This window comes from Lemur catta, chromosome 9, assembly GCF_020740605.2.
Source record: "Lemur catta isolate mLemCat1 chromosome 9, mLemCat1.pri, whole genome shotgun sequence".
NCBI classification, from domain to species: Eukaryota; Metazoa; Chordata; class Mammalia; order Primates; family Lemuridae; genus Lemur; species Lemur catta.
Genome location: NC_059136.1, coordinates 75,195,287 through 75,265,191, shown reverse-complemented (window position 1 = coordinate 75,265,191; position 69,905 = coordinate 75,195,287). Strand labels below are relative to the sequence as shown.

The 69,905-nt window shown below is 35.1% G+C and overlaps 1 protein-coding gene and 1 long non-coding RNA gene across 5 annotated transcripts; one reads left to right on the top strand and one right to left on the bottom strand.

Annotated features, from left to right (window-relative positions):
* Positions 1-10,243: 10,243 nt before the first annotated feature.
* Positions 10,244-62,836, bottom strand: IL7 (interleukin 7). 4 transcript variants are annotated; one of them, XM_045561031.1, is made up of 6 exons: positions 62,278-62,836; positions 56,715-56,851; positions 17,276-17,356; positions 16,091-16,222; positions 14,067-14,120; positions 10,244-10,356 (listed from the first exon to the last, which is right to left on the bottom strand). In XM_045561031.1, exons 1-6 carry the CDS (start codon positions 62,285-62,287, stop codon positions 10,339-10,341), a joined length of 432 nt encoding a protein of 143 aa, XP_045416987.1. In that variant the 5' UTR covers positions 62,288-62,836; the 3' UTR covers positions 10,244-10,338. The 4 variants fall into 4 exon arrangements, with proteins under 4 accessions (XP_045416987.1, XP_045416985.1, XP_045416986.1 ...); XM_045561029.1 differs by lacking the exon at positions 10,244-10,356 and adding an exon at positions 11,486-11,972; XM_045561030.1 differs by lacking the exon at positions 10,244-10,356 and adding an exon at positions 11,486-11,765.
* LOC123644764 lies at positions 61,695-63,201 on the top strand. The gene is made up of 2 exons (XR_006737250.1): positions 61,695-61,871; positions 62,578-63,201. It is a non-coding gene; the product is annotated as an uncharacterized LOC123644764 (long non-coding RNA).
* Positions 63,202-69,905: the final 6,704 nt, after the last annotated feature.

Below are 69,905 nucleotides of genomic sequence, written 5' to 3'. Positions count from 1 at the left end.
GTTAAATAGAACTCACATGGCAGTTAATGTGTTAAGTACAATTTTGCTTAGCTTATATGTGAATTGCTTTTTTGCCACTAGAGGGTGTTTTTGGATAATTTAATACTGCTAGCTTCCATTATTTTAAAGGCCTCGGCAATATAGATAGGTATGATTTTTTTTTTTTTTTTGACCATATGAAATTGCAGAGACTTATGAGGGTAGATTTTTTTGGATTTTCATAATACATATGTTGATATCTTAGAAACCTAGCTGAGTTTATTTGGGGTACCAGCATTGTAAGAATTGATAGAAATATTTCGTAGTTACACTTCACAATATTTTGTTAGCAAAATTATGCATCTAAAGTATGTCATATTCGCAGCACAATTCACAATTGTAAAGATATGGAACAAACCTAAGTGCTCATCAACTGATGAGTGTATAAAGAAAATGTGGCATACATATAACATGGAATATTACTCAACCATTAAAAAATGAAGTAATGTCTTTTGCAACAACTTGGTTGGAATTGGAGGCCATTATTCTAAGTGAAGTAACTCAGGAACAAAAAACTAAATATGTGTTCTCATAAGTATGAGCTAAGGAATGCATGGTCATACAGAGTGACTTAATGGACATTGGAGATGCAGAATGGGGAAGGTGGGGGGTGCAGGATGAAAAATTACCTATTGAGTACAGTGTACACTATTCAGGTGACAGGTACACTTAAATCTCAGACTTCACTTTACAATTCATTCATGTAACCAAAAACCATTTGTACCCCTTAAATCTATTAAAATTTTAAAAAATAAAGCATATCACTCATGCACATTACCAAATACTCCTTTAAATATTACTTTACACGAATATTTATGCATCTAAAGCATATCATATTCGCAGCACAATTCGTCTTTTGAAAATCCTATTTTTGGTGAATTTTCTGTATTAAATTTCACTGCTTCCAGATCATAGAGTTTAGTTTTCCATCCTTTCTTACAGCTAGAGTAGTCATGTGACTTGGGACTACTGATCAGACTTGAATTCTGAAACAAGTAATGTGGAACAGATACCGTGCAGTCTGCACTTCCTAGTGAGTACTAGGAAATGTTAGTTGTACAACAGTTTAGTAAGTTATAATCTCCTTTAAGATACTAATATTTCTTCTTAGTTGTACGACCATTTAATAAGTTTTAATCTTTAAAGGATACCCTTATTTCATCTTAGTTATACAATTTAGTGATAATTTTATTTGAGATAAGGATCTTTTTTTCCCTAATGTTCTAGCCTAACTTAATGTTACTTAACATATGAGAGTGGGAGCTATTTAAATAGTAGCTAATAAGTGGACCAGCTAATGTAAAGTACACAAAGCTAAAGCTTTATACTTACCTTTAAAAAATGCTTCATATACTCTTCAGGCTATGAAATGCTGAGGATCAAGAGAATAAATAACATGTAATTAAGTCTCTGCCCTCAAGTTGATATAATTTATTTGGGGGGGATGATATATAAACAGGTAATTACAACTTAGGACAGAAAGAAGTGGTTTATTTTAATGGAACTTTTCTTTATCATGAAGGTACCAATAAAGTGCTAAAGAAAGAAGTTTTAAAGAGGGACACGAGTTATACAGCTGACCATTTTCTGGTTTTTTTCTTCTCTGTTTTAATGCTTAGGCAGAGATCTGAAAGAATATGAACAAAACCGCATTACCTTTTAGTGGGTAAAAGGGAAGTGGCAGTGGAAAGAATGTGTGTGTGGTGGGACCTGTTGGATTTGTAAAATGTGAATAGCTTCCACAGTCCTGAAGACTGAAGAAAAGCAACATTGAGTAAAAGTTACTGATAATTCCATCTGTTCAGTCTTATCTCCCATAACTTAGTGCTCTGCTCCTTTCCCTCTTCGCAAACACCTCTATTTCTGTGCTTATTTTGAATTTGCAACAATTAGGCTGAGGATAGGAGATAGTCAGTAACGCTGAGTACTGTTGTGTACACTTAACAATGAAATGCTGATTTTCACTCATCAAATCAGCAGTATTAAATTATTATAAAACTGAAAGCCCGCCATGGGACATTAGATGTAATTTAAGGTGGAATATATTTTCACCTTATTTACTTATGGTGGAAATATAAATTTATAATAATTTTTGAAAAGGTTGGCTAAATTTACCTTAAAAACCTTTAAAATATTTATGCTTTATAACTTAATAATTTTATTAAATTCTACAACACATTTCTTCTTAGGGAAACAATCTGAAATATAGAAGAATATTTATGCAGAACATGATTAATAATACTATGTAGTGATAAAAATTGAGGAAAATTTAGTAAATTAGTCATAAAGGTAATTTCAAATAATTTTTAATGGCATGAGGCTATGCTTTATTGCTAAGAGGAAAAATTAAAATAGTGCATGTGTATAAAATATGATTCCAATTATGTAAAAAAGTATACAGATAAAGGCTGGAAATATATTCTTCAATATATTGTGCTTTTTACTAAATGACATTTAGTAAGTTATATTTTCTTTAAAGTTTTTATATTTTCAATTTTTAACGGAATGCATGTTTTATCGTCTTTAAAAACCAGAGAGTGGTTTTTCAGAATTGATCACTCTCATGTGACAATATTTTATCTAAAATTGCTACCTCTTCCATTGTTTTCTAACATTCGCAGATGTAGATGCTACCCTAGTATCAGTTAAGCTAGTTTCCTGTTATAATACCTTTATTGCTGAAAGTGGTCTTATCAAGTCTAGGTATAATTTTAAATGAAATTAATTTATTTTTCCTAAATTTAATTCAAGAGGACACCCTAAAACACGGTTTTGGGTTGTATAATAATCTTGCCCTTTTTATCAACTATGATTTCAAGAGTCCAGGAAATACAAGTAAAGTTTTACTTCATAAAACATAAAATAAAAATTAAACTTGATGTAAATATTTACAAGGTGTTTTGCTATGCTGTTGTTGAGCCAGGGGGAAATATATGTATATCTCTATATATCCATATCTATCTATATCTATATATGAAACATTTAGATCTGTTTTCACATATTTACCTATTTAAAACTTAAAAAAAATTATCTTCTTATTTTCTTCTTTTAGTCAAGAAGAATTCTTTAAGAACCAGAAAAGTTTTTAAAGTATGTATATTTTACTACTCTTCCCAAACTTAAAGTCCTTATAGGGAAAACTCACATAAACTCTGCAAGAAACATTAGGAATTTAAAAGTTTGTTTTAAACACTAATTGTTCAACTGTGACATGCTATTCAATTAACTATTAATTTGAAATTTTAAGACAATAGGTTTTTCAATAATGTCTTAATAAAGACGAAATCAGAGCATCATTTGAATGAGCAACATGTGTGTTAGACTAGTCTGTACCCTCCCTGAGGCACCATATTCTCATGGTCTTCCCTTTCAGTAAACATTGTCATGGTTCTCTCTCTTGTTTCTAGAGAAAGAGTGTTTCTCACTGATACTATTACGAGAAAGCTATTTTTGAGGGGGAGGGGTCTTATTCTTCATTGGCTCAGATACTTTACCATAGTTTAAATAGAAAACATTGGACAATATTAGAAATTAAACATCACCCAAGTCATATCTACTAGTGAAAAATTATCTTGATGTGGATGCATTTCACACCTAAATTATGTTATTGTCTATAATGGGTATTTATCGTGTTTGTAGTTAGCAGCTTTTGAGAATCCTCCCATGTTTGATGAATTTTCTGTATTAAACTTCACTGCTTCAAAATCATAGAGTTTAGTTTTTCATCCTTTCTTACCACTAGAGAGTAGTCATGTGATTTGGGATTACTGAACAGACCTGAATTCTGAAACAAGTAATGTGGAGCAGATACTGTGCAGTCTGCATTTCCTACTGAGCGCCGTGGAGTTTAGTGGAGAGACAGTGAACTGCAAAGGTAGCAGTGGCAGAGAGTCAAGAAATGACACCCTTATTGCAAAATGTAGCCTGTTTCCCATGACAGCACTTTAGCTGACCATACTCCGCTGGAGTAGTCAGTGATTATAATTTGGGCATTGTTTTTCCCTGAACAGCCTCCAAACTTGACTGGCTCTTCCAGGGATTCTGTGAATTTCCCAATAGCTTTTAATACAATCTTTTTTGTTTAAATAAACTAGACTGGGATCTGCTATTTGCACTCAAAAACCCTTCAACAAATAAATTTGGTAAAATCTCATGCTTCCCTTTTAAAATGTCTGTGTAGTGGGGGAAATATTAAAACCATATTCTACCAGGGAGAATCTTCAATATACTGAGTTAAGACACCTTTCTTATCCCTATTATAGTGTTAGATAATCACAAATTGAATTTTAAGAAATATGCTTTGAGTATGATTATACCTATCTTGCAGAACTAATTTAAGGATTATCAGTAATACATATAAAATCTTAGCCATAATGTCTGATACTTAACAGACTCTCATTAAAAGATACCAAGTATTTATTATTATATAATTTTGGTTATATGTGCATGTTATATGTTGATCAAATACTTAACATAATTCCTACCAGGCAGTGAGTTATTCTAGATGCAGTGAACAAAGCAGTCAAAAATCCCTGCCCTTTTGAAATTCACATTATAGTGGAGGAAGACTGAAAATAAAGACAATGAATAAGTAAATGTGCTTTATATTAGATTGTAACAATACTATGGAAAAAAAGTGGGGGGTGGTAAATGAGTGACATGACAAAGAATGGAAGTGAGTTACAACTTTAGGTAAGGTGTTCAGGAACAATTTTATTGAGAAAGTGATATTTGAGGATACATCTGAAAAAGGGGGTTAGCCATTATTGTTTATCTTTTTTGCTTCCTGCACTTAATTGTTTATTGGATTATTTCCCCTTAACCTGTAGTGCTTTCTGTTATAGAGTATTCAATATGGTAGACATGCGCAAGTGGATAAGAGAGGAAAGAGTATTTCATGCAGAGGGTAAAATAAGTGCAAAGGCTCTGAGGTGGTAGCCCAGTACCTCTGGAATGGTGTGTACATGGAGGAGATGAGTAGAAAATTAAGTGAGGTAGCCAGGCAGCCAGATTGTTTCTGTTGTAGAGGCCGTTAATGACTTTAGCTTACTCAGAGTAAGACAGGAATTGATCTAGCTTGAACATATAATCTGAATGTATGTTCTTTGGACCCTAATTTAGTGAGATAAAAGCAAGAGAAAATAGTTGTCTCTCATTCCTCCTTAAAGTGGCCACATACATTGATCAAATTAAGTATTCTTAGCACTCAGCTTTCAGAAAAGTATTAATATTACACTATCTAATGTAAAGTTGGAGCAAGCCAAGACTTCCTCCCCTACCTGAGTGTAACAAAAGGAGCAGTTTCCTCACTTCGTGGTAAGTGCCCTCCAGTCTCTATCTCCCATCCTTACACTCGCTTATTAGAAATAAAGCCTTATTTTCTATTGACTCATCTACTTTGTCTTGCTGAGGAGGCAACGTTTAGTCATTAATTCTACTTTCTTAGTATAGTTACCTAGTGTTCATAAACAAACTTGTCTTTCATTCCTATTTCCTCACTCATCATTGTTCAATAATCTCAATAGAACCTTTATATATAAGGGACAGAGATTCTTCTAAGTAATCTTGAGAAAAGGGATTTGACAGAAGGTGCATGTGATTTAGAACTGGAAGGTCATTAGGTACTGAGAAAGGTCCAAAGATTGGTCTATCTGTCAGCCTCTATGCTTCTCTTAGCTCATCTGTCCATTTCCTATTCTTTGATTTCTTCACTCACTACTATGTATCTCTTTTGCTCCTCTACTCCTTCAGCTTGCCAGTGCCCAACTTAATTAAATTTTACAACTTCCTCTCTATTTCAGGCTGATAAATACATATCAAAATTTTCTGATGATAGAGTGATGAGTAGTTTAAAAAGGCAAATTCAATGGACCTATTATATCCATAATACAAACTACAAAGTAAGTTGATAGAAGCTTGCTGGTGGAGTTATCCAGAAGGTAAATTAAGAATTTAAAAAGTGAGATTTCAAAAGTTTCTACATTCACAGAAGGTATGATCTCTATTTTGCAGATGTCATGACTGTCTATGTAGAAAATCTCAATTTACAAAAAGCTACAACAAGTGAGTTTAGGACAATCATAGGATACAAGGACAAGATGCAAAAGTCAGTCATTCTTATATGCCCGCAATGAACTATACGAATTTGAATTTTAAAATATTATTTCCAATCACACATATGTGCATACACATCAAAATAAATAGTTATGCATATATCCAACAAACTATGTGTAGGATGTATATGCTGAAAACTATAAAACACCAATGAGAGAACCTAAAGAAGATCTAAATAGAGGAATATTTCTTAATGCAAAGGATAAACATAGTAAAGATGTCAATTCTCTCCCAATTTAATGTATGGACTTGAGGTAATTTGTCGAAATTCTGACAAGCATTTTTACTAGTTTCACAGGCTGATTCTAAAATGTATATGGAAGGCAAAAGAACTGAAATAGCCAAAACAACTCTGAAAAAGAAAAAAAAATTGGAGGACTCAAATGACCCAATTTCTAGACATATTACAAAGGTATAGTATTCAAGACAGTGTGGTATTGGAGAAAGGACAGACACATCGATCATTGGAAGCAAACAGAGCCCCCATAAATATACCCACACAAATATAGTCACCCAAATTTTACAAAAATACAAAGGAAATTTAGTTGAAAAGCATAATCTTTTCAACAAATGGTGCTGAAACAATTGGATGCACATATCCAAAAAAAATGAAGCTTGAAATATACCTTATGTTTTATACAAAAATAGAATGAATCACGGGCCTAAATGTAAAACATTAATATAAAACTATAAAACTTCCAGAACAGTGATTTCAACTGGAGGTGCTTTTGTTTCCCAGGGACAATATATGGAAACATTTTTGATAGTCACTACTGGGGAGGGAATTCTACTGGTGTCTAGCGCGTAGAGACCAGGAATGCTGCTAAATATCCTACAATGCACAGCACAGCTACCTGCACAGAAAAAGAATGTTAATTTCTTAGTTTGGATAAATATACCATGGTTATCTACATTTCCCTAAAAGGAAAGGAAACTTCGTAAAGAGTACATGGAAATACTCTGTACTCTCTTTGCAACTCTTCTGTACATCTGAAATTATTTCAAAATAAAAAAGATAAAACTTCATATTACCACTTTAGGGCAGTAGAGTACTTCAAACATTTGATAATTTTTCATAATTTATGAAGACATCATGTACCATAGCTGAAGTATTGTTTTGATGGCTTGCAAAATCACTTTAATTCTTTGATTACATTTATGAAATGTATTAATATTGCCAGACATGGCTATATGTTGAAAATTTGAGAACAATACAATATTTTCAAATGTCTCCTCTTTGAAGGAGTTTTCCTGTTTTATCTAACCTGAAATCTTTTCGATTTCTCATAGAACTTGTTTTCTGAAATAATTTTGTTCCCTTGTTATTGACTGTTTCCTCTCCTGGAGTATATGCTCCATGAAGGCAGGGACTTTGTTGTACCCTTAGGACCAGAACTGTCACATTAGAGATGGATGCTTAAATACTTGTTAAGTGAATGAATTATCTGTATTTGAATTGCAACTTCCCATTAAGTCATCTGTATTCAAAAGCTGGAGCTTCTTTAAACCCCCACTTGGCTGTGAACAAATTAGTCCCAACCCTGCCTGGTATCAGATAACTTAGCCAGAGTGAAAGTAACACCTGTTTCTTAAGCAGAAAGATGCACTGGCTTACACATTAAGATTTTTCATGGCAAAAGACAAATTCATACTTTTTCAAAAGAAAAGATAAAAAGGAAATGGATCTGTCTTTTGCCTTGAAAAATTTTATACTTTTGTGGCAGATCATTCTTGTTCTACTAGAAGGCTTCTACCTCACCTGACTGGATGCTCTGCAAAGTGAGCTTTTTCCATTTATGATAGTATTTGGACCACTTCCAGAATATATTATAAGGTTTTCTGTCCAATTAAATTTTGGGGTAAAATGTCCTCGTATGAATCAGATTATTTCAAATGTAAGAAAATTTGTGATGAGCATTGAAGGTGGAAATTGGCAAACATATGTCCACCTCTTACACGGTAGCACATGGCAGGTTTTATTAAGAGTTACTTGTTGAGCTGAGAAGTGGAGGCACACATGAAGGAATGATCAGCTCCATGTGGGAAGGTATGGGAAGGCTTCAGAAAGGATGGGACCCTTAGACTGTGTCTTGAAGAAAAAGGAATAAATCATCAAGCAAGAGTAGCAAACCCTAAATTGCAAATGTTTCCACTTGTCTTAACTCTCTTCATGTAAAATATGACTAGAAATTAATTCACTTTTAGAATAGTATCTTATAGAACACTATCCTCTCCCCAACTTAGAAAATTTCTGCCTTATACAGAAAAATGCACTTCTTTCTCATCATTTTGTATGTGGAGGATGCAAAACAAACCCTACCTTATTCCACAAACAAAATAATTTAGCATCTTTCTCAAATATTTAGCTAATTTTGTGGGTCTAGGTGAACAAATATATTTTTATATTTAGACATTAAAAACTGTTGGAATTGACAGTTATCAATGCACCTACCTATTTTGTTGTCCTAAAATATTTTCATAGATTCTGTTATTTGGTCAGAATCAAAGCTGAGAGATGTTCACAACAAACAAAATTTAGAAATCAAAGAAAATTTCATGGAGATTTTGAAAACACAAAGCTGTGGGGGTCTGTCTTAAATTAGTTCTATTTTATTGTCCTATCATATTAATCTTTAAGTAAATTATATTTCAATGTAGAAATGTATTTCCTAGATTATTTGAATGGGGTTTGATAATAGAATGGCATAATGCAATTCATGTTTACTAATTTACTGCCATATGTCTAGTTTTTCCCATTAGGAGCTGAAGGGAAGACAAAAGATCATACATTCCTTTAAGGGAGAGAAAACATTTTAAATAAATTATTTAAATAATAACTATATTTAAAATAAAGTACTGGTCAAACAATAATGCATGATACAGGGAATTAAGTGCTATGGGCAACCAAGGGGACAAATATTAACAATATCTAGAATTACCATGGAAGTCATAGCAAATGAAGAGAAAGGAATTGAGATGCCCCTGGAAGTGTGAGCAGGATATGCATAAAATTTGGAAGAACTTTCTAAGCGATAAGAACATAATAAAGATGTGAAGACTGCATTACAGAGCACCATAACGACTATCTGACTCAGAGCACAAGATATATGTTTCTGGAGAAATATTAATAGAGTGTAGAAGGGTTGACACAACGTACTTCTTAAGCCGGCTGTCCATGAAACTGGCCTAATGCAAAGAAAATATGGCCTAGTTCAGGTTTCCCATGGATGAACTTTAAGAAAATTATCTTAACCTTGAAAAGAGTATTTCCTTAAGCATGTTCCTTGAAAGGCTTTTTAAAAAGATTTCTTTTAATTGAAACCCTTTGTATAAAGCAATATTCCCCTTGTTATTATATTAACCTTCTATTAATTATATTAACCTTGTGTTAGTTTAGTGGTTTTTATGTAAAAGTGTGCTCTGTAGTCAAATAAGTTTTGGAAATGCTACATTAATGTTACTTTTTTTAAAGCTATCTGAATGAATTTTCAGAGTCTTTAATATGCTTATATGAATTGTGAATCTCCAAGAGAAAATTTAATTGACCTCAGAACTTAAAATCCTTCTTCTTATTTCTTTTTTTGTTTTTGTAGCATGGGTAAGGACTAGGGTTTCTTGGGACAAACTTTAGAAAATGATGATTTAAAGCATTTGTATATATATTAGAAAGAAAATGTTCACTGAAACAAGTCTCTAATTAAGCAGTAGAGATACTAAAAATATAACATCCAAGATCATCATTAGCCAGCCTACCTTGCTAGTGGCTAGGAAACAAAGAAGGGAAATATAACCATAAATGTGTGGGTAATTTTTCACAAGCATTTGGCACACAGAACACATGTTAAATAAACTTTTTTTTTGTATAAATTTTCTCTAAAAGTCAAATCTATCATAAACAAATGATAAAAACTAAGGAAGAAAATTTTAATAACTCTTTTAACAAGCATTTCAAAAATATTGCCTCTTATTTTGCCACAATCTCAGAAGTTTTTTTTTAAACACTGTTAAGGAATGTTATAAACAGCCTTCAAGGAAATACTTTCAAGGACAGTTTCAAGAGTTTACCTTTAGAAACAATTTCCTCATTTCTCTAGCTGATGTTTTACCAATAGCACCAATTCGTCAGGATAAAGGTGTACCACATACTTGACCATATATTATGGTTTATGGTGGAAAGAACATAGCTTACTTAGAAAAGTCCATCTGAAGAAAGAAAGAAAGAAAACTTGGTGAAGTGCTAGTCAGCTCCTCTTCTGGAGTTAACAGTGATAACTAGTTGAACAGAAATAGTACTTGACTCAAAGCTCCATTAATGGGCCGGTCCAGTAAATGCTATGCAGCTATCTGCACCAATGAGGATGAAATGCCATATGATTTGGGGAAAGTGAGAAGGAGCAGGAAGGTGTCACCACCACACATTGACGGTGCCACTGGGGCATCTTCTGTAGATCAATTAAAGCAAGTCTGCACATAACTAAGCAAGACATCTAAGAAAGCATGAAGGATATGAGTTCAGTGAAATGCAAACTGGGAGCTGTTTTAGGGCTTTGGTCTTTCTGGAATAGTGTTTCCGTTTCCCTTTATGTGTAAGACTTTTTTTTTAATATAAAAATTTAACATAGAAAGTAGTGTTCCTTCTCTTACATAGTTTTGGGGCCCCGGTTTCGTGGTAATAAGGTATTAAAGGTCATATATTAAATGGAAGATCAAGTAGTAGTATAGCATTAAAAATCTTGTCTTAAAAATTCTGCTGGGATTCATTAAGTGGATCTCGTGATATTAATACATAGGTCATTTATTTTATCAAAGGAGAAATGTTATCCAAAGTAAGCAATTTGTAGTACTATATGAAAATATTTTTATATACAGATATAGTGTCAAAATTAAATATACACATTCCATTCATTAAAAGGCCAACATATATTATTCTCTTAAAAAATATACTTCCCAAATTGCAAAATCATTTAGACAATTTTTATTATACATAAATGACAAAAGTAACTCAGAACTAAGGTTTAAAATCCTTAGACTAGGTAGATTTCTACTTTTAAAAAAGGTGCCTTTTTTTTCATTTTAAAACATTTGCTATACCATTTATTGAAGGCATTGTGTTATATATTGATGTTCAATTACATCTCTGGGACGTCTTTATGCTGCTGCTCCTTTAAGGTGTAGGACTCTCTTGTTCTCATGGGCATTGTCCATATACCACTGTTAACCTTAAAACATCTCCAGCACAGAAGATGACAATTTCCACTCTTAATACAGTATATTGATTCATAGAAGGCCATAAACATTATTTTAATAATAAAGCAGTCTAAATTTTGAATCCTGTAACCTATACATACTTCATAGATTTGATGTCTTCTCCTGAAATATTCAAACAGGTTTGAAAAGTATTATTGCAACTGATAACTTATATGAATTGTCTTACGAAACTCAGTAAAGAATTAATACCGATTGATATACGTCCACATACATATGAAATAGTTTGTTGATTGCAGCATTCAGTTTCCATCGTTTGTATCCATCTTCTAGTAGTACAATATGGATTTCTCAATTGCTCTAATCCATTTTTACCAGGATGCATTCAGTAACTTCCAGAAGGCATTCTACTCCAAAAAAATTTGCATAAGCAGATAGATTCTTGGAGGATGCAAGTAAAGTTCATATGTTTCTCTATCGCCACTCCATATTTTTCAGTGTTCCTTAGTGCCTCTCAAAATTTTATTCCAACAAGTTTTTATCTTTTGTATTAGTCTCTTTAGGAAACACAAACCATTCTGTTTTTTCTGTTCCTTTAAAGATTTATTTTCTTCCTGGAGAAGTAGATTTTAAAAAGTTTTTTTTAACTTCACATTTTTATGAAAATACACATTTTTAAATATTCAATCTTTAATTGCCATCATGTTATGTTACGCAGAAAATTTGGCATAATGAAAAAGGAGAATGTTGCATGATATTTTTAAAACTATGATTTCTAACTATAATTGTGATAATTGATACATAGAAAATTCAAGGTTGATATGGTTTAAGATTTAGGATTTATCAAAGAGCTTTGTTAGCTACTAGATTCACACTACAACAGTGGACATAATAACACTGTTTAAACTTTAATGAGAAAGATAGCTGTATATTACTAGAGTTTATTTTTGATATGGAAAATGTATTTTTAGTGGAAGGATTAAATTACACAACAATATTCAGATTATTTTAGCAAAGATAATAAGGACGTACCTGATTGAGCTTGTGCCCTAAAATCTACCCCAACAATCTAGCTTTTGCCCAAGTATGGCAGATAACTGCCTCATAAGCTAGTTTTTAGCACCTGACAAGAATCTTAAAAGGGAGTTGCCTATACAAAAAGAAAATGGAGAAAAAGATACTTTACATGGAAAAGACATATAAGGGAGTAGCTCTGCATAGACTCAGCTATATTCCTCTGAGCCCTCTAACCTGGGGGAGTGGGATTAATACAGGGTAGGGTAATTCTTCATTTAGATAGCAATCCAGTTATTAGGTATTTTCTAGGTCAGGTATTGTGCTCAATACTTTAAATACAGAGCATCATTTTATCTGCTTAATAACCCTATGAACTTGATTTCTCATTTCACAGATGAGGAAACTGGTCTACAAAGAGGATAAATAAACTGTTAAGGTCACATGTCAAGTAAGTATAATGACTGAGTCTTGAACTCATCTGTCCTATGTTTATTTTAGTCACAAACTTGGATCTGTTTTAGTTATATATTTAGTAACATTAGCACATACCTTTTGAATAATACATTTCAAAAATTAAACAACAGATTTCAAAGATAAACATGTGGGAAAAAATTTATAGATTATTTTTAGCAAAGGTTCCAGGAGGTTTTAAAAGTATAAATTGAAGTTGAACTTGATTAAGCAGATTTTTAATATATAGATGTAAAAAATTCATATTTTCCTCAGAGGCAAAGAATGAGCATTCATTAAAAGGACAAAAATAAGGAATCTTGATTTTATTTCTGTAATCCTGGGAACATAGATATTATTTCCTTTTTCTAAACTTTCTTTCCAAATTCTTCAAATTCTTTTAGTCAGAAGCCATCAGTATATTTATATTGTTTTTACATCATGTGTTCATTTCATTCATTCCAAATCTTCCACTTCAGATGGAATTCCTAGGGTTTCCTGAGTCCCAGGGTGTGCAGTTTCATCCTACTTCTCTAAAAGGAGTAAGGAATTTCTATGCTCCATATATATATTAGCAAATAACATAAATAATAATGAAAATATTAAAGAAGAACCCATCACTCTCATCAACCAGAAGGGCTCATTTCTCTGTGTTCCACCTTAGTTAATACATACATCATTTTAAATATTAATCAGATTCAATTAGGTATTCTGCCTTTTTAATTCATAAATAATTTCCATATTGCTGTATAATTTTTAACAATATCTGATAGTATGTATATGAATATATGTAGATATTTGCAAACTATTATATATTATTTACACTGTACAATCCATACTAATAAGTATAAGATAGATCCTCATTGTTTAATTTTTATTTCTTTACAAAGGATCAAGGATTTTTTTTCTTTATGTACTTGTTTTCTAGTTTATTTTCAACTTTATAAATTGTTCATTTCTTTTGCCCATTCCCTATTGATGTTTTAATGTTGTTTCTTTTTAGGAAAATAATACTCTGATATTTGCCCTGGCTTCTTCTATGTTAAAATAGTGTCTTTTTTTTTTTAATGTAGTTTAAAGGAGTCCAGTTTTTAAGAGGTATCTCCCTTCTCCTTTTGTTAACATTATAATGAATATTTTCAAAACTAACCATAGAAAAGAAACAATTTAAAGAGAAACATTATGGAATTAAGTTGAGTGAAAAGCTGATGAGCCATAAAGAAAATTTTAGTTGCTCTTACCAAATTCTTTGTTGGTTGGGCTTCACTCAGGGGAGGCGATTTTCTTCCTTTAACCTTAAAAACAAAATCACATTTATAATATGGAATAGTAATCCTTTATTGCTCCTCTCATTGTTTGTAATTGCTAATTTTCATATTGCTTTCAGCTCATGTAATCTATTTGAGAACCCACTTTAAGTTTCTTATTGTTAAGATAGTAGCATACTAATTTTCATTTGTAAATATAATATCAGGGAAAAGGAAGGAGTGAGAGAGGTTAATCTTCTGAATACCTTGGATCCATAATTTTGTAGGTATGCTTAGCGGTGCATTCATTGCTGTGAGGTCTAAAAAATTAACATAGAAGGGTATACTAACAGAGAAAAAACTTGAATTTAAATCAACATGAAAATAATGTTTTCCTGAAATTTTCAAATTCTGGCCATATATTTTTACTAAGCTTCACTCAGCAGAAGCAAAATGAAATAAAACAATAGTAAAAAGTTCATAGCACGTCTGACTCATGAAGAAAATTCAGTGTCTTTAACATCTTGCCTTATCATTTCAAGAAAGGGTGAACTGTATTGTTATTTTATGTTGTAACTTAATTTGATGGCAAGATTTAAATTATTCATGTATTTCCTTTCTGTACAGTTAGTTGACTTTGGAACCTCGTGATCCACGCACAACTCAACACGTACGAGAAAGAATTGCAAAAATATAGCATACCTACGACCTTTATTCCTTCCTAGGCCATAGGTGGTATCAATCAATCATCTGTTTTACACTCTTTTTAGTTGAGCCCAGGCTTGAGGCTTATAATCAACATAGTATTTCCAACAGTCACTACTAATCAACTGGAAGTAGGAGCAACATGAAACCTATCTGCTATTCTTGCATTAGACAGAGCTTTGAAATCACTACAAGTAGGAAATATTGCTGGTAGACTAGAGTATAAAGTCTTCATGAATCTTGAGCTGAGCCTTGAAGGATGCATAGAACAAGATAGATCATATTTATTAAAAAAAATAAATAAATAAACTAAAAATTCCCTTTAGGGGACAAATCTAAGTAAGGGCCCAAAATTAGAAATAAGGTTGGCAAATCTAGCACACCAAAAGGAGACTGGCTCCCATCAAGTATATAAAGCAATGATAAATAAGGCTGTCTAAATTATATAATCTCTATTTTCATCACTGTCAATAGGGTTCAAAGATAATCTTAACATTTTACCTTCTATGGGAAACTACTGGTACTCAAAAAAAAAACAAAATTATGTTTTAAATTATAAGAATGTTTTTTAAACCACTTTGAAACCATAAGAAACCTTTTGACTTAGTGTGACAGCTTGTAAAATATCTGAAGAGGGGAATGATAATAAAAAATAATAAAACATCACATTAAATACTGAAAACTTTTTAGAACTACGTACTTTACTTGGATTATGCCATTTAATCCTTTCAACATCCTACAATGTAGATGCTATAATTTTCTGCATTTTTCAGTGTAGTCTCAAGACAATGTCTTCCAAATTTTGTTTTGTTGATTTTAGTTCAAAACCGCAAGTAGAAAAGTAAGAAAAAATAGTTTACATGTATCAAAATTATTAAAGAAAAAAAAATTATTGGACATATGTGTGCCCAGTTTTACCAAATAAAGATGTTTGTTAAGTACACTAGATTAACTGTTTTATTGACTAGGAGTTCTTATAAATGTGTACATATATAGATTGAAACTATTAATAAGTTTTACAGATAAAAATTTGCCATTCCCACCCAATATATCACCTTAGCCTCCTTGGAAGTTATTATGGCAATGAAGTATTCAGTCACTTATTTTTTACTCCACTTTCACAAACTGTTAATTCACTGTAGCCAAGAAATGAATAGGTACTTTCCAGGTTGAGACTTTCCTCTTCTAGAATTGAATAAATGTATCTCAACTTTTAAAGTAATAATAAGCACTTAGAATTCTATGATGATGGATATGATCTTAGCACAGGAGTAGTTTATATATTTGTTTAAAGTAAATATTCCTTAGCTTACCTTGCTGGCGCAGCTCAACAGTTTTAATGTGCCTTGTGAAACCATTGATAAGTGGTGATCAAAATCATCACTGTTGTTCATTTTACGAAATTGCTTCAACTTGCGAGCAGCACGATATAGAAACGTACCTTCCTATTATAGGAAAAAGTCAGAAGGGCTGTGGTTCAAATAAAATATTAAGAAACGATAAGCTTTCTTAAGGAGCCCAAAGCCAGAGCTGTGTTGCTAAGGAATGCCCCACCTCTGCCCCAGCCTTCTATTCCGGTTAATCACGTGACTGACAAGTAATAGAACAAAAACTGTTTAGCTCCTAGGTGACAGCATGGCGTGCCTAGAACTTGGTTTAATGATTATCTGACTCTTAAAGTCTTGTCTCTATTATTTATATGTGTCCTTATCTCTTAGGGGTGAATATATTACAAGATTATTCCATTTTAAACAAGATAAGCAAAAATAAGGCTTTTAGAAGCAATAATGATGAAAGGTAGGCATGATTTTTCTTGTATGTACCTTTTGAGCTAGGTGAATAGCTGGTAATAAGAAAATAAAGGGCCATAGTCACCTAAAACATATTTTTTTCAGATATTTAAAGTAAGAAATTATGAATAAAGAATTTATGGTTATAAGTTGAGATGCCATGAGGTTGACTCAGCTATTGTGAGTGTTAAAAAGACTATCAAATAGCACACTAGTTTCTGTAGGAAGAAATGACTCAAACTTTTGGAGGTTCTGTAAATTCTAATATTATACCAACTAGACATGATAATCACTTAAAGATAAGCAAATATTGAAAGAAAAATTTCAAAATGCCTGTAACTAAATTATACCAATGACTAATGTTTGCATATGTGCAAGTAATCATTTTGACAAGTATTTTTCTATGTAAGAAATTTAGAAATAAATGATAATATGTATCTTTGAATTTAACAGTTCTAGTATTTTCAAGGTGAAAAATAGAATGGTAAAGCAAAAAAAAATTATCTAATAGACATAAGGTTATTTGTAAAACAAAAGTATAAAGAACACCATATTATAATTTAATAGATCAATGAGAATTGTCTGCTTATACCGAGAAGAATATGTTATTAATATAATTAATATATTTGTCTAACAGAGGCACAGATATATAAGCTTCTATAAAAATCAAGCCTGAGTGACAAACAAACTCCAAATAATTATCATTACCTTATTATCATCACATAAATGTTTTTTAAAAAAGTTAGATTCATTATTCAGGCAATTGCTACCAATTTCTTTCATGCTGTCCTGTAATAAATCATATAAAATAATATGGTTAAAACTGAGGACTTTTCTAATATGTAATAATTATAAAAATAATAATCTCATAATAGCTGACATTTATATGTAAATTTTAAGAAAAATAACTTTTGCCTAGCACAGCTGACTAAGCATGAATAGTTTTATATAGTTGAAGAATAAACAAGTCTACACACAAACGCTTACAAATTTAGAGTACTTCCTAGACTTCATAATTCAATCCTAAAATTCACTAAGAGAATCTGGCTTATTTAGGGAAATAAAAGTACCTATTTAGTTTTACTATATAGACAAAGTACTATAAAATTTGAAATCTTTAAGTTGAGATGGTTTTAAGAGGTTATTTGGTCCAATTTCCTGCCACCATCAAAGAATAAGGAAGGGAATTTACATTAGAATGAAGAGAAAACCTCTTGACAGTGAAAGTTAAGGTTGAACTTCATTCTACAGCATTTTTAACAATTCAATTTGTCTGAGATGGTTGAGGTAGAATTTTGCTGAAAAACGGTAGAGTCAAATGTGTATGTATTTTAAATGTAGGAGTGGAAAGCAGACTGGTACACATTCATTTTTCACTTCTAAGGAATGTAGTATAACAAGGTGGAGATTACCTGAATCAAGAATTTAGTTGACATATTAGAAAGAGCTTCCTAAAGATTCAGATTCTTTTTTGCACAGGGTTGGACAAGCTCTGTCCAGCAAACTAGCAATTCCATGCTCTCAGAACTTCTAGAAAGACTTCAAGCAAAGAAACAGGATAAAAAGTGAAGCAATGTCAAGATTTAGTCATGGGTGTCTAATCTTCATCTGACTCTCAGAAAAGTGTTTACTGAGAAAAGCATAAATGATCTCTGGGTTTATCCTGACTTTAAAGTATATATACTCTCTGTTTTACGTGCAGGAAGCAGTGTCTGAATATATAATAATTCATTTAACCATTCAGCACTTACTTGGAGCCAATGTTCAAGGTCTTCTGCCAAGCTCTCTATAGAAATAAACATATGAAAACATGGTCCCAGTTTCTTGTGCCAATTGATGTAAAAGATGGATGCTGCATCCCTTGGACACATTCACAACAATTCTTATCTTTGAAAAAGTATGCTTTTGAAAACAAGCTTTGTTAGTGCCAACCACCCAAGGCATACTGCAGACATCTCATGTAAAACATAAATTTTCTATAACTATCTCTACGTTGCCATTGTAAGGTAGTGGAGAATTATTTGCCTGTTAAGTCATTTGCTATTGACTTCCATTTAATTCCAAGGACAAGAAATCATATATAAATTTTTCTTTGACAAAACATATTGGTTAGGCCATTGTGCCAGGTAATTCATAAAACTAATTTTTTGGCAGATCTACAGAAATATAATGTTATACCTATTGATTTCTTTGCTAAATGTTTGATACAGAATGTAAAGGTATTACTATACCCTTAAGACATTGACTCCTACAGAGGTGACAATTATTATTAACTAGTTGGCTTTAGTACATTTGTGAATACATCTAACATAGGTCTACAACAGTGCTAATTACAGATGCTTTCTGAAATTGTTTTCATTCAAGCCCAATCAGAAGAGCAGCTCAGAGTAAGAATTACAGAATCAGAGGGTTGGAAAGAAACTTAGATATCCCTCTCTTGACTTAACAAAGAGTAGAATTACTTGACCAAGGTCACAATAATAGTTTCTCATATGCATCTTTGCATATTTAAAAATTTCTTCAAATTTATTATGAATATGGAAAATCAAAAGAGAGAAGCCAAGATCACATTTGACTGTGAACTGCATTATTTTCCAGTATAAAACATTTTGTATAGTTGTTCCTACAATATATCTGTTCAATATGTAGAATTAGATCTTCTTTCATTTCAGCATAGTTTTCTTCTATCTTTGAATTTTTTTTCTATTACATTTTAAGTTTCTTATTTAGAAACACTAATTACATATAAAATGGATCTTCTATTTCACTTTTTCTTTTATATATTTATCTTTTTTAAAAAAAATTCATTTTCTATGATTTTGTCTGCAGTGTGTTTCATATACCTGTTTTAATAGGACCACTCATTTCTGGTTTTTATTTTATTCTCCATTTTTCCCCTAAATCTAAAAAGCTCACCTTTATTCTGTTATGTCCTCTCTGATACTGTATTGTTTCTACCTCTTTTTGTTTTGGTTTCTTAGAGAAATTTAAGAAAATTTTTGACATTTTCTACTGCTTTCATCGATAATTAATCTTTTGATCTAAATTCTTCACTTTCCTTTTGCTTATTTATGCATTTATGTGTTCATTCATTTGTTCATTTATTTTGGTAGCATCAATGCACAGTGTCTCTTTTTGATTTTCTGGTTATTTTTTGAAGGGATGCTAAGGTAGAGTAGATTATTGTTCAGCCAGTAATCAACATCTCCATCTACTCGATGGGAAGAGATACTAGTTTTCCAAGGCTGCTGTAACAAATTACCAAAAATGTGGTATCTCAAAACAATAAAAATTTATTCTCTCACATTTCTGGAGGCCAGACATCCCAAATCAACTTGTCAGCTGGAGGCTCTGGAGGAGAATACATTGTTTGCCTCTTCTGTCTTCCGGTGGCTGCTGGCATTCCTTGGTGTTAATTGGCTTGTGGCCTCATGGCTCCAGTCTCTGCCTCCATCTTCACATTGCCTTCTTTGTGTGTGTGTGTGATGTCTCCCCCTGCCTCTCTCTTATAAGGACACTTGTGATGGCATTTAGGGCCCACTTGGATAATCCAAGATAATCTCACCACTTCAAAATCCTTAATTTAATCATATCTGCAAAGACTACTTTACTTTGTAAATTGTAAGAGATTGGAATTTGATATCTTTGGGTGGTCAATATTTAGCCTACTACAGAAAACTATGTTCCTCTGCCCATTTATGTTATTTGACCAAAAGACTTGCTTTACATAGTAGATATTAGTAGATTGGACAAAAGCTCTATATTTCAAGATAGACTTGAAACATACTCGCACAACTGTGTTTGGCCCCTTGTACTCTTGATTTTCAACACAAGGAGAAAAGCTTCTGGTACCAACTTCTGTTCATTATCTATTACTGCATAATAAATTGCCATGGAAGGTAGCTTAAAACAATAAACACTTATTATTGTGAAGTTTCTGAAGGTCAGAAATTTGGGGATGCTTAACTAGGAGCTTTTGGCTGTGCATCTTCCATGAGGATGCAGTGAAGATGTTGGCCATTTTTACAGTCGCCTGGGCTTGACTAAGACTACAGGATCTATTCCCAAGGTGCATCATACCTACAGCTATTGGCAAGAGGCCTCAGCCTCTCCACAGGCTTTCTTGAATGTCCTCATAAGATGGCAGCCAATTTTCCTCGAAGTATGCAATGCAAGCCAGAACAAGGAGAAAGTCATGTGCCTTTTATGACCTAGTCTTGAAAGTCACACACTACCATCTCCAACTTATTCTGTTGGTTTGAAGTGAGCCACTAACTCCAGTCCACATTTGAGGGGAAAGAAATTAAGCTCCACCTCTTGAAAGATGAAGGGTCAAGGAATTTGTGGGCATATGTTAAAACTCCCTCATAGCTGCTCCTCCATCACCTGACCCAGAATGAAACATGTAGAGTTGATCAAACCCAGACAGCCTGCATACCTGTCAATCTAAGACGAATGTACATTGCTGTATGCCTCTGTAGTGGTTTATTGTGTAGTAAAATCTGACTCACAGTGAAGTATTACTTTTTAGATCAGGGGCAAAGGTTATGAACTGGGTCAGCATTCATTCTTACCCAATTGCCATATTCTCTGTCATAGTTATCTTTTTAATTTTAATTTTTATATTTTTCTCTTCAAGAGAGAAAGTTAATATGGCTCACAGTGAGTCTTCATGGTCACCTTTGCTAGACCTATGGAACTAATGTCTACTTATTGCTCATAGCTAATTGCTGCTCATTTTCTCTCCTCCTTCCATTCATTTTGTAGGGCCAATTCTAAGGATTGGAAACTTTTGGCATAGAAAAGAAAGATTCAGTCTCAAGTCTCTTGTCATTTTTTGAAAATTAATTTGGTTCCTACAGAAATATTCTTCGTTTCTAATCATCACTATCACAACCCATCCATGGGCCAAAACTTGTGCCATATAAAGGCTCACTTGAGGGACCTTTAAAAATGTGTTGTTAATTTTTAGAGAATTGGTACTCTGTATGAAATTTGAAAAAGGTATAAATTGTTCTAGGAATCTTATTTCAATTGTTACAAATTCTGCCATTTGTCAAGGAGTTTAACAGATTATAGCATGAATTGGTACTTAATTCCTAGTTTAAACGAAAAGTCATTTACTCTTTGATCACATACTTGTTGGGCATCTACCATGTGTCATTTAGTAATGGAGCTACAACTATATTAAAAATCATACGTGGCTCCTTCCTTCAAGAAGTTTCTTTTCGATGCTAAAGACAAACATTAATCCAAGAAGCATAATCAATTACCAACATGATAACTGTTATGAATTAAATATATATATGCCACCATGAAAGCCTATCCAGGAAGATTTTACTTAGGGACCTCAGGGAAGACTTCCCTGTAAGGGGACACCTCAACTCAGATCTGGTGCACGGGTAGCTTAGGGAAACAGAGAATAGAGGAGGATTCAAGATGTAGAAACCGGTATGCATGACTGCCTTGAAGTGAAAGGAAACTGGGCAGTTATGAGCCTGAAAAGAAGGGAATAGGAGAAAGCAAGAATATGGCTGAGAGAGCAAGAAAAATCCCTGGTTCCACATAAAGCCAGGCACAGTGGAGGAGACCAAGTTATGCATAGCCTTAAAGACATGTTAAGGAGCTTTGTCTTGATCTTAAAAGCAATAATTAATGATTGAATGTATTTCTATTTACAAACAGGGGATTGATATTCTCAGATTTACCTTTTTCAAAGATCATATTTATAGCAGCATTCTGGGTGATTTGGAAGTGTTCAAGAAAATATATGAGCGAATCTTTATGAGGCTATCATATAGTCAGTGCTCAACATAATAGTTTATTGGACTTGGCTGTAGGAGAGAATCTAGAGATGTGTGACTAGATTCAAGAAATATTTAGGAACCAAATTTAAAGTGATTTGAAAATAAAAATTAAGACAGACTGACATATTAAGAATGATTCCTGGGTTTTCTGGTGTGGGCAATAGAATAGTCAGATGGTCCTTAACTTACAGCAAGGTCACATCCCAATAAATCCATTGTAAAGTCAAAAACTTGTTAAGCCAAACCATGGTAAATTGGGGACTGTTTGTACTATGTTGCCATTCATTGAGACAGGGAATAGTAGAAGTGGAATGGATAGATTATGTGTTTGGTTTTAAACAGATGATGTGTGAGCTGACTTTCAAAGATCCAAGAGCAGATGTCAAATAGATACATAGTGAATCTGAAGAGTTTAAGAAAGAAAACCAAGGGAATAGACTGTTTTGAAGAGGTGGTGATTCACAGTGTCAATGCCAACTAAAAGGTCAAGTAAGTTGAGGTTGTACAGAATTTATCTACATAAGGAAAAACACTAAAGTAGGAAAAAAAGCTCATAATAGAATGGTAAAATTAATGATGGAGCATAAAAATGAAATATTAAACAGATACTATGATGTTTGTTTTGAGGTTATATTTATAAACAAGGGAATATACCTATATTAAAACATTAAGAGAAAAAGATACTATGTGGAAGCATATATTCAAATATGTATGCATATGTACACACATGAACACATATATGTGGAGAAGCTCTCTTAATTAACCTTCATTTAAGTGATGTGTAGGGATGATCAATATTCTCTATTCCTTTTATAAAAACATACTAGGTCAGGCATGGTGGCTTATGCCTGTAATCCTGGCTCTCTGGGAGGCTGAGGCAGGGGATCACTTGAGGTCAGGAGTTCGAGACCAGCCTGAGCAAGAGTGAGAACCCATCTCTATTAAAAATAAAATAATTATCCAGGCATTGTGAGGCATACCTGTAGCCCCAGCTACTTGGGAGGCTGAGGCAGAAGAATCGCTTAAAGCCCAGGAGTTTGAGGTTTCAGTGAGCTATGATGATGTCACTACACTCTATTTCAGGAGACGGAGCAAGACCTCGTTTCAAAAAAACCACAAACCAAACCAAAACAAAGAAACCAAAACACTATACTGACTAATGCACACAGAACACCGAACACTTCCAACTAGTAGTCTAGATGATATGCTTGTGTACTTTTGCTCTATTTCAGTTGCATATGTACTAAGTCAACTTCTTAAGACCAAGTTATAATTATTACTGAATTACAATAATTAAATACTATATGAACCAATGAAAATTAGTATGAAAATAGAATTGTTTTGAGAACTTCTAGTTTCCTGTCCAGCATATGTCAGGAGCTTAGAAGTTGCCACTCGATACTAACAAGTAAAAAGCTGAACCCACTAAAAAATCAACAACTCTTCTTAGATCAGAGAAGTGAAGTTACAGGGCAAACTGCTTCCCTAAAATTGGAGAGACAGAGAGGTAGAAACAGAGAGGTGGAGACAGAGAGGGCCCAAAATTGGAGAGACAGAATCAAAACTTACCGAAGCAAAGACCTATGAGCAAGTACCTCCATAGGAACCAGTGTGTGGGTAGAAAAACTTAAACTATAATTGACAAATTGCTGGATGCTTAGTGTGGGATGACTCTGAAAGTTAAAAACTACAGGGGAACCCAGTCATAGGGAGCCACATACTTTTGTGCATTTTACCTCCAAGAGTTCTATCTGCTAGGTCCTAATGGTGAATATCAGAGAAAAAGAAACCCTTATGCTTCTGGCAGGAGAATAGCAAAAGGAACATTATGAAATAAGCCAGAGTATTCTTTTAAAATTTTTAAAATTTTTTAATTATTATGGGTACATTATAGTTATATGTATTTATAAGGGGCATGTGATGTTTTGATGCAAGCATATGTTCTGCTTAACAAGGCCTACTCTCACTAGAAGCTATTTTACCAGAGCCTAACCTTCTGAGGTTTCTTCAGAACCTGACCTGCCTAGGGGAGGTCCCTTCACGTTTCTCTAGCTTTCCATGTGTTGGAAGGCCATCCTATTCCATCTAAAGGAGGGAAAAAACTGAGAAGCACTGATAAAGTCCACAGTCCACGGGCATAGGCTCGCCAAAAGATGAAGATCCTATTACAGGACTATAGAACATTTCTCTTCCCTCCACACTTTACCATGATATCACTAAAGGCCTGGTTATCACAGTTCCCTTTACCCAGAACATCATGATCAGCTGTCCAGAAAAAATTACAAGGCATACTAAAAAGAAAAACATAACACAGTTTGAAGAGACAGGACAAGCATCAGAACATAGATACGGCAGGGATGTTGGAATGATCAGACCAAGTACTTTTAAAAATGTATGATTAATATGCTAAGGGCTTTAATGAAAAAAATTAGACAACAGGCAAGAACAGATGGATAGAGAGATGATAATTCTAACAAAGAAACAAAAAGAAAAGCTAGAGTTCAAAAACACTGTAACATAAGTGAAGTAAGCCTTTGATGGACTAATTAGTAGACTTTACACACCTGAGAAAAGAATCTCCGAGACTGAGGATAGGACAATAGAAACTGCCAAAACTGTAAAGCAAGGAGGAAAAAGATGGGGGAAAAAAACCCCAATATGCAAGAACTGTAGGACAACTATAAGACATTGAACATATACATAAGGGGAATATAAGAAAGGGAAGAAAGAGAGAAAGAGAAACCAAAAGATAAAGAAAAAATCTGGGAAGAAACCAGAGAGGTGGGAAACAACTTACCTACAGAGGAATGAAGATAGGAATTTCCCTATTTAATAAATGATTGCTGGGAAAACTGGACAGCCACATGTAAAAGACTGAAACAGGACCCACACCTCTCACAAAAATCAAATCACGGTGGATAACAGACTTAAACCCAAGGTGTGGAATTCTTAGAATTCTAGAAGAAAATGTGGGAAAAACTCTCAGAGACATTGGCCTAGGCAAAGAATTTATGAACAAGACCCCAAAGGCAATCACAGCAACAACAAAAATAAATAAATGGGACCTGATTAAATTAAAAAGCTTCCACACAGCCAAAGAAACTGTCACGAGAGCAAACAGACAACCTACAGAATGGGAAAAAATTTTCGCAGGCTATACATCTGATAAAGGGCTGATAACTAGAATCTATTTAGAACTCAGGAAAATCAGCAAGAAAAAATCAAACAACCTTATCAAAAAGTGGGAAAAGGACAGGAATGGAAAATTTTCAAAAGAAGACAGAAGAATGGCCAACAAACATGAAAAAATGCTCAAAATCTCTAATCATCAGGGAAATGCAAATCAAAACCACAATGAGATACCACTTATCCCCAGTGAGAATGGACTTTATCAAAAAGTCCCAAAACAATAAATGTTGGCATGGATGCGGAGAGATAGGAACACTCATATACTCCTGGTGTGACTGCAAACTAGTGCAACCTCTGTGAAAAGCAATATGGAGATACCTAAAAGATACAAGTAAATCTACCATTTGATCTATCAATCCCATTACTGGGCATCTACCCAAAAGAACAAAAGACATTCTATAAAAAAGACATCTGTACTGGAATGTTTATAGCAGCACCATTAATTCACAATTGCAAAGATGTGGAAACAATCCAAGTGTCCCTCAATACATGAGTGGATTAATAAAATGTGGTATATGTATACCATGGAGTAGTACTCAGCCATGAAAAATGGTGAACTACTTCTTGTGTTATCCTGGATGGAACTGGAGACCATTCTTCTAAGTGAAATATCCCAAGAATGGAAAAACAAACCACCATATGTACTCATTATTAATATGGAACTAATCGATCAACACTTATGTGCACATATGGAAATATTAATAACATTCATTAGCAATCGAGCAGGTAGAGGGGAGGAGGGAATGGGTAAATTCACACCTACTGGGTACAATACACATTATCTGGGTGATGGGCACACTTATAACTTTTACTCAAACTGTACAAAAGCAATTTATGTAACCAAAACTTTTGTACCCCTGTAATTTTCTGAAATAAAAATAAATTGCATCTGACTTCCCCTCAGAAATTATGCAAGCCAGAAGAGAATGGAGTGAAATATTTAAAGTGTCAAGAGTAAAAATTGCCACCTAGAATTCCACACCCTGTGAAATTATCCTTCAAAAGTGAAGGAAAAATAAAGTTTTTCTCAGACAAACAAAATTTGAGAGAATTTGTTACCAGTAAACCTACCTGGCAAGAAATGTTAAAAAGAGTTCTTCAGGGAGAAGGAAAATTATTTAAGTCAGAAACATGTATCTATATAAAGAAAGGAAGAGTATCAGAGAATGAGTAAGTCAAGGTAAAATAGTTTCATTCTCTTTTTGCTTTTTTCCTTTTATTTTTAGTTGACACATAACAATTGTACATATTTATAGGATTCAGAGTGATATTTTGAAACATGACATACAATGGGCAATGATCAAATCAGGGTTATTAGCATAGCCATGCCCTCATTTATCATTTCTTTGTTGTGTGACATTCAAAATCCTCTCCTCCAGCTTTTTGAGAATATTGAATAAATTATACTTAATCATATTCACTCTACAGGGCTGCAGAACACCAGAAATCCTTTTTCCAAATTAGCTGTAATTTTGTATAAGTTAACCAATCTCTCCCCAACCTTCCCTCTACCAATCCCTGCCCAGCCTTTAATACCCACATTGCTGCACTCTACTTCCATGAGCTCAATTTTTTTTAGCTCCCACATGAGTGATAATATGTAGTATTTACCTTTCTGTTCCTGACTTATTTTGCTTAATATAATTTCCTCCAGGCTCATCTATGTTGCTGTGAATGATGAGGATTTCATTCTGTTTTATGGCTGAATAATATTCTACTGGGTATATACCATATTTTCTTGATCCATTCATTTGCTGAAAACATTTAGGTTGATCTCCATATCTATTGTAAATAGTACTACAGTAAACATTGGGGTGCAGGTATCCCTTTGATATACTAATTTCATTTCCTTTTGATAAATAATAGTGAGATTGCTGTACAACATGGTAGTTCTATTTTTAGTTTTTTTTTTTCTGAAAAACCTCCACACTGTTTTCCATAATAGCTGTACTAATTTACATTCCCAACAACAATGTATAAGAGTTCCCTTTTGTCCACATCCCTGCCAGCATTTGTTATTTTTTGTCTTTCTGATAATCCATCCTAACTGGAGTGAGGTGAAATCTCACTCCGGTCTTGATTTGCATTTCCCTGATAATGAGTGATATTGTGCACTTTTTCATATATGGTGGCCCTTTGTATATCTTCCTTTAAGAAATATCTATTCAGATCTTTTGCCCTCTTTTAAATCAGTTTATTAATATATTTCTTGGTGTTGAGCTATTTGAGTCCTTTATATATTCTGGATATTAATCCTTTGTTGAATGAATAGTTTGTAAATATTTTCTACCATTCTACAGGTTGTCTCTTCACTGTTGTTGATTGTTTCCTTTGCTGTGTAGAAGCTTTTTAGTTTAATATAGTCTCATTTGTCTATTTTTTGTTTTTTGCCTGTATCTTTGAAGTCTTGGTCATAAAAATCTTTGCCTAGACCAATGTCCTGACGCATTTCCCTTATGTTTTCCTCTAGTGGTTTTATAGTTCCAATGTTTGCCTCTAGTGGTTTTATAGTTCCAGGTCTTACAGTTAAGTCTTTAATCCATTTTGAGTTTCTGTATATAATGAGAGATAGGGGTCTAGTTTCATTCTTTTGCATATGGATATCTAGTTTTCCCAGAACCATTTATTGAAGAACGTATCATTTCCCCAGTGTGTGTTTTCGGTGTCTGTTTTAAATATCAGTTGGCTGTAAATAAGTAGATTTATTTGTGGCTTCTCTATTCTGTCCTATTGCTCTGTGTGTCTGTCTTTATACCAATACCACACTGTTTTGGATAATATAGCTTTTTAATATATTTTGAGTCAGATAGTGTGATGCTTCCAGCTTTTTTTTTTTTTCTTTCTCAGTACTATTTTGGCTATTTGAGGTCTTCTGTGGTTCCATACGAATTTTAGGATTTTTAAAACATTTACTCTAAAGAATGTCATTGGTACTGTGATAGGGATTTCATTGAACCTGTAGATTACTTTTGGTAGTATGATCATTTTAACAATTTAATTCTTCCAATCCATAAACATGGGATGTCCTTCCATTTATTTGTGTCCTCCTCAATTTCATCAGTTTTTTCGTAGTTTTCATTGTAGAGGTCTTTGACCTCTATGATTAACTTTATTGCTGGGCTTTTTGATTTTGTTTCTGGGTTTGGATGTCTATACTTCTTGCAAGACTGGTGAATTGTTAGGTATTATTTTATTAAATAGGTTTTCTATGCCTTTTGCTCATCTGTGTCCCTCTGGGACTTGTAAAATTCAAATATTTATTTGTTGTATGGTATCCCATACATCAAGTAGGTTTTCTTCATTCTTTTTTTAATTCTTTTTTTCTATAGTTTTGTCTGAGATATTTAAAAAGACCTGTTTTCTAGTTCAGAAATTCTTTCTTCTGCTGGATCTGGTCTATTGATGAAGCCCTTGGATGGCACAAGTGGGCTCTGGCATTGGCTGGCAGGGAAGGCTGAGCCTCAGGCCCCAGTATGTCACATATGGGTCCTGGCTGCAGTGACAGTTGACTGGTTGTCAGGTCAACAGATGGTGAATGTGGCACTGGTGGCAGTGGGTAGAGTGTACTGGTTCTCAGGCCCCCAGATGTCATGCGAAAACACTAGCCCTGGCACCAGGGCTACGCTTAGAATCCCAGATGGCATGCATACCTGACACCAAGGGAAGGCCTGTCCCCCAGCTCCCTAATGACACGTAGGGACATAAGTTGTGGTGGAGAATGCAGACCTGTCCTCTGGCTCCTGAATAACACATGGTTGTGGGTAGGGTTGGCTTGTCCTCAGTCCCGGAGCTTATGTTTCTTCTTAATTGATCTAGCAGATAACAGTTTGTACAAATAACTATAGCAACAATGTATTTGATTATGTATTCCCTTATATATGTATGTTTATGTGTAAGTGAAATGAATGACAGTAATTATAGAAAAGATGGAAGAGAGTAATTAGGCTTTTTTAAGTTATAATGTATTTGCACTCTAAGTGAAGTGGTATAGTGTTATTTGCCACTATATGTGGATTAGTTGTCTGTGTACACTATATTACAAATTCTAGGGCAATGAATAAAAAAAGTAAAAGGAGAAGTATGATTGATATTTTGAGAAAGCTTAGAAAATAAATTTATAAAATTCTCAATGAAAACTACAAAAGAAGAAAAAGTTTGGGAGACAAAAATAGAGCAAAGAATAAGATCAACAAAGAGGAAATAGTAATAAGTATGGTAGACATTAATTCAGCTATATGAATAATCACTGTGAACACCAATGGTCTAAATATACCAATTAAAAGACATTGTCAGATTGGATAAAAAAATAAGGTCCGACTCTATGTTGTATACAAGAAAGCCACTTTAAATATAAGATACATATTGATTAAAAGTAAAGGGATGTAGAAATTTATATCATGCTAATACCAATAAAAGAAAGCAAGAGTGGCCATATTAATTTCATGTGGGGAGGACTTCAGAACAATGAAATTTATCAGGAATATAAGGGAAATTACATAATGATAGAGGGATCAATACTCAAAGAAGACATAACAATTCTTAATGTATATTCACCTGCCAACTGAGTGTCAAAATTTGTTAGGCAAAAAATGATAAAACTGAAAGAAGAAATAAATGAATCTACTATTCTAGTTAGAGACATTAATAGCCCTCTATCATAAATGGACAGATCAGTAGACAGAAAATCAATGTGGACATAATTGAACTCAACAGCACCATCAATCAAGTGGATATAATTGACATCTATAGACTACTTCATTCATCAACAGCAGAATCCATATTCTTCTCAAGTTCACATGGAAACTTTCCCGAGGCAGACCACATTCTGGGCCATAAAATACCCCTTAAAAAGTTCAAAAGAAGAGAAATTACATAATATGTGTTCTCACATGACAATGGAATTAAAGTAGAAATCAATAACAGAAAACTAGCTAGAAAATCCCAAAATATCTGGAGATTAAACAACAGACTTCAAAATAACACATGTCAAAGAAGAAATTCTAAGAGAAATTTTAAAAAAATTAAATAAATGGAATTATAAATTATCAAAATTTGTAAGATACAGGGAAAGCAATGCTTAGAGGGAAATTTATAGCATTGAATATGTAAATTAGAAAAGAAAGGTCTAAAATCAATAATCTACGCTTCCACCTTAGAAAACTAGAAAAAGAAGAGCAAATTAGATCCAAAGTATGCATCAATAAAGAAATGATAAATATAAGAGCAGACATCAATGAAATCAAAAAGAGGAAATCAATAGAGAAAATCAACAAAACCAAAAGCTTGCTCTTTGAAAAGATTAATAAAATCAATAAGCCTCTAGCTAAGCTAACTTAAAAGACAGAGAGAGAGAGAGAGAGAGAGAGGAAATGCAAATTTCTAATATCAAAAGTGAAAGAGGGGACATCCCAAAGATCCCATGAACATTAAAAGGATAATAAACAAGTATTATAGCCAACTCTTTGTCCATAAATTTGATAACTTAGATGAAATAGACCAATTACTTGAAAAACACAATCTGTCCATTCTCACACAAAAAGAAATAGAAAACCTGAAAAGGTCTGTAGCTATTACAGAAATTGAAGTGATAATAATCTTACAAAACAGAAAACACTAAGTCCAGGTGTGTTCATTGAACATTTAAGGAAAAAATTATATTGATTATCTACAATAGCTTCTAGAAGCAGAAGGGACACTTTCTAATGTATTCTATAATGCCAGCATTATTCTCATATCAAAACCAGACAAAGATATTACTAGAAAAGAAACCTGCAGAGCAGAATTTCTTATGAACATGGATGCAAATATCCTCAGTAAAATCTTAGCAAATTGAAGCTTAACAATGTATAAAAGTATACACCACAGCCATGTGGGATTTATACATGGTATGCAAGACTGGTTCAAAATCTGAATATCAATTTATGCTATCCATCCATCACCTCAATAGGATAATGAAGAAAAATCACATTATCATATCAATAGATGCTAAAAAGCACTTGACAAAATCCAACACCCATTCATGATAAAAATTTCAACAAAATAGGAATAGAAGGGAACATCCTCAACTTGATAATAGACATCTACAAAAATACTTACAGCTGACATCATACCTAATAATGAGAAACTAGAAGCTATTATGCTAACAAAGCAAAGATTTCCCTTCTCACCACTCCTTTTAACATCTCACTGAAATACTTAGCTAATGCAATAAGACAAGGAAAGGAAACAAAATGTATATATATTAGGAAAGACACAATAATCCTGTTTGCAGATGACATGATCATCTATGTAGGAAATCCAAAAGAATCAACAAAAATCTCCAAGAAGTAATTTGCAATTATAGAAATGTTGCAGGTTAAAGATAAAAAAAAAACAAAAGTCAATTGCTTTCCTATATACCAGCAATGAACACGTGAAATGGGAAATTAAAAACACATTATCATTTACATTAGCAGACCTAAGATGAAATACTTAGGTATAAACCTAACAAAATATGTACAAGATCTACATGAGCAAAACTATAAAACTCTGATGAATGATATAAAAGAAGAAAAAAATAAATGGAGAGTTATCCCACTTCCTCCTTCTGAGTCTTCAATGTCCATTAATTCACTCATGGTATGACCATGCATACCCATTACTTAGCTCCCACTTATAAATGAGAATATGTGGTGTTTGTTTTTTTGTTCCTGAGTTACTTCACTTAGAATAATGGTCTCAAGTCTCAAAAAAGTTTCTATAAAAGACATTATATCATTCTTTTTAATGACTGAGTAGTATGTCCATCATTTATACTACATTTTATATATAGAACCACATTTTCTTTACCTACTTATCAGTTTTTGGGCATGTAGGTTGGTTCCATACCTAGCAATTGTGAATTGTGCTGTGATAAACATAGGGGTACAGGTGTCTTTTTTTTTTTTTAAAATAAAATGATTCCTTTTCCTTTGGGTAGATCCCCTGTAGTGGGATTGCTGGATTGAATGGTAGATCTACTTTAGTTATATGAGAAATTCACATATTGTTTTCCATAGAGGTTGTACTAATTTACATTCCCACCAACACTGTGTAAGTGTTCCCTTTTCTCCACATCTGCATCAACATTGATTGTTTTTTGACTTTTTAATAATGGACATTCTGACAGGGGTAAGTTGGTATTCCATTGTGATTTTTAATTTGCGCTTCCATAATGATTAGTGGTGTTGAACATTTTTTCATATTATGTTTGTTGGCCATTTGTATATCTTGTTTTTAAAAATGTCTTTTTCCAACTACTTAATGGGGTTATTTGTTTTTTTCTTGATGATTTGTTTGAGTTCCTTGTAGATTCTGGATATTAGTCATTTGTTGCATATATAGTTTGTGAATATTTTCTCCCATTCTGTAGGTCATCTATGTATTCTGTTGATCATTTTCTTCTGCTGTTCAGAAACTTTTTAGTTTCATTAAGTCCCATTTATTTATTTTTATTTTTGTTGTATTTGCTTTTGGGGTTATTAGTCATAAATTCTTTGGCTAGGCCAATGTCCAGAAGACCTGTTCCTACATTTTCTTCTAGGAAATGGTGTCAGGTCTTACATTAAATCTTTAATTCATCTTGAGTTAATTTGTGTGTGTGGTGAGAGATAAGGATCCAGTTTCATACTTCTGCATGTGTCTCTCCACTTTTTCCAGCATCATTATTGAATAAGGAGTCCTTTTCCCTGGTATGTTTTTGTCTGCTTTGTCAAAGATCAGTTGGTTGTAGGGGTATGGTTTTATTTCTGGGTTCTCTATCCTGTTCCATTGATCTATTAGTATGTGTCTAGTTTTATATGAGTACTGTGCTGTTTTGGTTACCATAGCCCTGTAATATTATTAATATAATTTGAAGTCAGGTAATGTGGTACCTCTAGATTTGTTCTTTTTGCCCAGAACTGCATTGGCTATATGGGCTCATTTTTCATTCCATATGTAATTTAGGATTGTTTTTTTTAAATTCCATGAAAAATGACCTTGGTATTTTCATGGGAATTGCATTGATCTGTAAATCACTTTGGGAAGTATGGAAATTTTAACAATATTGGTTTTTCTAATCCATGAACATAGGATATTTTTCCATTTGTTTCTGTCATCAACAATTTCTTTCATCAATGTTTTATAGATCTCCTTGTAGAGATCTTATTACCTCCCTGGTTAAGTATATTCCTAGGTAGTTTATTTATTTATTTTTGCACCTATTGTAAGTAGTATTGAGTTTTTGATTTCATTCTCTGCTTGACTATTATTAAAGTATAGAAATATTAATTATTTGTGTACATTAATTTTGTAACCTGAGACTTCACTGAACTTATTTATCAATTCTAGGAGTCTTTTGGAGCAGCTGTTAGGGTTTTCTAGATATGAGATCATAGCATTGGAAACAGGGATAGTTTGACCTCCTCTTTTCCAATTTAGATGCCCTTTCTTTTTTTCTCTTGCCTGATTGTTCTGGTTGGGTGTTTCTTTGTTGATCATCTGCCTTGATGATCTGTCTAGTTCTGTTAGTGGAGTGTTGAAGTCCCTCTCTATTATCATGTTGCTGTTTTTTTCATTTCTTAGGTCTAATAATATCTGTTTTATGATTCTGGGAGCTGCAGTGTTGGATGCATATATATATTTAGGATTGTTACATTTTTTGTTGAATTGATCACTTTATCATTACACAATGACCATCTTTGTCATTTTTCACTGTTGATTTAAAGTCTGTTTTATCTGATATAAGAAGAGCTACTCCTGCTCATTTTGCTTTATATTTGTGTAGTATGTATTTTTTCACCCTTTTACCTTGAGTTTATGTGACTCTACAAGTTTAATGGGTTTTCTTGGAGAAGTAGATACTTGGGTTGTGGGTTTTTTTTTTAATTTATTCCATCAATCTCTATCTTTTAAATGTGGGCATTTAAACCATTTATATTTAATGTTAATATTGATGAGTGAGGCACTGTCCAGTCATCATGGTGATTGCTACCTGTTTGCTTTGTATTCTTCCTTGTGTTACTGTTTTATAGGAGCTATTAGTTTTTCTTTCCAGTTTTCTTACACTGGTGCATAGCAACCATTCTTTCAAGTGTTTAGAGCACTTTTGAGCATTTCCTGTAGAGCAAGTCTAGTGGTAAAAAATTCCCTAAGTGATTACTTGTCTGGGAAAGATTTTATTTCTCATTCTTTCAGGAAACTTAGTTTGCAGGACACAAAATTTTTGGCTGACAGTTATTCTGTTTAAGAAGACTAAAGAGGAACCCTAGTCTATTCTGGCTTGTAAGGTTTCTGCTGAGAAATCTGCTGTTAGTATGATGGGTTTTCCATTGAAAGTAACTTGATGCCTTTGTCTCACAGATTAGGATTTTCTCCTTTACTTTGTGCCCAGACTGATGACTATGTGCCTTGGTGATATCTTATTTGCAATAAATCTTCCAGGAGATCACTGACTTTCTTGTATCTGGATGTCTAAATCTCTAGCAAAGGGAAATTTTCCTCCATTGCTTCCTCAAATAGATTTTTCATGATTTTTGGTTTTTGTTTCTTCTCCCTCAGAAATACTTATGATTCTTTTTTTTTTTTTGAAAGACTCTTACAGACATTGGTCTAGGCAAAGAATTTATGAAGAAAACCCCTTATGATTCTTATGTTTGGGGATTTTACATAATCTCACATTTCTCAAAGACTTTCTTCATTTCTCTTGATTCTTTTTTCTTTATTTTTGACTGACTAATTAGAAAGCCTTGTCTTCAAGCTCTGAAATTCTTGCTTCTGCTTGATCTAGTCTGTTGTTAAAACTTTCTACTGTATTTTGAGTTTTTCTAAATGACTCTTTCATTTCCAAGATGTCTGTTATTAAGCTATCTACCTCTTTAGTGAATTTTTCATTCATTTTTTGAATTATTCACTTATTTACTTTTTTGGTTTCTTTGTGTTGGTTTTCAACTTTCTCATTGATCCCATTGAGCTTACTTCTGATCCATATTTTGAATTCCATATCTGACATTGCAAAAATTTCCTTTCGATTGGAGTCCATTGCTGGGGAGCTAGTGTGACCCTTTGGGGGTATCAAAGGAGTCTGTTTATTCATATTGCCAGTTTTCTTATACTGGTTTCTTCTAATCTGGATTCTATTCCCTCAGCATAAAACAGATAGCTTCATGGTTCACCTGTTCTCATCTGCTGGGAACTCTGTTGCTCAGTGTACGGAGGGAGAGATATACTGCCTTTCAGCTTAAGCCAGTAAGTACCCACTGTGGTGTTGCTGACAATTTTTGTCAGTTGGAACTCAGACCCTGGGAAGGTGTTCAGGTGTCAGTGTTGGTGAACTAGGTCGCATAATCCCTAGTTCCTAGGCCACTGGATGGTGTGCTTAAGTCCTGGTCTGGAACAATACTCATGAAAGAAAGGGGCAGTTGCACTATGAGCCTGTAACACTGTTGCTCTCCTGCATCTACCCATTCCCCTGTGGTTGTCACAGTCCAAGCAGATGCTGGGTGTGTTCATGTGGAAAACCAGACTGGTTCCCAGGCCATTGCTGAAAGCTCGTGCAGAGGTGCCTCACTGTGGTGGCAGTGGGGACAGGTGCCCTTGGGGATTTGCTTTAACTGGGGTCCCTCAGTGGCAGCCACACCAGTAGCACCATGGTAGCACCTATCTCTGGGGGTTGTTAGAGCGCCTGGCCTCCCTGCTCCCTCCCTAGCCTGGAAGTAGTGATAAGGAAGCATCAGTGGTGGCTCTGGTCCCTAGGCAAACACAGTGCTCTGGGGCTGGGCTCCCAGAATAGTACTGGCTGCAGTGCTTAGGGTTTGGAAGTCCAAGGGAGCCTGCTGTTCCTCCTCTCTGGAGCAGTGCCACTGCTCAGCCTCCAGGCAGCTCCCTGTGTTAGTCCAGAGGCCTGCATGGATTGAGGGGCTCTCCTGTAGCTCACATTGCAAAGTACACGGTAGGGGCATGGAGCCCTGGGGATCTTTCACTTCCGCTTCCCCACATGCTGGCACCTCTACCAGCTGCCGCTGATTCATCTGAGTGGATCACCTCACTTCACTCTCCTTTGCTTTCAGTGCCTGCCACTGCTTCTCCGTTGAATGCCAGCACTCTCTCTTAGATGATCCATCCAAAGGTGAACATCTACTCACCACTTTTGATCCTCTCCCTGAGAGCAGCATGTGCCAGCTGCTTCTGGTGTGCCATCTTGGCCCCCTCTTTCCTGCATTTCTTTTTCTATGAATAGCCTATTCTTACCCACTTTCTTATGCTCTTTGTTTTTTAATGATCCATCTGTATATTTTATATAAACAATTAAAAAATTTTCTACATTTTATTTTAACTGTATCTCATATAGTACATACTGTTTACATATATATATACACACACACACACAGTCTTAATTTCACAGCTTAAAATAATTTATATTTATTGTCAAATATTTATTACTATTTCTTTATGCTCCTTTTTCTTTGTTTTGTAATTTGGTATAATTTTGGTATGAATAACTACATTTTATTTTCCTTTTCCTATTATGACTTGAAGAGACTACAGTTCTTTTAAAAGAGTTTTCCAAAAAATTATTACAATTAGATTCTCTATAAATCTAATAAGTAAACATATCTACTAATCATTCTGATATAAGGAGAGGGATTTATAATCTTTTTTACTTTCTCTCAATCCTTCTATAACTATATACTTTATATTTATTAGTTCTTGGGTGAAACATATTATTATTGTATTTCTATATTTATAGTATATCACCAAATATTACAGAATTTAATAGTTACTGTCTTATATCACCATTTCTCTATTATTGGTAGTTATTAATATCTTGTTCAGCTGGAATAATCTTAAATTCAACATTTCTGTGTTACTATTTTGGCTAATGAAGTAATACCCTTATTGACCCCTGTATATCTTTATTTTTCTTTGTATACTAAATACAATTTGCCTGGGTCTAAGACTGTGAACCCACAATCACAAAACTCAGTAGTTATAACAAAACTCTGTAGAGATGTATGAATTGGAACTAAACATTGGTGAAAAACTGGAGGGTGGCCTAATTTTATTTTCTTTTGTTGCTACACTTCTCCCCCTTCTTCTAGGAAGGATGCTTCCTTGAAAGAGTTCACCTTGAACCTTGAAATAGTTCACCTAGTGTTGTTTCTTCTTTTTATTGTTGACTCATAATCAACAGATTTACATATTTTAATATAGAAATATATTTCTCTTCAATTCTGAAACTTTTGCTTCTATTTCATTAGTTATTTTCTTTTCAGAAAGATTTATTATTCATAGATTAGCTCTTCGCTTTGTCCGTGGTCTCAATCACCTTCTCTTTATTATATATACACACACATTCACAAACCAATATGCATACATACACAGACATATATATACAACTTAGGTAGGAAGACTGTATGTATATGTGTGTGTGTATGTAGGTAAATTCTTTACTTTTGCTTTTTAGGAGATCTTTACACAGTTGTCCATCCAGTGATTACAACATAAAGTCACTCTTCTTTTTTATACATACATTATTATAATATAGGCCTTTAACTTTCTGTCTGATGGAGATAAACTCCTCTCAAAGTGCCATATTATTTCTGAAAATTTCCACAGTGTTATCTAATGTATGCTCTGTAATAAACTCTTGAGGTTCTTTTACTTGGTTTCCACAACTTGCCCTCATGATTTGCCTCACAAGATGATGGCCTTCATGCAATCACCACTTTCCTGGGTAAAGCTGTTTCCCTAGCAAGAATCACTAATATTCCCACTCCAGTTGTGAATAGGGGCAGACCTGATGTCAAAAGGTTTTTTTTTTTTTTTTTGGCTGTTGCCAGGCTGTTAGAACTCCCAAACGCTCATTGTAATGGACATTGTGATTTTCATTCCATATCTTATCTATTTTTCCCCCTTCATTCTGTAACATTTATGTGTTTTAATGGAAGTTAATCCCACTCCATGCTCTGGGTTGGGATTTAATTGGTTTAAGACTTAGATACTAAATCAATGATGATTATCTAATCTCCCTGACCAGAGGAATTTGCTCAACTAAACAAGGTGTAGTACAATTAGTACATAAGTATTATTTCACAGGTAATCCAAGCAGAGTATAGCTAGGACCTTGGTTAATTATAGACAAGGGAATGATCATCCTTCTGGATATGAAAGAAGGAAGAGACCCTGGTAGCTAATGGTAAGCCACAGCATGAAGCTGAATGACACATGGAGAAAGGGAGAGCCCAAAGAATTGCAAAGAAATAAAGCTGAATTTCTGACTAAGACACTACTGAAATGATTCAACTGCTTGACTTTTCAGTTACACAGGCCAGTAAATACTCTTTAATGTTTAAGCCCATTTATGTTCAGTTTTCTACTACTTACATGTGAAACCATACTGACATTTACAAGTACTTAGACATACTGAGGAAGTACACCTTCTTCATCTTGGAGGATCCATTAACTGATGCCCTGGGTCTGGCTGCTGTAAAATCTGTCTGCCTTTCTAATGTAGCCACTGCCACAAATGAACACCTAGGGCTTGTTCCTGCCACCCTTCACAAGGTCAGGGGGAGTTCATCCATAACATTAGAACAGCTCTAGTTTTCTCTTAACTGAGATTTTTGAATCAAGTCATTTCCAGCCCCAAAGAAAGGAGGATGCTCCTCCTCCTGTGAAAACAAAACAAAACAAAAAAAAATGTATCTGTCAGACTTCCTATCCCAGGAATTCATCTTCCCAGAATGAATGATGGTACAAGCAAGACCTAAAACTATCACCACTACCATTACACTCCACAATACCAGACAAAGCAGATTCACAAGCAGACTAAGTGGGAAAGCCAATGATCTGCAGAGCTGGCATGCAAACACAGTTACAGAGCCCATGCACAGTTACAAGGCCCATCGTTTTTCTACTGCACCCACTTTGCCATATAGGTAATGTGAGTTTGATTCAAAAGTTTCAATCAACAGAGTTTAATATAATAGTTGATAATATAAGTTCTAGCAAAACACCCAAGACAACATATTATTTCCTAAATCCTGAACCCTCTCCACATGACATAGCTCACAATACTTTTTATTTGCTTATTCATTCATCTACCTTAAAAATTTATTGGATGTATATGCATATTCAGATTTTATGCATAAATACAGAATGAAACCTGCCTTAGTAGGCAAGATAAAGTGATACAAAAAGAAAGATTACTTTTGAATGGTCTCATGAATAAAGTAGAACCTAAGCTTGATCTTAAATCATACGTTAAGCCTTCACTTAGCATCATTCACTGATTCTTAGAAACTGCAAGTTTAAGTGAAATGACATTTAAAGAAACCAACTTTACCATAGACTACTTGATATAAAAAGAGTTAAGTTCCTACAGCATATTTCTGGTCACCAAAACATCACAAAACTTCTATAAAGGCCCTAACACTTCTAATATTAAACACTGAAATAAATGTGATATATACATACATTTCAGAAAGATTAATAAAAACAAGTAAGATAATTATTTACCTAATTTTTTGGTGAATCAGTGGGGAAGATGTCCATAACAGTGGTGGGTTAAATCAAGAAATAAATTTTCAAACTGAAAATTGTAAGGAGTATCTCCTCCCACTGCTCAGTTCAAAAACAATCACAGATATGGGGGGTCATGAAGCACTTTCTTACCACATCATTTATTGTCACACACTTGTATGATTATCACGTACCTGATACATTTTTATTTGACAAAACTTGTATTCATTCACTCATCAATTTTCCAACTTGCTTATTCTAGTTCAGGGTTGCAGGTGGCTGGAGCCTATCCAGGCTGGCACCAGGTGGGAACCCACCACGGATAGGACACCAGTCCATGGCAGGGCACAATTATGCACACACTGACACTCACTCACATTGGGGCAATGTAGACATGCCAATTCACCTAACGTGCACATCTTTGGGATGTGAGAGGACACTGGAGTATCCAGAGAAAATCCGCAAAGATGGGGAGAACCTGCACATTCCACACAGTGGCCTGGCCAGGAATCGATTTTTTTTTCTCATCAACATTATAATGAGCAATGTTGAATGAGAGGATATTATTCAAGGACATGCTGTACTTAAATTTCAGTACGTGAATATGTGAGGAGAAAGATAAGGGAAATAGGAAATTTCAGAATGAGAAAACACAAAGCAAAGGAACTGTGGTACAAAACTGTGGAGTTTGGGAAATAAGTAATTCAGTTTAGGTGTGATGTTGGGAGTGTGAGAGGCAACACAGAGTAGTAATCAGACTAGAAATGCAGACAGAGAAAAGATTATGGTTCCCAAATGCCCACTTAAGAAATCAGTCTGGCAATAGACAATGAGTGGTAACCTACGGAAAGTTACTGAGCAGGGATATGGCATGATCTCAGCCCTGCTTTTTGATGATTAGTACATGTTTGGGAAGTATTCATAAAATATTTCTGACTGGAATACGTATCCATTTTGCCTGGAGAAGTGTATTACATGGTGGGTGGATGGGAATTATGGCAGAAATACAGTGTGAGGAGGAAGAAAGGCAAAAGAATCAGAAGGAAGGCTATTTGCAAGAATTCTGCATCCCTGGAAATGTCCAACTGGGGTAAGTCCAGCTGAACTAGTTTAAAAATGACTATATTTTCAAATATGGTGTTTCAGAATAATATCACCATGAAAATGCCCTCCTTTTCTTGAAGATGAATATATATTTTCCATTTGTGAGATGCCTTTCCAATGAACAGGTGTGTTTATATATAAGGTTGGGGACAAGAAATGGTGTTCCAGGAATTATATGAGTCAACACTTGGCAGATTTCCCTAGATATCAATGTTCATGTCAAATACAGACACTGCATGATTATTGAAAACCTGGCAGTGTATTCACCTGTACTTAGAACAGCACCACAGATCATTAAAGTATATGCATATCCTACTTTGTACAGAAAGGTGATTATAAAGTTCATCCAGGGCATCCATTCTTTGGGCATTCTAAATAGACTGCAATCCTACATCAGCGCAATGGAAAGAACTCTGAACTGTAGTTTGTGGATGACTGTGTCCACTATTGGCATTAAATAATTTTACAGCAGGAATGGAACTCAGAGATTATGCAAGTCAAAAATCCTAACTTTATGAATTAGAAAAAAGAGGCTCTAAAGCAGTTAATTGACTTGTCCAAAGTCTCACTGCCAAAGTGGCAAAGCTGGGTCTTTGACCCAAGCATTTTCACACCTGGGTCAGTGTTCTTCCTATAGCATTGTGCTGACTGATAGTCGCTCCTTGAATTTCCTCATACGTAAAATGAGTGTTTTGGACTAGAGCTGTGGTTTTCACATGTCATATTCCATACAGTTTTGGGGTTTCCCAAGGTGACTTTGGAGCCACTTAGAAGTGGACATAAGATAATGCAGGATAGTCAGGGCTTGGCACCTCATTGGAGTTCTATGTAGGATTTTATTTCACAAAACTTTATAGCCAAATAAAAATTTGAAAACCATAGGTATTAAAGATCCACTTATAAATTTTATATAGTAGTCCCCCCCTTATCCTTGAGGGATATGTTCCAAGACTCCCAGTGGATGACTGAACCTGTGAATAGTACCAAACCCTATATATACAGTACTATGTGTTTCCTATACACACTTACCCATGATAAAGTTTAATTTGTCAATTAGGCACAGTAAGAGATTAACAACAATAACTAATAATAAAATAGAACAATTATAACACTACGCCAGCACTACTACTCTTGTGTTTTGGGGCCATTACAAAGTAAAATATGGGTGACTTAAACACAAGCACTATAAGACCATGACAGTGGATCTGATAACTGAGACTGCTACTAAGTGACTATAACATGGGGATGCTGGACGAAGGAATGATTCATGTCCCTAGCTGGACAGAGCAGGACAGAGCAAGATTTCATCATACTACTCACAGTGGTGAGCAATTCAAAACTTATGAACTGTTTACTTCTGGAATTGTACAGTTAATATTTTGGGGCCTTGGTTGACTGTGGGTGACTGAAACCATGGAAAATAAAACCTTGAATAAGGTTGGACTACCAAAAATGCAAAATCATCTTGTATATGTTTGAATTTTAACAAAATTTTGCTTTCATAAATCAAGCAATTTATAGCCATTTTAAAAGATTATAGATTTTTATTTGCATCTGTTCTTAAATATAGGAGATAGGACATTTGGAAAGCATCGTTGCCAGTATTATTTCTAACATGAATAATATTATAAGAACTATCACTTGTTGAATGCTTAAGTCCCAGGCATTGTTCCATGACCTTTACATATATCAACTCATTTAATCCTTATACTAATCCCATGAAGTGTGGATACTAATTTCACCCCTACTTTAGAAATAAGAAAGTTAAAGCACAGAAAGATTAATTTATCCAATATCACACAGGTAGCAAGCGGCAAATTCAGGCTCGATGTTGACGTAGGGTCCACTGGGTCATGACATAAATAGGTGCACCATAAATTGCTCACTGGCAGATTAAAACGTATCTGTGAACTTCATGGGGAACAGAAACCTTTCACCTCCATAAATTATAATTCTACCCTCATATTCCTCAACATCAGTGACTGTCTTTGAATTAACAACCTTGATAAATAATCACCATTAATATAAAAACAACTAGAAAACAATATCATGATTATGTGATCTATAAAATCTTGATTGGTTGTCCGGCTGAGATTCCTCTTTACATACACATGGTAAAGAAGCCAGATTGAATACAACTTACAATATTTAATGTGGACATAGATGTGGGTTCAAAACAAAGAAAAAGTTACCAATATAGTAATTTTCACAAAATATCTGTGAAACCATGGAAGTACTATGCACATCATTGTCCTCAAAGATGAATGCACTGCCTTAATAGAAGGCTGGCCAGGTATGAGTAAAACAAGTCTTGAAAATAATTTAAGGCTCTATGAAAAAGGGAATCCTGAAGGCACTTCATCCTTCACTAGGACAGACTGTGCAATCATGCTGTGGCTTTAGCATCCATCTCACTGTCCTGACTTAGAAAAGCTTCCTCTTTTCCTCTCCAGGGGGCCATTTAAGTCCCACTACTCCTTGTGGGAACCTTCCTTTGAGAACTCCATCCTTTCACTTAGTATTTACTGCTTTTTATTGACTTGTTTTTAGTTCAACTACATTTTATCAGTCTTCAAGATTTCCATTGTATTTTAATGAAATAAAAAAATTACTGTTTTAATGACAATATTATTAGTCATACACTCCTAAATTTTCGTAGAACATCACTTGCCTTCTGTAATATTTCACTATGGTTTTTAAAAGAGTAACATGCCAACCAGGCATGGTGGCTCATGCCTGTAATCCCAGCACTTTGGGAGGCCGAGGCAGGAGGAGGGAGGTTAGCTCAGCCCAGGATTTTGAGGCTGCAGTGAGCTATGATTGCACCACTGCACCCTCCTGGGTGACAGAGTGAGATCCTGTTAAAAAAAAAAAAAAAAAAAAAAGGAACGTGGCATAATCAACAGTGCCTATGTTAATCTGTGGATGCTGAAAAAAACCTAGATTTCTGAGTACCTTCCATCTCCAATTTATTTTAAATGATCCACGTGAGTTAACTTTCTAAAGCTCAGATCTAATTCTACCACTCTGCAGTTAAAAAACCTTCTAGGGCTCCCCATTATTATACCTAGTCCAGGAAGATAAAGTCCATATTCCTCAGCCTGGCATGTAAGGCCTTCCAAGATCTGATTATACCTTAATTTCCAAATTTTCTACACTCAAATTTCCACCTGAACTTTTAAAGTCCCCAGTTCAAATTAGTTGTTTTTAGCAGCATTACCTCATTCTATTGCAATTCTTTATTTAAAAGTCTAGCTCTCCTTCAATGATGAACTTCACAGGATGGGGACACAGTCTGGTAGACTGGTCCTTTTTATACCCATGTTCATCATTTAACAGCTTGCATACAAACATTAACAGGCACTTCATAAATGCATGCAAAGTTGAATTACAAATATAGGATTCCAAGCTTTGAATCAAGTAGTCCTCTCTGATGAAATTGCATTCTCTTTCATTTTTGCCTCTTTAAGACCTACCTATTCCTCAAAGACCCATTCCTGTTAGTTCCTAAAATTAAAATTGTAATGTTCCCCTTAGTCACTAGAGTTATTGGAGAGGGGAGCATATCACTAATCTTTGAATTGGCAGATTACAATTAGCAGATACTTAATGAACCATAAGGAAACAGAGATTTTACAGGGATCTGGAAAAACTGATTGAAAACCTGCCAATTTCTGCACACTGATCATTTTAGGAGATTTTACTCACTCATCAGTCTTAAGGTTAACATACAGTAAATGGTTACATATTATCTTACAAGTGGCAATCTAATCAGCAATTAACAAATGTGCTAAATATGAATCCATAATCACAAGTAATTATATGCTCTACTTTCTAACTGCCTTAGTACTTGCCTAAACTTTATATATTGATTTCAACTATAGGATCCATAGGATTTAATTAATGAGACGATGTGAGGGGCCAAGAACTAGACAGAATATATGCAAAGATTCTGGTGGGCTGAAGTGGGGTGATCACAAGTAGAACAGAGATAAAGATTTACTAAAGAAAGATGTCAACCAAAGCAACATAATCAAATATGGCAGACAAAACTGTCATGCAGAATCAGACGAGGGCACTTTATTCTGAGAGCATAACTCTAAACACTATCTAGTCCAACAACAATAAGCCATTGAGTAGGCCGTGAGTACTTATACTGGTAGCATATAAACCACGAGTGGTGAGAAGTCATTGATATAACCAATAGGATAAAGACTACAAGTCACATAATGATTTTACAGTGTCAGTGTTATGCACTAAATATTTATGTCCCCCCACCCCCAAATGCATATGTTGAAATCCTAACCCTCAATGTGATGGTAAGAGGAGGTGGGGAATTTGAGAGGTAATTAAGTTATGAGGGTGGACCTCTCATGAATGGGATTAGTGCTCTTATAAAAAAGACAGCAAAGAACTCTCTAGCCCTTTTTCTGCCACATAAGAATATGAGAAGTTGGCAGTTTGCAACCTGGAAGAGGTCCCTTACCAGAACCTGACCACAGGACTGATCTTGGACTTCCAGCATCCAAACCTGTGAGTAAAAAATTTCTGTTGTTTATAAGCTACCTAGTCTATGAACTTTAATATAGCAGCTATAAATGTCTAAGACAGTCACTCACATATAGCAATACCTTTACACCATAATTTTAAGTTACATTGCATATATAGTATAATATATAATTTTATATTAAAATATAAATTTTAAATTACATTTAAGTTTTTAAAGGTAAATATGATAAAGTATGTTCATTCATTCATTTAGTCAATGAATATTTATGAGGGGTCTAGTCTGTACCAGGTGATGTTCTACATGTTGGAGACATAATGATTACCAATACAGAGTCTCTGCTCCCACAAATACAATAATTTTAGACAGTAGTAGGAGTCATGGGGAAAACAAAAGAATATAATAAATTTTGGGGAGGCCTCTCTAATTCTAGAAGGAGGTGAATTTTATGCTCATCAGTTGACCTTTTACTACAATGTGTGCCTTTTTCTCTTGGTTGTTTGGATTTGGTGTCAAGTAGTTTCCCACCCCCCCTTCTCCTCCTCCTCCTTGAAAAGGCTCATGAGTAATCTATTGCCTAAATTAACTTACATAAGTTTCTACCTGTGTACTTTATATTTGAGCAATAATTTGTATAGGTATAATTTTTTGAGTCACATTGTATTTCCCTGAGAATTGTGTAGACATTATTTCTTTATCTTTTACATTTGGATGTGGAAAATCCGAAGCCACTCTGATTCTTCCCAAAATGACTTGAGCTTTAGAATTATTTTTCCTTTATCTTAAAATTCAGTTACTTCACCAAGATATAACTTACTAACAATCATTTTTCATCAATTTTTTTAATAGTACATGATGTTTCTTTATTCCGTTCATTCCATTTTTCCTACATTTGGGAGAAAATTTTCTTCTATCATAGGTTATTTTCCTCTTCCATTTGATAGGTTCTCTTTTGTAGAAACAATTATCCATAAACTGGGTTATCATTGTCTCTCCTTATCTATTATTACTTCAGCAAATGTTTTGTATTTGTATTTTTACTTTGCATTTGTGGTGATTATGGCACATCTATTTTGTTTTTCTTGTTTATTCTTCTTGTTATTTCTAATGTTTTTGTCAGGTATAAAATTTGGGGAGAGCATATTTTTTGGATTTCAGTCCATCCTTGACTGAAAAGTTGTTATGCAGCACATGACTGTATATTTGGGTTTTGTCCCTATTTCCTTGCATACAATTCCTAAAATTCTTAATCTGCAAAGTGATATCTTTTTATATGCTAATGAGTTCATCAATGACTGGCAGCCTATAAGTACCTTTAGGATGGGGGCTGGTGGCTGGAAAAAATAGGGCAGGATTAGAGTTGGGACTTTCAGCCCATCCCCCAACCTCCAGGGAGGGGAGGAGGTTGAAGGTTAAGTTGATCATCAATGGCCAGTGATTTAATCATGCCTAACCCTTCACAGAGCTTCCAGATAGCTGAACATGTGGAAATTCCTAGAGGGTGGTGTGCTCCTTCCCATTTATCACCCTATCCATGTCTTCATCTGTGCCCTTTGTGATTTCTGTAATAATAAACAGGTAAATGTAAGTGTTCCATTGAGTTCTGTGGGCTTCTCTAGGAAATTAATTGAACCCAAAGAGGGGGGCAAGGGATTCCCAATTTATAGCTGGCCAGAAACACAAGTGAAACAACCTGGGGCTTTTGATTGGCATCTGAAGTGGTGGGGGGATCAGTCATGGGACTGAGCCTTCAACTTAGGAATTTAAGGCTATTCCCCCATAGACAGTGGCATAACCGAACTGAATTAGAGGCCACCCAGCTGGCATCCTCTGCAGAATACATTGCTTGCTTGGTATGTGGGAGAAAAATTCCCACACATTTCATCACAGAAGGTTTCTACATGGATTGTTGTTCAGTGAGAGAATACAAAAGACAGTTTGCTTTTTTTTACAGATACCTCCTGCCCTACATATGCATAGCCTTCCCCATTATCAACACTGTGCTGCTTTTTCACAGTTTATTTTTTAAGTGCATCACAGGGTGTGGTGAGCACACTTCCATGGGGAGAGAGTGATCATTTTACCTTTGATCTTCCTGCCAACTGACAGTGAAGTGTTTTGCTTTCGATAGAGACTATCCTATTTCCCCACTTCCTTTGCCTTTTTCCAGCAAACATTTCCACTGCCTCTCTCCAAAGGGAAGTATCAGTTAGGTTTTTTTTTTTTTTTTTTTTTTTAGGATGTTGCCCATTTTGTCACCATTTATATGAGTTTCCTAGGACTGGTGTAACAAATTTCCATGAATGGAGTGGATTAAAAAGAACAGAAATTTACTCTCTCACGGCTCTGGAGGCCAGAAGTCTGAAATCAAGGAGCTGGCAGAGTTGGTTCCCTTTGGAGGTTCTGAGGTGATTCCATGGCTCTCTCCTAGCTTTTAGTGGTGGCTGGCAATCCTTGGTGTTCCTTGGTTTAGCCAAGTTGACACATAAAATTAACCATCAAAATAATATTCCTTTATTATTCTTTTAATATCCATGGGATCAGTAGTGATGGCTCCTTTTTCATTTCTGATATTAGTAACGTGTACCTTTTTTCTTGGTTAGCTTGGCTGGAGGCTTATCCATTTCATTGGTTTTTTCAAAGAATCAGCTTTTGGTTTCATCGGTTTTTCTCTACTCATTTCTTGTTTTCAATTTCATCTCTAATTTTCATTGTTTCTTTTCTTCTGATTAATTTAGTTTTAATATACTGTCTTCTATTTTCCTAAGGTGGAAGCTTAGCTTATTGATTTTACATCTTTCTTCTTTTCTAATATGTGCATTTACTGCTGGAAGCACTGCTCTCACTGTGTCCCACAAATTCTGTTAATATGTATTTTCTTTTCATTTAGCTCAAAATATTTTAAAATTTCCTTTGAGAATTTTTGTTTGACTCATATGTTATACTAAAAGTGTGTTGTTTAATCTCCAAATATTTGGGGATTTTCTACCAATCTTTCTTGTTTTATTGATTTCTAGTTTAATTACACTTTAGTTTGAGAGCATACTTTACATGACTTCTACTTTATAAAACTTTGTTAAAGTGTGTTCAATGGCTCAGAAGATATTGAATTTTGCTGAGTATTCCATGTGAGCTTGTGAAAACTGTGTATTATGCTGTTGTAGAATGAAGTATTTATAAATGTCTATTAGATCTAGTTGATTTATGGTGCTTTTTTTATGGTGCTTTTAAGTTCAACTATATCCTTATTGATTTTTTCCCTAATGAATATGTCAATTACTGATAAAAAGGTGTGGAAGTTTACAACTATAATAGTAGATTTATCTTTTTCTTCTTGCAGTTTATCAGTTTTTGCCTCACAGGTTTTGATGCTGTTGTTAGGCACATATATAGTAAGGATCCTTATATCTTCTTAGAGACATGACCACTTTATGATTACGTAATGCACCTTCTATCCCTGTTTTTCTTCCTTGCTCTAAAGTTGGCCTTGTCTGAAATAAATATAGCTACTCACAGTTTGATTAGTGCTAACATGGCAGATCATTCCTCACCCCCTCACTTTTAATTTATGTGTACCTTTATAATTAAAGTGGGTTTCCTGTAGACAATGTATAGTGGTTCTTTTTTTTTAAATCCGTTCAGACAGTCTCTGTCTTTTAATTAGTGTATTTTAATTACATTTTTATAAATAGAAAAAGGTTATTCATAAAACAAAAAGGCTTGCCTCTTAAAAAACAACTTCTCTTGTTAAATTGCAACTGATGTAGTTATGCTGCTAAGTTAGTACACAGGAAATTTGTTTTTTACTGTAGCACAACTTGATATAACAAAAAACTACTAATTTAACCTTTATTGTAGCCAATTGACATCTTTTCTCTGTTAATTGTAATCATTTAAACATAGTATATTTAGACATTTTTAAAGCAATATTTGACTAGAATTTTATCTTTCTTTGGTTACTTCTGTTAGCAAATCATCAAATGGAAGACCAAATCCTGACAGGTATTGGGAGAGTGAGACTTTAAAGTATTCAATAGTTTTTAAAAAGGAGAAAGTTGGTATCACATTTGAATTTGGGACAGAAAAAGTGTCAGTAAGGAGGTCAGATGCACGTGGGAAGCAGGAAGATTAGCCAGGGCCCTACTGAAGGCTACAGAAGTGGTCCCATGAGATCTGACAACTACCTGAACTAAGACTTAGTAGTGGAACTCAATAGACTGAATGGACTATATAGGTATTAAGGATATATATTAAACTATAGGATTTGGTGATGGATGAAATGAAGGGGCCAGGCTATCAAGGATGATTCCAGACTTTTGGGATTGAAAGACTGGGCAAATGCTAATGTCACTATCTAAGATAGAGAATACAGGAGCAGGCATAGGCTAAAAGTGATGATAATTAGTTCACTACTATGCATGATGTGCCACAGTATATATGGGTAGAGATTTCTAGTTGACATTTGAATTAAACAGTTTTAAATTTCACAAGAGAGATGTAGACCTGAGGCTACTGGAGAGTTCTTAACATCAGTGCAAAGACAGAAGCCAAATCTGTGAGGGTCCCTAGAATAGAGTCAGAGTTAATGATATTGAAAGTTATAAAAGTCTATTATAATGTATTAGTCATTAGATCTTATAAGCTCATAAAATAAATACAGGACAGCCTGTTTGTACCTACAATTAGACTGGATTAATCCTAGAAACTGGCCATTTCTAGCAGCCTTTATATTTAGAAACAGTCTCTGTTCTGGTAACTAAGAGTTACATAGTTCGTCCACAGGAGTTACTTTAGATAAAATAATATTTATGAATAAAGTAATATTGTATAACATCTAAAACTAGTTCATATTAGATATCAGAAAGTACTTGACACTTGATTAATAATAAGTTTCCAAAGAAATGTGTTCAAGAAAAAATGACTTTTTCTAACCTATCTTAAATGAGTTCTGGGTTCTCATTAGTTTATTATTTTAATTACGATTCATATATAATTTATCAAGTATTTGAAAAACTATGTGTAAGATATTGTGCTGATACTTTGTGAGATACAAAGATGAATCAAACATAAAATCTGTCCTTCATATGCTTAGAGGGAAATAAGACACATTTGTGACCTTGAATTGAGTAATGGTTTTCTTGATATGACATCAAAAGCATGAGCAACGAAAGAAAGAATAATTCAACTTTGTCAAAATTAAAAAATGTTTGTGCTTCAAAAGACACTATTGAGAAAGTAAAAAACTAAGGCAAGGGGGCAGAGCAAGCTGGCCAAATAGAAAGGTCCGAGGATTGTCCCTACACATGAACACCAAATTCAACAACTATCCATGCAAGGAAAGCACCTTAAGAAGAACCAAAATTAGGTGAGAGATCACTGTACCTGGTTTTAACATGATATCAAGGAAGGAGGCACTGAAAAGGTCAGAAAAGACAGTCTTACGTTGCCTGCACTACCCCTCCGCCACCCTCCAGCAGTGCTGTGCCTCCCAGAGTGGAGAGAGACTCTGTGTGGGAGGCGGGAGAGGGGTATGTGGTGGTGGAGAGTGAAGTGATTATGGGACATTGCATTGGAACTCGGGGCTACCCTATCACAGGGGAATACGGCAGCACTGGGAAAGTCAAGTCCCAAATAAATGTTCACTGAATGAATAGACCATCACACCAGGATTGCTATTGGAAGGCAGAAGCTTGTGGACAGAGAGCATAAGCAAAGATTTGGCTCTGCCTTTACAGACTAGGTAGCCCTGGGCCTCAGATTCTTCCATTGTAAACTGGAGGTAGTAAGATGCCTTTCTCATAGGAGTGTTCACACATGGAAGGCCCCTAGAAAATAAGAAGCATTAATACTAAAAAGTAATATTTAGAGAATATTAGTATTATTATGGTCTCCCTGAGACTTAAACACTGTAATGTCTGTAAAGCATCCAGTACACACTCAGTGAGTGACTAAATTTGCTCTACCAATCATGTTGCTATGACTAATTCATTGTGACTTTTTTTCTCCTCCCCTCAAATTTATCACCTCCTATTCACAGAAAACATTTGTAAGATTATCATGGCACTACTCAGTTGGATTGACTAGCTGTGTACTCCTCCATGTCTTGTGAATTAATCTCCTTAAAAAGAGTAGACATTTTTTTTTTTTTAAATAGTATCATTGTTGCTGCTGTTGTTCCTGTTCTTGTGTATGTTAATGAGATAAGCTCTATTATATTTTTTTTTAAAGTGCCATGAATTTGTTGAATAAAACTCTACTTCTTTTGGATTTCCAGTGGCATCTTTTTTTTGGCAGAGCTTTACACATGTATATTTATTTATAAAAGCTGTTGTTGACCTAATAGTAGTTGGTTCTTTACTCAGATAATAAAATTAAATGGGAAACAATCAACTCAAAAGATTAGTTCAGTTGCATCATTTAATGCATACCATATCAAAAATAGCAAGAAATATAAATGGGGCAATTATCATTTATTGTGTACCTTTTTTCTTGTCAATTACCAAAATCAGGGACTTCTGTGGTACAATGTTCAATATCACCTTGAATTTCTCATATTCCTCTAAGAGGTACAATACTGAATTCCCCAAGCCATCATGCCACTACAGCATAAGCGCGTAGAGGAGATAGTGGGATGAAAAGAGGAGACAGATTAGAAAATTTCTCTCATTTTTTTTCAGCATTTGAGAGAATTTTTCTTTGCCATTTGGGGCTTCATGCTGATTGAAAAGTGCTGGTTGTCTATTATACCAATACATCACATTGTATTGCAATAACTTTTAAACCTTAAAATAAATAACTCTTGTAGGTGACATGATTGTCTATGTAGAAAATACCAAAGAACTAACAACACAACAAACTTCTAGAACTAATAAGTGATTATACTAAGGTTGCAGGATTAAAGTTAACATACAAAAATCAATTGACTTCCTATATGCCAGCAATAAACAACTGGAATTCAAAATTGAAACACATCACTTATAATAACATTAAAAATATAAAATATTTAGTTATAAGTCTAACAATACATGCACAGGATTCATTTAAGGAAAAGTACAAAACTCTGATGAAAGAAATCAAAGAAAGATCTAAATAATGGAGAGATATTTCATGATAATGGGTAGGAAAACCCGATATTGTTAAGATGCCAGCTAAGATGTGAGTTCAGAAATCTCACTAAAGCTGACATACAGATGGCAATAAGTATCTTAAAAGATGATCAACATCATATGTCATTAGGTAATTAAAAATTAAAACAATAATGAAATACTACAACACAGCTATTAGAATGGCCAAAATTTAAAACACTGACATCATCAAACGCTGGCAAGGATGGAAAGCACTAGGATCTCATTCATTGCTGGTTAGAATGCACAATGATAAAGAAACTTTGCAAGATAGTTTGCCAGTTTTATACAAAGCTAAACATAGACTTACCATATGATCCAGAAATTGTGTTCCTAATTATTTACCCAAGTTAAAAATTTATGTCCACACAAAACCCTGCACATGCATGTTTATAGAAGCTTTATACATAATTGCTGAAAATTGGAAGCAACCAAGACATATCCATCAATCAGTGAATAGATAAGCTGTAATATATCCATTCAATGGAATATTATTATTTAGCAATAAGAAAAAATAAGGTATCAAGCCACAAAAAGTCATAGAAGAACCTTTGATGCACATTGATAAGTGAAAGAATTCAGTCTAAAAAGGCTACATACTGCATGATTCCAACTGTATGACATTCTAGAAAAGTGAAAAATACAGAAATATAAACAGATCAGTGGTTGCCAGGAGTTCAGGGCAAGAAAAGGAAGGATGAATCAGTGGAGCATAGGGGATTTTTAGGGCAGTGAAACTATTCCGTATGATACAGTAATCATGGATACATGATTTTTTTAAATTTCTTTTCTTCTGCTGGCTTTAGCTTTGGTTTTCACTTCCTTTTCTAGTTCCTTGAGAGGTGTCATTAGATTGGTAATTTGTGATCTTTCTGTCTGTTTGACATAGGCATTTAAGGCTACGAATTTTCACCTTAAGACTACTATGCTGAATCTCATCGATTTTGGTAGCTTGTGTCTCCTTTGTTGTTCAGTTTGAGAAATCTTTTGATTTCCATCTTAATTTCATTATTGACCCAATAATCAGTCAGCAGCAGATTGTGTAATTTCCAAGAATTTCTGTAGAACTGTTTCTCTTGGAGTTGATTTCTAGTTTTATTCCACTGTGGTCTGAGAAGATACATAGTATGATTTCTACTTTTTTGAATTTGTTGAGACATGTTTTATGGTCTAAGATAGGATCAATCTTGGAGAAGGTTCCATGAGCTGATGAGAAGAATGTATATTCAGTAGTTTTTGGGTAAAATGTTCTATAAATGTCTGTTAGGCCTATTTGTTCTAGAGTCCCATGGAAGTACAGTGTTTCTTATTTATTTTCTGCTTTGATGGTCTGTCCAGTTCTGTCAGTGGGGTGTTGAAGTCCCCAGTAATTACAGTGCTGCTGTTTATCTCTTTGCTTAGAACTAGCAGGGTTTGCTTTATGAATCTGGGAACTCCTGTGTTTGGTGCATAAATATTTAGAATTGTTATGTCTTCTTTTGTTAATTGTTCCCTTTACCATTATATAATGACCAACTTTGTCTTTTTTTATTATCGTCAATTTAAAGTCAATTTTATACAATATGAGAATGGCTACACCTACTTTCTTTTGGTTTCCACTTGCATGGAATATTTTTTCCCATCCCTTCACCTTGAATCTATATGAGTCTGTGAGTTAGATGTGTTTTCTGGAAACAGCAGGTAGTTGGGTTGTATTTTTTCATCCATTCATCCAACCCATGTCTCTTGAGTGGGGCATTCACAATGTTCACATTGATTGATGGAATTGATATTTGAGATGTTGTTCTGTTCATTCATTGGGTAGAATCTCATTGCTTTGTTTTACCTGTTGTATTATCGTTTTATATGACCTCTGAGCTTTAGCTTTTGGGTGGTTTTACTCTGGGTGTGGGAGTTGTCTATTGTGCTGTTCCATGTATAATGCAGTTCTGAGTGTTTCCTACAGGCAGGCTGGTCTTGACAAATTCCCTCAGTGTTTGCTTGTCTAGAAAGTCTTTATTTCTTCTTCATATATGAAACTTAGTTTTGCAGGATACAAAATTCTAGGCTGGCAGTTGTTCTCTTTAAGAAGACTGAAGATGGGGCTCTAATCCCTTCTGGCTTGTAAGGTCTCTATTGAGAAGTCTGCAGTTAGCCTGATGGGTTTTCCTCTGTAAGTTACTTGACGTTTTTGCCTCACAGCTCATAGGAGTTCCACCTTCATGGTGACTTTGGCCAGTCTGATGACTATGTGTCTTGGTCATTGCCTCTTTGCAGTGAATCTCCTAGGTGTTCATTGAGCTTCTTGTACCTTGATGTGTAAATCTCTAGCAAGACCAGGGAAGTTTTGCTCAATTATTTCCTCAGATAGGTTTTCCAGCCCTTGTGCATTTTCTTCTTCACCCTCAGGGATGCCTATGATTCTTATATTTGGCTGTTTTACATAATCCCATATTTCTTGTAGGCCTTGTTCATTCCTCATAATTCTCTGTTCTTTATTTTTGGCTGACTTAATTACTTTAAAAGCATTGTCTTCGAGCTCTTAGATTCTTTCTTCTGCCTGGTCTAGTCTATTCTTAAAACTTTCCACTGTGTTTTGTATTTCCTTAAATGAATTTTTCATTTCCAAAAGTTCTATTTGGTTTTTTTAAATACATTGATCTCTTTAGTAAATTTTTCATTCATTTCCTGAACTGTTTTTCTGATTTCTTTGAGTTGGTTTTCCATTTTCTCTTAGATTCCATTGAGATTCCTTACAATCCGTATTTGGAATTCTTTATCTGTCATTTCAATATGTTCATTTTGGTTGGTATCCATTACTAGAGAGCTGGTGTTCCCTTTTGTGTGTGTCCTTTTCCTTTAATTTTTCACACTTCCAGAGTTCTTTCACTGATTCCTTCTCATGTGGGGCAATTGTCACTTCTTATTTTTGGATTTTTTTTTTGTTTGTTTAGATGGGGCTTTCCTTTTCTTTCCCCCTCACTTGTAAGGGACTATCTGTAGCATATGTTGGTTAAGAATCTTGGGCTTTTCTTGTGGGTGCTTTGATGGGGGGTCTAGGTTCTGGATGGATGCCTTGGCTATGGATATCCTTAGTGTGGTGGTTTTCTCAGTTGCTAGTTGTTTGTAGGCTGTAGGCCATTATGTTATACATTTATCAAAACCCATAAAACTCTACAACATAAAGAATGAACCTTAATATCAACTAAGAACTTTAATAATGGTGTATCAGTACTGGTTTATCAATTGTAACAAGTATAACACATCACTGCAAGATGATGATAATAGGGGAAACTGCGGAGGGATAGGAAGTACATAGGAATTCTGCACTTCCTGCTCAAATTTTCTGTAAACCTAAAACTTCTCTAAAATGTTAAATCTATTAATTAAAAAAACTTTGTCCATTGCAAATAAAAAATTAACTCAGAAAATTATATATTACACATAGGTATAAAATATGCACACATATGCATACATATGCATGTACACATATTCAAGTAAAATATTAATAACTACACATCTCTTTTTACCATAATTCTTAAGTGTTACACTCTGTTATTTTCCCTCTCTTAATGTAGTGTTTCTGCATGGACTAACAAGATAAACAGGAGGTAAGGAAATGGAGGCATTGATGCTGAATTATGCTTACAATCAATTTGGTAGTGAAGGGAAATGGGACCGAAATGGATAGTTGTGGGAGTCTTAGGGTCTAGGAAAGAATTATCTTTAAAGGACATAATGATACCAACTATAAATATATATACTTGGTGGCTCAGTAAATTTTATTCTGTAGTTATTTCACTTTCTTGTCAAGAAATATAGATAGGTACTTGGTTATAAAACTGCATACCAAAAGTATATTTAACATTTTCGCAATACATGAAAATGTTAGGGGGAAAAAAAAACCAAATGCATACCAATAACTCATCGATGCTGATCATTAGGACGCTCTCATATTCTTTGCCATCTTGACCTTCAATATCACAATCAGATGATGCTACTGGCAACAGAACAAGGATCAATGGAGGAATTCCAAAGATATACCTAAAAGAAACTAAATTTAATAGTAAATAAGAATGAGTTAAATGTGGTCTCATATTACATTTGACTGCAGTGTTTCAATGGACTTGATCACTTATTTCTAATAATTTTTAGAATGCAGCTCAGTTTTGGAGTAATGCAGGAAGAGCCCCCAAAGTTGAAATTACATAACAAAGTGGGACAGCATTTGGCATGTAGATTTCTTTCACTTTTTTTTTTTTATTTTGAAATTACTCTTTGGGAAAGAGTAAAAGGGATGTAATGAAATCAGAGAATGCTTGCTTCTGAAAAACACTCCAGGGTGTAATGACAATTTGTTCAACTGGGTTTATGTTGAACATCACTGTATGAAAATACAGCTACAGGTCAAGAGGTATACTACAGTTTAAGGAGTTACATGTCGTTTGAAATTTTATGGTGTATGTGCAATGGTTCCCCCAACATTTTTGGAACCAGGGACTGGGTTCATGGAAGAGAGTTTTTCCATGCATGGAGTGGGAGGATGGAGGCAGAGGTCAGGTGGTGATCTGAGCAAGCAGGGTTGGGGCGGTGCAGTGGAGCTCTGCAGCCCAGTCCCTAGCAGGTACGGGTCCTTGGCCCAGGGGTTGGGGACCACAGATGTATAGTTCATGATAGTTTATTTTTGTAAAACGTTACGGTAGTCCATGTGTCCAGTTACTTCTTGGGGGCAGCGCTGTGGGAGGTTAATCTTCATGGTACTGCACTGTGTTTATGTTCTTTCTTTTTAAACCTTAAAGGGTTTACATTTCCCAAAACTCTTATAAAGTCTACATGTGCATTTTGGGACTTCTCTCCCTATTCTTTTACTATCTTCTGTTTCTAAATGCTCATGGACTCATACTCTTTTCAAACACAGTTCTGTCCAGATTCTTGCCATGTTAAAGAAGCTCAATAAATAAATTCACATCCTGGTAACCAGTGATTTATATCTGTTTTTGATAACCCTTTCCAATGAAGGGCAATTGTCCAATCAAAAGAAATAAAATTATAAATGGTATTATTTTGGGCAGTTATGATGGAAAGCCAGTGATTCCCAGAAACATTAAAATCTGGTCATATAGGGACCTATTTCTTCATAAGCCTGCCGTAGTGTCTTGTTTGCATCATTCTGTAAACTCCTGAGTTACAGTGACAATTCATTTCCTCTGAATTTCCCAGACGAACTTTAACTGTACTTGTTGAGTGCAAGACATTTCATTGGCATGTCTTCTCTGATTATGAGTGCAAACAACACTGCTTTAACCTCAAGGAACTAATATTGTGACAACAGCCTAATGACTGTTAAAGATACCATAAAGTTCCCAATAGCATTGTCACCTATTATATAATTATCTGTCATATGAAAAATCAGAAGTACTCCCCAGTAAATTAACTGACCCATACTTTTACGATTAGAGAACGTTGGCTGGGTAGCAGTTATTGGAACAAAGATAAATCCTGCTTTTCATGTTCATATGTGACTGACAGTTGACATAGTAAGAGAAAAAAATTATCTTGAAATGAGACAAAATTGTCAAAATCTATCCATAGCTCTGCCAATAAATGCCCATATGAATGATAAGCAAGAATTCATTTAGGCGATTAATAATGACGATGCTAGTGACCTTTAATTGAGTACTTTCCACATACCAGGGACTGTTTGTTTATATACATATATACACACATAAAATATGTAATCTCTAAATACCAAAAGAATCCTTCAAGTTAATCTCATTATAACATACAGAGAGTAGGTGCCAGGTCTGGATGCAAACCTGATTTTGTCGCCTCACCAGGATTTGATCAGAAGTGTTCGTATCTATTGAGAATGTGTAATCACATTGGTCTTCTGAATGAAACCCACTTCTGTGTAATATTATTCAATTTTTCCTCTCTCTTCTACTGCTGTTCCTTCATTCTAAAGATCCTCAAACAATTAACTGCTAATTATTTACAGGTTCTAACCTTGTAATTAGATTTGTATAGATTGTATAGAACCAAACTTTTTATTTTCTCTGTCATCTTACAGGTGTTCAAAAGGTATACTTGGAGAGGAGTAAGTGATGATAAAGGAAAAATTATGTGGTATTTAACTTGAAATGAGCTTAAAGGAGAATATAAGAAAATAATTAAATACTAAAGAGATATTTTTGCCATTATTCTAAATGTTATTTCAGAGATCAACCTTTTATGTTTTAAGTGTAATTGTTTTATTTTTTATTAGCATTAGCTGTCTTCTTCACCCCAGTTTTCAGCAATAAGTGGTCCTAAAATTCACATCAACCTATTCATTCACTGCATGACATTTTGTCAATGCTTTCCAATGATGGATTGGTGGAAAATTCAGTCTTTTTGTTTGTGTGTTACAACTGGTTTCTCAATTCTACCACATAATTTCCCTTGCCTGTAAAGTGTACTCTGTTGTTGAGTACCATTGTTGTTGTTGAATAATTAGCCCCAGATAGACCAGGGCAATGCAAAGCACAAAGGGTTTGCAATATGGGGACCTGAGATTTTTGTCTTGGTATGACAGTGGGGAGTGTGACTGAAAGAGTGACACAGCATCTTTTAAGCTTCACTTACCTGATCTCTAAAATTAAACCTTTACACTAAATGATCTCTTAATATCACTTTCAGCTCTTAGGCACCTTAATTCTAAGAATCTACCTGGCCATCCAAATCCAGAAACTCTTTAGATTTGAAATGACCTCAGGGACAATGCTGCAAACACACTCAGGGCCTGGGACCCAACGTCTTAGGTTCTTGGCTTTCTCGTTAATGATGTATAGTTTGGTCTGCAATTGAAGTCCTTTCTCTCACATCAAATAGAAAGTAACATATTAAGATTGTCTGGATTGAGAGTGCTTTTGACATTGTTGTCACAGTCAACCCTGAACTTTTCATTAGGTTACAGAAATGATAAACCATAAGGAATAATGCAAGGCAAGTGTGGGCTTGTGGAATTGTCTTTGGATCTCCTGAAGGGATTGAAACTGGAGAATTTGTTTTCAGTAGGGAATTTGGTTAAACCAGAATGATGGCTGTCTAAAAATTCTTGTTGGTTTTTATTTAAGCCAAATAATACATTCAATCCTCAGCTGCTTAAGTTATGGGGTCAAAGTGAACATAAATAAATTGTTTTATACAGTCCGTCAAATCCAGCCTTTTATCAGTCTTTAAGATCAATGTTTACTGAATGTTCATGACATAGACCTATTTTCACTGGGAATTTAATTCTATAACCATTTCATATAACCATTTCATAAGGTAAGTACTATAAGTTATTTACATTTTACAGATGGAGACTCTGGGGCACAAAGAAAATTTTTCCTACATATAATGTATCTAGTAAGAGCCGAGATTCAAATCCAGATTTGTCAGATTGAAGAGTCTAGAAACTCAGCTTTCAGCTGCTGGACTATTCTGCTTCCTATAAAAATAACTGTGTATGTGTAGTCAAGGGGAATGCACAAAAAACACCATCTTCGTCTGCATGAACAGCAATAATATACTTCCTGATCAAGCTATGAAACTGCATCATGAGCTCTTACTTCAGAAAAAAAAAATGACATTAAATATTTGTTCTCATTACAGTAGGTTAGGTGTCAGGGGTGAAACCAGAAAAAAAAAATCTCACACACAAGTGTCATTATAACGTGTATGTTGGTCCTATGAAATAACTTTTGCCATTTTTAGGATATTTAAACATTGATGTGGTACAGTTTACAATTCTTTTTACCTGTTCTGGCTTTCTAATTTTTCTCAGTTCCCTCTCCCTCCTTCTCCCTCCCTCCCTGCCTCTCTCTCAATAACTATTCCACTTTTCAGTCCTCAAATACGATGAAATTAACCAAACCAGATAGCATAGTTGAAGAACACATAGTAAGTCCTCAACTACTTCAACTCCCAAAAGAAATGGGAAAAACAGGTGTCAAGAGTAACCTTATTCACCCTCTTGATGGAGCTTAATCTTGTAGAGAAATCTCTTGAAACAAAATGCAGAAAGCCACTCATTATAATCATTACTATTAGAATTTTAATATTTTGTCTGCTAATAATAACTTATGGTGAATGATTAATATAAACATACTGTAGGAAATAAAAGCTCTTTGTTAAAAATGCACACTCTAGCTTCCAGTTCTTATTTTTCTACTTTGGATCAGAGGCAATTCAAGGCTCAGGACGAGAAGGGATCCAGAAAGAAGTAATTGCAAGAGAACCAGAGGCACTACAAAAAAAAAAACAGGGATGTGTTCAATTTCTAATTTTATATTAAATTCCTACAAATCGTCTTCCAAAATTGTCTTGGGTATCTTCCTCCTCCCCCTACCTTTATTTTGTTACAGATGCAGTACTCCTCGGTTATATCAATTCTTGTTTTTTTAATACCTATGGTAGGGAAAAAGACCGCTTTTGATCTGAGTAGCCAGGAGAGCGCACGGGGAGGAGCAGTCAGTTCCCGATTCCCGCACCCTCCCCCACTGTCCTCTTTGGTTGAGGAAGTACTTACTATAAAACATTCCAATTCCCTAAGCGGATCCTCTCCCCTCACATCCCTTTTGCCCCTTTTTCCTTCTAGTAATTTTTTTTTTTGGGGGGGGGTCTTTACATTGGCCACAAGGCTGCCAACGGAGTCCAGCCCACCTCGATTCTGCCTTTGTACATTTTAAATCCGTATTCCGCGAAAATAAAATATATGAGATGTCAGCAAGGGTCTAGAATTTAAACTCATGACTAATCCTGCCTCCATCAAGGAGCGAGCTTGTAGGGAAAACAGAAACTGGCCCTTCTCCGCGCCAGCCCCAGGGCTTGAGTTCCCAGCAAACAGCACAAGGTACAGCCCCAGTCGGAAACTCCCAACCTTACTCGGGGGGAAACACGGGGTTTTCCGGAGACCTGTCCCCTTAGGGTTTAAAAGCACGTCCCGTGGGAGCTTCGCTTTCACTTCTCTAGGGAGTTCGGAGCTGCAAGAGCCCAGCTGCTCGCCAAAGCCCGGCCGCCTCCGTGAGCGACTTGGCGCAGCCAGAAACACGGTAAGGGCGGGCCGGGCGCCGGTTTGGCAGAGGGCAGCGCTGGCTGGGGGCAGACAGACAGACAGACAGACTGACTGACAGAGAACCGCCGGCTACCTCTGAGACCCGGCTGCAGGCAGCCGCGGCTGAGCCACGCGGAGGCTGCAACGCTCGGTCTGCGGACGGAACGCAGGCGTCGGGGACTGCTCCCAATCTGCCAGGCGCAGCAGCCAGGTGTGCCTATGGCCACAGCACTCGGGCGCAGCTGGCAGCCGCCCGTGGGAGAGCCGGTGCTCTCGGCAGGTCCAAAGTGCAAGGCCGGGCTATTCCCGGACGTGCCTTGCCGCGCGTCCCGGCAGCGCGTCCCGGAGTGCCCCGGCGCGCAGGGCGCGCGAACTTGGGCGCCGCGCGACAGAGGAGCGCTTACCATGGAACATGGTCCGCGGGAGGGGGGCGTAGTCATGATGACCGCAACTGCAGCAGGAGCAAGTTCTCACCGCCCATGGTCACTCCCAGGACCCGGTCTTCCGCGGAGTCGCAGACAGCGGTTGCCCGGTAGGGCGATCTCTGCAGCTGGTTCCTCTCACCCTCGCCGCGCCTGCTGTTTCAGCCATCCCGGGGGGGGCGGCACACACCGCGGCCAGGCTCTGCGCTTTGCCTTTTCCATAACTTCCGTAGGATCCGCCGGCGGTGTACTTTCAGTTTCTACTTTGCACTTGGTCTGCAGGTTCAGTCTTTGGGTTTATCACCGCACCGGCGGGCCTACACCGCCTCCTGTCCTGGCCACCTGCTTCCCAAGCACCTGGACCTGGACCAGAGGAGGGCGCGAATTTCCAAACCACCGCAGGAGAAACGAGCCTGCTTTCTGAATCAGAGCGATTCGGCGGCGTAAAAAGATTTGTCAGATGACCTCTAAACCACTTGGCAAACGCTGGGCTACTGGATTGCTAACATGTCCACAGAAGCCACGAATATGCGAGACGCAAGCTGGACTATTGCAAGTGGACGCCACCGAGGAGGCGTCGCAGCTCCTGCCGCGGATGTGGTGGACGATGCCAAGTCGTCTTGTAAAAAAAGGAAGTGAAGAATGATTAAGAGGGTCACGCCCTCTGCCCCTCCAACCTCCCTAACCAGTCTCTTTCAGCCCTGTCTTCTGTACATGCACCTGCTCAGGTAGGACCTCAAGGAAAAATAATCCTGCGGGTCCACCTAGCCTGGTAAGTGGTATCTTTGGAAAATCAAGCTGCAAATTGAGTGGAGGACACCGAAACTGACTATAATAGTTAATAACTGTGACTTCCACTTGCATATTTATGTGAATTGGTTAATAAATCACACTGTCTGTCTTGACTGTGTGTCTCTGAGGTGTTAATTTTTTCCTAGGTCTGAATTATCTAGGTCTTTTCTGCATTATTTGGGTTTCTGATATTCTGCAGAAACCTCGCTTAGGTCCATTACATTGGATAATGTAAACCAGTAACAACAACAGAGATAATAATAACGGCTATCATTTATCTCACATTTGCTCTCTGCCAGTATTGTGCTGAGCATTCTACGCATATCGTCTCATGCAAAACTTTCTATGAGGTTTTCTTATCTGCACTTTACAGATGTGAGAACTTAGACTTCCCTAAGTGACTTGTCAGAGTTCACTTAGCTAACAGAGTTTGAATACAAACCTGCTGCATTTTGGCTCTAGAGTCCATGCTTGGAAATCCTGTTATAAATCCTTGTGAATAATGCAATAATGTAGACACTGACGCCAGAAGGGAGACATAAGCGTGTGGGTGTGCCTTTGCCCGGGTGTGGCGACCTTAGGAAAGGTTTCTGGAATTCCTACCTGAATAGCAATGAACTTGGGGCTGATGAAGAGCATTCTATATTCTGTCATAGCGTGAACAAAGAAGAGGAAAAGAGGAGGCAGGGAGAAAGAAAAAGAATAACAATGAATTAGAGAGTGAGACAGAGTTACTCAAGCCTGAAACTTGGATCTCTGAGTCCTGTTTTAGTCTCACTTATTACATCCAATCTATAGGCAAGTCCTGCTTGCTCTACCTCCAAAATAAACCCTGCAGGGTGACTACAGAAGCTGTCTAAGGAATCTTGCAGCGTTCACTCTTGCCAATAGTCCCCTCATTCTCCTCAGAGCAGTGGGATATCTGATTACAATTCCCACCCTTTTTGTCACTTCCCACTCGGTACCAGGCCCTCAAGGTCCCGCTGCCCTTTTTGATCGCTGCCCCCTCATACCTACCTCATTGTGTTCCATCAACACTGGCCTTTTTCTTCCAGCCCAGCTTATTTTCACTTAGAATGAGCTCCAACACATGGCTGGCATTTAATAAGTATTGCTCAGTGACAGAGTAAGAGAGAATGAGTGAATGAGAATGCATGAATGAATATGTGTGCGAGAGAAAGTGTGTGAAGACAGAAGGGAAGTAGAAGGAAAGAGGAAGAGAATGAGGGGAGCAAATGAAAACAGAACACAGAATGGAGTGGGAAAAGCCAAGTATTTCCATTTGACTAAAACCTAGAGTGAAGGTGGAGAAGAGAGAGACATGGGACTGGAGTGGCTTTTAAAAATAAATTCTATAACTAAACACACCTAGCTTGGGGATTTAGTTATTTAAAATCCCTGACAGCAGCAGCATTGAAGTATATAACTACTTGTAGTCGTCACATTTTTTTTTTTTTTTTTTTTTTACTTTTCAGGGTCAAAATAAAAGACCATTCATTAATAACTTAAGAGGAAATCCATCTTCTTTTTTGTTACAATCACCACAATGCCTGGCAGAATAAGGGCTTGTGCATACCTGAACTTTGGGAGAGCATCAGGGGAAATTAGAGTTCTGGGAGAGGAGATGTAAATTTCTCGCTGGACTCTTCCTGTAAATTAAAGCATTTCGAGTGTTTACGGTTATGTGAAAACGGGTCCATTCTAACTACATCAAGTTATTATTTTTCTAAGAGGGAATAAATATCATTTGGAAAAAATTCCAAAATGAAGTCTTAAATTGGCGTTTGACATTTTGATAATCTGAATGCTATTTTTTATAAGACAGATGGACAGGGAAAATGTTTTATAAATTTTATAAATGTTAATTTTTCATGATTAAAGAAATGCAGTGATTACTATTATGTTTGCTCATAGACTCAATAATTTATGCAGAAAAGCAAACGAGACAAAATAGTATATAAATTCTATGAATTATAATCAAAATATTAAAAGGGAAGACAACATTCTCAGAATGATGAATGAATATATGGAATGAATATATGATGTCAACTTAAATAGAAAATTTTTGTATAACCAATGCTTAATGTTCTATAATCTTCAATCAAAATAGTCAATTATTGTTAACCTAAAAATATTTTCTTAATTAATTATCTGAACTATTTTTACTCAACTAAATATGATTACTCTTTATAGTCTGTGACCTGAATTTTATCTATTGCTCTATCTATGAATAGGTTCTGAATTCCTATGATTTAACATTCCAGACATAATATTCAACATATTTCAAATACATACTCATGGACAGACAGACAGACAGACAGACACACACACACACACACACACACACACACACACACATACGCACACGCACACACAGAGTCAACTTTAGGACCATGTGACCTGTGCAAGAGCCTGTACTTAGAAGGTCCAATTCTTGGTTTGATGCTCTGCTGTCAATGCCTTGAAATTCGTAACTATTTTTGAGCAAAGGAGATGCTTATTTTTACTTTACACTGGGTCTCACAAATTCTGTAACTGATCATGGACATTCGTACATGTTAAGTTAAACATTGTGGATAGCAATCCATGTCTTTAAGGTGGTTTCAGTCTAGTGTGAAAAATAGATGTTAAATGTCTAATTTCAAGGAGAAAGAATGCTACAAAAAAGAAGCTTTTTAATCTAATCAAGCCCCATTTGTTTAATTTAATCAAGTCCCATTTATTTATTTTTGTAGTTGCTATAATTGCCTTTGGGGTCTTCGTCATAAATTCTTTGCCTAGGCTAACACCTAGAAGAGTTTTTCCAACATTCTCTTCTAGAATATTTATGATTTCATGTCTTACATTTAAATCTTTTATCCATCTTGAATTAATTTTTGTAAGTATGAGAGATACGGGTCCTGTTTAATTCTTTTGCATATGGCTATTCAATTTTCCCAGCACCGTTTATTGAAAAGGGATTCTTTTCCACAGTGTATATTGTTGTTTTCTTTGTTGAAGATCAGTTGGTTGTAGGTAGACGATTTCATATTTGGGCTCTCTGTTCAGTTCCATTGGTCTGTCTCTATTTTTGTACCAATACCCTGTTGTTTTGGTTATTATAGCCTTGTAGGATAGTTTGAAGTCTGTTAATGTGATGCCTCCAGATTTGTTCTTTTTACTTAAGATTGCTTTGGCTATTCGGGCAATGTTTTGATTCCAAAAAAAAGCATAGAATTATTTTTTCTAGATCTGTAAAATATGACGTTGGTATTTTGATGAGGATTGCATTGAATCTGTAAATCACTTTGGATAGCATGGACATTTTAACAATGTTGATTCTATTGATCCATGAGCATGGTGTGTTTATCCATTTGTTTGCATCATCTGTGAATTCTTTAATAAGTGTTTTGTAGTTCTCCTTATAGAGATCTTTCATTTCCTTGGTTAGGTATATTCCTAAGTATTTTAATTTTTTGTAGCTATTGTGAATGGCATTGAGTCTTTGATTTTACTCTCAGCTTGACTGTTATTGGCATATAGAAATGCTACTGATTTGTGTACATTGATTTTGTAACATGAGACTTTACTGAAATTATTTATCAGTTCCAGGAGTCTTTTGGTGGAGTCTTTGGGATTTTTCTGGATACAAGATCATATCATCAGTGAAAAGCAATAATTTGACCTCCTCCTTCCCAACTTGGATACCCTTTATTTCTTTCTTTTGTCTGATTGCTCTGGCTAGGACTCCCTGTACTATGTTGAATAGAAGTGGTGACAGTGTGCACCTTTGTCTTGTTCCAGTTCTTAGGGGGAATGCTTTCAACTTTTCACCATTCAGTATGATATGGGTTTGTCATATATGGCTTTTATAATTTTGAGATATGTTCCTTCTATGCCTAGTTTGTTGAGGGTTTTTATCATGAAAGGGTGCTGGATTTTGTTGAATGCTTTTTCTGCATCTATTGTGAAGATCATATATCTTCTGCACAGCAAAGAAAATAATCAATGGAGCACAAAGACAACCTACAGAATGAAAGAAAATATTTGCACACTATGCATCTGATAAAAAGCTAATATCCAGAATCTACAAAGAGCTCAAAAAAATCAGCAAGAAAAAAACAAACAGCTCCTTTAAAAAGTGATCAGAAGACATGAACAGAAGCTTTTCAAAAGAAGATAGACAAATGGCCAAGAAATATGTGAAAAAATGCTCAGTGTCACTAATCATCAGGGAAATGCAAATTAAAACCATGAGATACCACCTTATCCCTGTCAGAATGGCTATTAGTAAAAAGTCCCACAACAATAGATGCTGGCATGAATACAGAGAGAAAGGAATGCTTATATACTTCTGGTTGAACTGCAAATTAATACAAACTGTATGTAAATCAGTATGGAGATTTTTCTCAAAGAACTAAAAATAGACCTACCATTCAATCCAGCAATATCCCTACTGGGTATCTACCCAAAGGAAAAGAAATAATTTTATCAAAAAGACTCTTGTACTTGAATATTTATTGCAGCACAATTATATGTATGTGTGTGTGTGTTTATATATATGTATCATGGAGTACTACTGAGCCATAAAAAGAAATGAATTAAGGTCTTTTGCAACAATTTGTATGGAACTGGAGACCATTCTGAGTGAAGTATCTCAAGAATAGGAAAACAAACCCCACGTGTACTTCTAGTAAGTTGGAAATAATTGATGGGCACACGTGGGCACAGAGAGAAGTAAAAATTATTGGAAATCAAGAAGGAGGAGGGAGAAGGAGAGGGCTAAAAACTTACCTAACAGACAAAATGAACACTATTCAGGTGATAGGCATACTTATAGCCCTGACTTAAGCATTCCAAAGCCATTCATGTAACAAAACATTTGTACTCCATTAATATTTTGAAATAAAAAATAATATTATGAAAAGAAAACAATGATATGCTATTTTAACAGGAGTTTAAAGTAGGCTTGATCCATTTTTCTAGTGAAATGAGGGTACAAAAAAGATCATTTTATCTGTCCAGTGAAAGAACTGCTATAACAGGAGGACCTGTAATTCTAAATTAGAACTGTTTGACTTTCGAGGCAGAGGTTAGGAATAAGTTTTGAATTGTATCAAGTGACTACTGAGCATCGATTTACATTTACATAGTCATATTTTTTCTTGCTGTATTTCTGAATAAACCACAAATTTAACATAATGCAAAATTAAAGTTGCTAATATTTAAGTTGAAATTTTATAATTATATTCATAATCAAGATATATTTGTTTTACATATTATATTCTACTGCGATTGGGCTAGTTGTATGAGGTTTTGCTAGCTTCATAAAAGTAATTAGGAATTCTATTGTTTTCTAAAATTGTTAACTGTTTAAGCATTATATGAACTATTGGTTTCTAGAAGACTTACTAGAATTCAACAATAAAACCTACTTAATTTCATGAAGTGAAGCCCAGGGATAGGATGAGACTGTTAGTTTTGTGCATCACAAGAGTGAAAATAAAAAGATTTTTTTTGAAGTACAGATCAAAATGACCATGTTAGAATGTCAGGAACTTTGCTGGAGATATGTATGTTGGCATATCAGTGATGGCTAGAACCATGGAAATGAACGAATTTACTCAACCTGTACATTAGAAGAGAGAAGAAAGGACTAATGCCAGAATGGAACGTGAGGCATCAGCACTAAGGAGTAGATGGAGAAAGGGGTGTCCATCCACAAAGCCAGAAAATATTAATACATAATGGGCAGCAAAGGACAGTCAGAAGTCTGTGTCCCAGAAAGTAGTGGAGGATAAACTTTCAAAATAGAGTCAGTAATCAGTATTTACAAGCATCAGAAACAGGTTGAGCAAGATGAAAATTGAAAAATACGTTTGCTGAATTTGCCAGATCAGAGATGGTCCTCACAGCCTCACTTTTAGAAAAGCAGTGTAGATAGAAACAATATTCTAGTTTGGGGGTGAGTGAGAGAAGGAGGAAATAAAATGAGAGGGGATAGCTTTTTAAAGATGTTTATCAATGATAAAAGGAATAGAGTAATAGTTTGAAAGGCACGTAAGACGTAATGGAAGGGTTCATTTTCAATTATGAGAAGTATTTGAGCATATTTACATATTAATTGATAAAATTAGGTTCTGCTGAGGTGGAGAGGGATGGAACCAAGAAACCCAATTTTTAATTTTTTTCTTTTGCTCTGTTAATGTCTCTCTCTTCTTTAATTTCAGCCCTAAAATTCTATAATTCTAAACAGTCAGAATCTACTACATATCTGGTGCCTAATTTCATTCCTCATGAAATGAAATGTTCATTTGATTGAAATGTTTCCTATGGCACTCACTTGTGTGCTTCTGGATTGAATATTGGCTATTATAGAGAGAAATCTTTTTTTTTATTATTTGTATAAATTTTAGGGGTACAAATGCAATTTTGTCACATGTATATATTGTGTAGTGGTGAAGTCTGAGCTTTTATCCATCTCGCAAATAATGTACATTGTACCCATTAAGTAATTTCTTATCGTCCACTTCTCAACCAGCCCCCTACCCCTCCAAGTCTCCGATGTCTACCGTTCTATGCTAAGAAAGAAATCCAGTATCTCCCAAATCACTTTTCAGAGAGGGCAGCTGTAGCTCGTATGTAGTTTACATTAGCCAATTCTCCTGTATGCTAATGGTTGTGTTGTTGGTCATCAGGGGTTTCTTTTATATACAATCATACATCGCTTAATGATATATTCTGAGAAATAATAAATTAACCTTAGTTTACTGTAACTTTTTTACTTTATAAACTTTTTTTAACTTTTGACTCTTTTGTAATAATAGCTTAAAACACAT

What these genes read in the sequence shown, in the direction of transcription:
- IL7 (XM_045561029.1), bottom strand. An exon ending in ATTTATGTGATGATAATAAG is followed by an intron (nt 16,223 to 17,275) that starts GTAATGATAATT and finishes TTCCTATAATAG; the next exon opens with GAAGGTACGTTTCTATATCG. An exon ending in CCCAACCAACAAAGAATTTG is followed by an intron (nt 11,973 to 14,066) that starts GTAAGAGCAACT and finishes CTACTTCTCCAG; the next exon opens with GAAGAAAATAAATCTTTAAA.